The 72,089-nt window shown below is 28.5% G+C and overlaps 3 protein-coding genes across 6 annotated transcripts; 2 read left to right on the forward strand and 1 right to left on the reverse strand.

Annotated features, from left to right (window-relative positions):
* The first annotated feature begins 1,777 nt into the window (after window positions 1–1,777).
* Window positions 1,778–21,233, forward strand: LOC129963734 (lysophospholipid acyltransferase 7-like). Of its 3 annotated transcripts, none has more exons than XM_056078273.1 (8): window positions 1,778–1,815; window positions 7,178–7,423; window positions 10,619–10,745; window positions 11,740–11,893; window positions 15,231–15,382; window positions 15,965–16,173; window positions 18,242–18,418; window positions 19,633–21,233. In XM_056078273.1, the coding sequence occupies exons 2-8, from the start codon at window positions 7,215–7,217 to the stop codon at window positions 19,967–19,969; spliced, it is 1,365 nt and encodes a 454-aa protein (XP_055934248.1). In that variant the 5' UTR covers window positions 1,778–1,815; window positions 7,178–7,214; the 3' UTR covers window positions 19,970–21,233. The 3 variants fall into 3 exon arrangements, with proteins under 3 accessions (XP_055934248.1, XP_055934257.1, XP_055934239.1); XM_056078282.1 differs by lacking the exon at window positions 1,778–1,815 and adding an exon at window positions 2,375–2,792; XM_056078264.1 differs by lacking the exon at window positions 1,778–1,815 and adding an exon at window positions 6,478–6,555.
* A 4,975-nt stretch (window positions 21,234–26,208) lies between these two features.
* Window positions 26,209–36,035, reverse strand: LOC129962412 (N-sulphoglucosamine sulphohydrolase-like). Of its 2 annotated transcripts, none has more exons than XM_056076173.1 (6): window positions 35,718–36,035; window positions 31,714–31,980; window positions 31,337–31,487; window positions 30,090–30,331; window positions 27,122–27,291; window positions 26,209–27,020 (listed from the first exon to the last, which is right to left on the reverse strand). In XM_056076173.1, the coding sequence occupies exons 1-6, from the start codon at window positions 35,797–35,799 to the stop codon at window positions 26,430–26,432; spliced, it is 1,503 nt and encodes a 500-aa protein (XP_055932148.1). In that variant the 5' UTR covers window positions 35,800–36,035; the 3' UTR covers window positions 26,209–26,429. The 2 variants fall into 2 exon arrangements, with proteins under 2 accessions (XP_055932148.1, XP_055932157.1); XM_056076182.1 differs by lacking the exon at window positions 35,718–36,035 and adding an exon at window positions 33,535–33,655.
* A 330-nt stretch (window positions 36,036–36,365) lies between these two features.
* On the forward strand, window positions 36,366–39,966 carry LOC129962426 (60S ribosomal protein L17). Its single transcript, XM_056076195.1, has 6 exons — window positions 36,366–36,478; window positions 36,732–36,777; window positions 37,521–37,561; window positions 37,743–37,877; window positions 38,165–38,360; window positions 39,779–39,966. The coding sequence occupies exons 2-6, from the start codon at window positions 36,738–36,740 to the stop codon at window positions 39,922–39,924; spliced, it is 558 nt and encodes a 185-aa protein (XP_055932170.1). The 5' UTR covers window positions 36,366–36,478; window positions 36,732–36,737; the 3' UTR covers window positions 39,925–39,966.
* Window positions 39,967–72,089: the final 32,123 nt, after the last annotated feature.

Consider the following 72,089-nt stretch of genomic DNA (forward strand, 5'->3'; position numbering starts at 1 on the left):
AATGCAATGTTTTTAATATATCAAATTTGTTATGTGATTGTATGACTATAATTTTTATTTCAATCAGAGGGGGAAAAAACGCGTCTTAAACGGAAATTCGATTTTCAGGTATTAGTGCTCATTTGCCAAGGATTAACCGCAAAATTAGCATTTTTTTAGCCAGTGGTGCTAAACAGCTCATAAAATGTAAATGGCATAGTCATTCAAAACTCGTGAAATTGTGTGAGTAACTTGATGATGGGAAATTCATTTCAGAACGGGGGAGAACCGAAAATTCAACCAGAAGTTATTTTATAAATGACACATTTAGGCCAATGATTAATGTTTATAAGAATTTTAACCATTTTTATTATGTGTACGAATTGGAAATATTTCCACAATTAGTACCACTTTAGATACTTTTACAATACGAATAATTTCTAAACAGTTTCACAGTTATTACAATTTTTACACATTCGTATAATTTTAACAATAATAAAAATATTCGTATCATTTTAACAGGAATAAAAATATTCGTATAATTTTACCAAGACAAAACAAACAATGAAACACGAGGAGGTTATAGCATTATATTCCATATATTATCCATCATTTTCATATATCATGTGATATCGGGAGATGACATATCTACGATTGCTAGAAGTGTTTGTGTGGAAATGTTCAGTATAGTGCTCAATATTCCAATTTTTAATATTAGGTAAAGGCTCCTTGGATTGTCATTATTTATCATTTCCTAACAAACATTTCAAATAAACCCTCAGTCAAACATCGCATGGGTTAAGGTCTGGAAAGACAGCAAATACATTGAGAACAAGATCTCCGCGAGTGTTTCTTGGTTTTACACTGGATCACATTGTAGTGAATAGCTTATAAGCCATTTAACAGCTACGCTACACGAGCAATTGCTTTTGTATTGTGGTCATGTTACTGGGCTACGAACCACAAGGTCCCAAGTCATCACAAATTCGCCACATTGGTGACCTCGGACGATGATCCCTCAACCTTCGTCCAACTGTTGCGGCGCTATCTACCCACAGCAAACCAAAGTCGTCAGACTCACTTGACACAGCATTAGCAACAGCAACCACTCACCCACACTCGCTCGCCATTACGCTTGGCGCAACACATATGTTCAAATGATTACAGTCCCATTAGAATCAACAGCTAATACATCACCACTCAACAGCCATCGTCTCACCTCCGACTCACTGGAGAGACAATCTATAGTGAATAGCTTATAAGCCAGTTAACAGCTACACTACACAAGCAATTGCTTTTGTATTGTGGTTATGTTACTGGGCTGCGAACCACAAGGTCCCAGGTTCTATCCTTGCTCATTACAATCCGCCACAACATCAAACACATTTATATGCTTTCTACAACTGTTCTTGATACAATATCATCCGATGGCGTCCTGTGTAAATCATTATTATTATTATTTTCTGCCGGAACAAATTTCTATTTCTTTATGCAGTTCTCTACTAGATTTTATATGACTGGTTTCACCTATTGGTTAGTTTGAAACAGGATTTTTTAATTATGGACACCCTGTACTTACATTGCATGTACACAAATATATTATTATTTTTTATTTCAAATACCTTGTTCTCTCATTGACGATTTCACCTAATATACTTTTACAATATTGTGAACTTATATTCATGCTTAGTAGCTAAGAAATTGTACTAAAAGTACATATATATTAATTGGTTAATAGCATACTGAAGAAATAAATTATTTTCATGATGTTGAAATGAAATGAACTGAGTAAATGTTTATTTCTTTTAAGCTTCGGCTTGTCGTAATTTGATGATAGTAAGTAATCGCGGTTCTAGATTTTTTTATTGCAGTGTTTTCATTCAATATTCATTCGTTATTTTTGAACGATTTATACAAAAATGTCCTTTGTTTTTCAAAACCCTGTCTTCCGGGAGATTTCATTTTTCCTATTTAATATTTGTTACACCATATTTGGTTTTGATTTCTTTGCATTTCCTTAAAATAGTTTTCCTACTTCCTGTCATTTATACTGCTGTTTGTTTTGCATTTGTGCCGCTTTTGGGATGATTTTTCGTAATGAATTTTTAAAAATTTTACCAGAGTTGTTCGAAGATCTATTTTTGTATAGATAATATTCCTCTCACTAACAGAATTCATTGAACAAAGAAATGACTGATATATTTCTCTTCTGTCAGTCTTGAAATAACTTATAAAACTATTGAATTTCATTGAGATAAATTTCTTGTTTTGCATATTTTCTTTTTTAAAGAATTGGGTGGTACCATTCATGTTAAAAATATGCATACTTTAAAAATTTGTGAAATGATCCAATTTATTGTAAAATAGCACATATGAGTATTGTCTAAGAAGATGAATTTATTACCATATAGCTTTATGAAAATGCAATTTTCATTCTTCTTTCTGTAATTTATAAATTTTATATTATGTTCTTTTTATTTACTTTAATTTTATAAAGTGCTTTGGTTGGAAAAACAAGTCCCTTCTTTCAGCACAACCTGATTATAAATAAAATACGTAATATACAAGGATACAGCTAGCTATTTTTAACCCACTGCTCTAAATATTTGTAATTCAGAATTTGTATCAAATTTCAAAGTTGTATTTGTCAAATATAGTTATCTAAAAGATTACAAAAAGTTGTAAAAATTCAAATTGCATTTTGAAATATATATAAAAGTTGTCACTTTTCCCTTTTTATGATTTATTTATATTTCTACGAAAATTTTTGATTATGGCTAAATTAGGATGGCAAAAAATTTATATTTGTTTCTGTAAGAAAATTCAGTAATTTTATGAAATAATTTATTGTAATTTTGAAATAAAATGTGTTATTTTCAGTTATTGCAGTGTTAATAAATCTATCTATTTCTATTTTGTATCATTAATTTGATATTTAAATATGCCTTTGTTGAATTGGAATCATGTCTTTGATAACTCCTGCTGATATATAATAATCTAATTCAAGCATACCATATATATAAATATATAATCAGTCAAAATGGAACTCATTGGTTGGAATTATTGTACTGAAGGCCCATTCCATGGATTTTGAAACCAAGGGGCAAATTTTTTTTTAATCTATTATCATGGTTATAACACATAATTTTAATGAAAAATATCTGATTTTGCTTGTTGTTGACTTGATTTTTGTGTAAAAATATTAGATCTCATCAAAAATTGCATTTTTTAAAACCTTGGCTGAGAATTTGTAAATGGCCTGTTTCATTATTATATTTTTTAAAGGTTTCTATAATTATTTCACCTTTCATAAGGTGCCTATAGAATTTTAATTTTCAATTGTTAATATGTTTTTAGTAATACTATATCAAAAAATTACAAATTAATGTCTATTTTGGCTTTGTTTTAACAATCAAAGCTAATGAAGATTGTGGAGTGTCACATACATGACCATTAAAACTTTTTTTTTATTTTTTGCATCATTAAATTAATAGAAAGTTCTAAATTTTTATTTTCTAAATATAATCATACTATTTGATGAAACTGCATTTAAAAATTTAAAAAATATTATAATTAATTTATAATTTTCAATGGTCAGGTATGTGACTTCAAGCAGTTATGTATGTGACATTGAATTATAAAATCCAAAGCAGTTATTTTAAATTCATCTCACCAGATGGCAGTACATTCCTTTACTTCTCCAGCTATAACCTAATGTTTGTTTTTAAGCAAAGGTTCACAGCACACTGTGTTTGAAGTATGCTGCAAGTCAGATTTTGCTATCTTTAAGCATCTTAGTCTTATTTTGCTATTTTAAGCTTAAAATATGGATGATGAACAAAGAATAAAAAATGCTACTAAACAAAAGAGATATTATGAGAAAAAAAGAAATGATCCTGATTTTAAAGAGAAAGAAAAGCTAAGGCAGAAAAAAATAAGAGATTTAAAAGCAGCAACTATGACAAAAAAGGAGAAAAAGAAACAAAAGCAAGCAGCTAGAGAAAGGCAGAGGAAATGCAGAGCAGCCAAAAAGATAAGTAATTCTACAAAAATTTCAAGTTTGAATTCTTCTATTGCGACTACCCCAGAATGTTCTCCTTATACAGTTCCCCAGACACTTGGCAAAGCAGTTAAAAAAACTTTGAAAGCCTTACCAACCTCACCTCGAAAACGAATGGCTGTAGTCAGCAATTTAGTGGAAAAGGTAGGTTTAAAACTGCAAAAGGAAAGAGAGTCCAATATCAGTGATAATAATCAAAACAAAGAACTTGTGGCAGACTTCTTGTGCCGAGCAGACATAGTCTACACTGCTCCAGGAATGCATGATGAAATGATAATTTGGGAAAATGGCATTAAAAAACGTGTTCGTAAACATTTTCTTACAATGTATATGAAAGAAGCACATGCTTTGTTTAAGGAAGAAAATCCAAGCATTAATATTGGATATTCAAAATTTTGCAGTTTAAGACCTAAAAATGTTCTTCTTCTTAAAGACACACCTAGTGATCAGTGTAAATGCAAGAGTCATGAGAATTTCATTCTTTTGTTAAAAGGATTAAATATTGATTATAACAATGATTTTTGGAAAGAAGTGCTGTGCAATTCAGACTTGGAATCAAAGTGTTGGGAAACAAAATGTGATAAATGTAATGCTGGAAAATTGCTTTTAGATTTTATTGGCAAAAAAGGATTAAATAATGCTTCTAATGTACAATGGCACCAATGGGTTAAGTCAGAAAATAAGCGCTTCTATAAAGAAACCAATGAAGGTTGCATAGCTGAATTAACTGATAATGTTTTAGAAAATTTTCAAAGTTTTAAGCAGCATGTAAAAATTAAACGAATCCAAGCTGCTGCCTTTCAATCTGATATAAAGCAAAGCAATACTGTTGTATTGCAAGTAGATTTTGCTATGAGTTATTCATGTGAGTGGCAAAGTGAAATACAGTCTGCACTATGGAGCCGGGAAAACGTAACTTTGTTTACAGCTGCATTATTTGAAAAGAATCATAAAACACAGAGTTATCTTATTGTAAGTGATACTAAAGATAAATCTAAGCTATCTGTGTCTGCTTTCATTTTGAAGCTTTTGGAAATTATTAAATTTCAGGCAAATAAACCAAAATTAATAATTTGGAGCGATGGACCATCCAGCGAGTTTAAAAACAAATTTATTTGTTACTTCCTCTTTATTTTATTCAAAACACAAAAGCATTTTTCTAGTTTCGAATGGAAATATTCAGCAACTTCCCATGGAAAGGGAGTTGTTGATGGGATAGGAGGTACTGCAAAGTCCCGAGTCTATGCGGAAGTAAAGGCAAGAAGAGCTATAGTACAGAATGCAGTTGATTTTGCTACAGTTGCTGCAAAAGTAGTACAAAATATCACTGTCATTCCTATGCTGCAAAAGGATATAGATAAAACTCAAATTGATTGGAATTTAGCTAAGGATGTTCCAGGAATTAAAAAAGCCCACATAATTAAATGTTTGGATGAACACATTTGTTTATTTACAAGTCAGCAAAATTTGGATACAACTGTGCAAGAGCTATGCTTTTGTAAAAATACAGAACAGTGTTTGAAAAGAACTCCATTACTTGCACAAAATCACACTTCTGCATATATTTCACTTGGCAAGTTTTTACTTGTAAAAGTGTTTGGAAAAAAGTCCTGGAAGCCTTATGTAGCACAGGTGTCTGCATTAGATAACACCGAAATCAATGTTATTTTCCTAAAGCAGGTATCCGTATGCAACTTCATTTATCAAGAGAATGATATAGGAGTTATTCAGCGGGATGACATAATTAGAGTATTGCCAACACCTATAATTAACGGTCGCAATACTGTAATATTTCAAAATGCAGTTATGTGAAATTGAACGATGTCACATACATGACTACTTGTCACATACATGACCTGTAAAGTTACATTTTTTTTTTAATTGAAAAATTAAAGAAATATTTAATGCATTTATTAGTTTGTCTTCATTAAACCTTTTTCTTATGGGAAACTTTTTTTAAGCACGTTTCATGCATATAATTCACTGATTTTTTTAAAGAAAGTTGGTGTTATCAAATCACAGTTCCAATTTTTGTCACATACGTGACTATCTAAAAAAAATTTTAAAAGGTCTCTCAAAATTTAAATACAAATATATTTTTCATTACCATTTATTAAAACTCTTTTTTAATTGTCTAACAAAATTAAATTTTTGACTTTCACTACATTTGTACATAAATTTATCAGATATTTATGCATATCTTTTAGTCCGATTGTCACATACATTACCGTGGAATGGGCCTGAAACAGAAATAAACTGGCAGTATATTCTATACTATTTATAATATGTTCATCTTTAAACAAAAGATTTTTACTATCTTTTGTCGTTGAATCTTATTTATGAATAGTTCTACATACTTCAATAATGATCCACAAGATATTGAGTCCAGTTCTTAGCCAATTATTAAACTGATTGTGTGAATAATCAGTCATAATATTATAAGTAGTACATACTTTTCAAAAAGAGTTGGAGGAGTTGCAAAATAGAAATTTTAGAAGTGTGAATAACTTTCAAATGTAAAGTTCCATATTATATCATTAATTTATTTTTATTTTTCATCTACAAAAAAATGCCTTTTTATAAGTAAAAATTTTAATGTATTAAAGCTGTTAATTTGCCTAACAAGATAAGCTGTAGATTTCCAATCAATTCTTTAGCATTTGGATCTTCTAAATTTTGTTTTTATAAGTTGTTTAAGTTCTGGATTATGTTAAAAATGTACATGTTGCAAAAGGTATTGATTGCACAGATGATTTTAATTATCATTAGAAGTATGCATCTGTTGTTTGCTAAGGTTTGATTTCATACAAAACTTGTATTGTTTTCATTTAAACTAAATTTAAATCAGCAAATTATTATCATATTGTTTTATGTACTGAATTTATTCTCTAAAATTGTTGCATGTTTCTCTTTATCTTGTTTCTTATAAAAATGTGTGGGTGTGTGTTATTTTGTCTTGATTATCTTATTTTTCTTTTGTTTGAAGTACTGTTTTACTTTCAAATAAAATAGAAATATAAAATAAATATATTGGAAGATTACATTAGAAGTATTTCAAATCATTTTAATTGCTGAATATCTCAAGTTTGAAATTTTTTGACAATTGCTAGTTTTACGTCAATTCTTTTCTATTTATAGGTTAAATAACACCTAGAGTTGGGCACTTTCATGCATCATGATACTAGATGACATAATATATATTTCCTTGTTGTGCATATCCGTAGTTCTTGGACCTCTCATCAGAAATGTGCCAAATGTGTTTCATCGTCAGTTATTTTCTACTGTTGCTGGTGTTGTGATTGTTTTCATTGTGTCTGGATCTCATATATTCCATTCATTTTTTGTTACTCTCATCAATGCATTAATTATAAAATTTCTTAAAAGGTATTAAATTGCTTTTCTTAAATTTTATTAACTTAATTCTTAAATTCTTAATAACTTTTCTTTTCTTTATCTTTTCAGGATGTTATTATAAAATATATTCATGTTTTATAATTGTTTTTTAAAGCTTGTTTGTCTCTCTCTCTCTCTCTCTCTCTCTATATATATATATATATATATATATATATATATATATATATATATTATTCTACTGTTATTTAAACTATGCTAGAAAAATAGTCTATCAGGCCTTTTTTTTTTCTTTCTGGAAAGTTATTTATTTTTTATTAAAGTTTTCATTTTGAAATATTGAACTTATTGAGAGTATGTTTATTTTTAACTGAAACTATATTAAAAAAACTGAAAATGTGTACATATGAAATAAATCCATTAAATAACTTTTTTTGAAACTTTTTTTTTAATCTGTGGTTGTTTAATAATGCAATTAAATCTTACAGTTAATGCAATGTTTTTATTTCAATTTATAAGCTTCACATGATTGTTCCAAAGGACAACAGTGAATGTTTGAAAATTCTTTTTTAAATACTTTTTGCTAAGCATTTGTAGAAAAGGCTGATATATGGCAATAGTGGCACTAAAATTCAATTTAAACTGGAAACTTAGTAATAAATAGTTCTATGATTAAAAATGCTATCAATATATATATATATATATATATATATACATATACAGGTGGTTATCAAAATAATAGAAATACTGTACTGACTAGCGCCCTCTATGAACGAACTCTAAAAAAGACTAGAATGAAAGATGGCATGATGGAGTGATGTGAAAATGGTGTTGTTTGGTAAACAATGCCTGTGATGTGTTCGAGGAATATGGCCTCCTGTTAACAAATTTAAATGCTGAAACCACTTTATATATGTGTATGTGATGTTTTCAATTAATTTCCTATTAAAAAAATATTGCACTTAAAGGTTGTTGACCATTATTGCTCTTAAGAGACGTCACAATACCTGTGAATAAAAGAGAAATTTTTGAATGCGCTTCGTAAGCTTTGAAATATAATACTAGCCACTAATTTTTTTTATAAGTAGCAATGTTTATATACTTTGTAGTATGTGTTAGCATTATTGAAGTTCTGTAATTCGTAGATTTTTTTTCAAAAGTGTAAAATGGCAGACCTCTCAGATTTTCAAAGAAGCCAAATTGTAGCCCATCTAGCTGGAGCAAGTGTGAACAAAACATTCCAACTTTTAGTCATTTCTAGAGATACGGTGTCTAAAGTCAGGACAGCATACAGACAGCATGGCAAGAAAAGTTTGGCAAAGCAAAATAGTGGTCAGAAAGAGAAGCTCAGTGAAAGAAACCAGTGGATTATAATGTCTAGAATCCGAATAACTGCAGCAAAAGGGACCGCAGAGCTTGATACCCATCTGGATTCTCCAGTGTTAGTCATTACAGTTAGAAGGCACATTTATAAATAGAACATTTATGGCAGAGCAGCAATTCCCAAACCACTTGTCACATATATTAATGGTAAACGTCATCTATAGTGGTGTCACACTCACAAAACCTGGGCGATTAATTAGTGGGAGAAAGTAATATGATCTAATGAATCGTGTTTCACACTTTTTCCTTGCAATAGGACAGGTGTGAAGGATACCTGCACAAGCGTATGATCATGATTGTCTCCTTCCAACTGTCAAGCATAGAGGTGGATGTGTCATAATGTAGACAGCTATGTTGTGGTTTTCTGCTGGACCAAGCGTAACCTTGAAAGGAAGGATCTTTAGGAAGAAGTATAGAGAAATTTTAGCTGACCAGGTGCCACCTATGATGCAATCTTTCTTTCCTGTAAGAGATGGAATTTTCCAGGATGATAATGTAACTATCCATGCAACAAGACTTGTCCAATCATGGTTTGATGAACACGAGGATGAAATTAAACATCTGCCTTAGCCCGTACAGTCACCTGACCTCAATATAATTGAATCGTTGTGGTCTGTTTTAGAGTGCTTAATACGGAATCAATATCCTCTTCCAGCATCTTTCCCAGAACTTTCACAATATCTCCTAGAAAAATGGTACAATATTCCTCTGAGCACTATTCAATACTTGTATGAATCGATATCCAGGTGAATCCAAGCTGTATTACATGCCAAAGGCTGTCCTACACCACACTAATAAAGGATTCTTTATAAATCTCAAGTGTTTCCATTATTTTGATAACCACCTGTATATATATTGCATTGTAAAAATATATTGGTAAAATGGTACTTTTTTTTTTTTGCAGAATTGTTATTATGGGATTTGTGCTTTTGGGTTATTGTTTTATTCATAATGTAACTAATTTACTTTTTAAAATTTTTTTAAAAAAAATTTAATATTTTTTTTATAACTTTTCTAAATTATATGCAGTTAACAAAATAAATAAATAAATAAAAAAAGAAGGGAAAAAAAGATAGAAAGTCGTGCACTCAAGAGTTAATATTTAATATAATAGAAATATTAGGATTTATTTACTTTATATTTTCCAAAAGCCAATATATATTTTTTTTTGGAAAAAAAAAGAAAAAGAAAGTGGTGCACTTTAGGATTATTTAATATTATAGAAATGAGTAAATATTAGGTTTTTTTTTCTTTATATTTTCCAAATGCCTATATTTATAAAGATGATATTTTTTCTATAGAAAATAATAATTTATTTTGTATATAAATAAAGACCAGATACAGAATATTTTGTTTATAAATGTGTATGATAAAGACAGAATATGTCTTTTAAAATTAAATAAACAATTCTTGCTTTAATTGAAAAATTTTTGATTTAAAATGTTATTTCTGATTATAAAAATTATGTTTCAAATTCTTATAAATTTTCCATGCTGGAATTATAATTTTTTTTTAATGATTTATATTTGGTTGCTTTCAAGCTGTATTTTTCTTTGTTTGACAAGTTGCATAGTTCTTTAATATTTAGCTTTGTTAATTTATGAAGCAGCAAACATATCCTGTTTTATTTTATAATTTTTTTCCCAACTTCGGAATATTAATATATGGTTATGCTTCTTTATTTATTTTCAGTTTATAATTTTAAATCTGCATATTTTTTATTTTACTATTTAATAAGTAAAGAATAATAGAGCAAAAGTATATAAAGTTTCTTTCTTTATAATAATTTTGATGACTTTATGCTATTAGTATTAAGATTTATCTCATATGATTTCATTATTTTAGAAAATGTCATCTAGTCAGTGCCATCTTCTCCTTTACTTATTTGGCATTTTTCCGAAGTACCCATTATTTTGGGCTGCCCATTCCTCCAACGCACACAAATGCCATTCAAATGATACTTACTTTGAAGGTATATATTATAGTAGTTAAATTATGATTTCAATGTAAATAATATATAAAATACTTATTATTTAATAATAATAGTTTTATATAAATATAAAAGTTGCACACTTATGTTTAAAAAAAATCGTAAAGTATCTTTTTCTCCAAAGAGAGCTAATAACATCTCTTTTTATTCAAATAAAATTATATGTATATGAAAAAATAGTTGGCCTTCACTGTATATTTCTAACAATATTTCATTCAATTTTTCTAAATTTGGAAGAGAAATTTTTGTAAATTTTAACTTTATCAAAATAGTAGTATGTTTGAAAATTTATAATAATGCATATTATATTTGACAAATTAGTAGAACTGAATTTTATGCCTTAGACTTCTATTTATTTTTTTAATAATACTTGAAAATGACTTTGATATATTACTTCTCCCGCTCCTTAAAAGAAAATAAAAACTTTATTTCTAAATGTAATTAGCAAAAATTTTATATTAAATGGTATTTTTAAAATTAGTTTATATTTCTAATATTAGTTAACATATATTTTTATTTAATATTAGTCTTTTTTGTCCTTAGTAACTATTCCATTAATATTATTTAAGTAGTATTGTGAATTGTTATAAATTCCGCATATTACAGAGTGAAATTTCACGGGTAAAGTGGTCACAATTATGATAGTAATTATTTTGCACCACAGGTTTAACCATCTTACATATGGACTCTACACATGTTAAATATTCATTTGGATCAGAGTGTTTTGTTGAAATTTTGAGATTGTTATTTTTAATTGAAAAAGATTATTTTAGATAAATGAAATTCAAACAGTTCTAGGAATCTTGTTATAAATTATTATAATTTCCTTCAAGAAAATTAATTTCTTTTCAGTTATCATGCAGTGCTGTAATATTTATATCTTTATACATATGCAAGTATTTTCAAATACTACATAATGATTAAATTTCATAAGTGATTCATATAATTGATTTTTTTATGTGTGTGTGTGTGTTAGATGGTGGGACTGGCCTGTGAAATACAGGGATATCAATTTGATGATAAAACAAAACAGTTGAAAAATGCTGATCTTATGAAAAAGTACCAAAAAATCAGCCCATCATTTCTTGATGTTTTTCATTATGCATTTTGTATTGCTGGAGTCTTAATAGGTAAATATCAGTTTTAGTTCAATATTTCAATATTAATTTGATTTATTTCATATGTGTATAACAATTTTTTTCAAATTATGTTTAGAAATCAGTAGCTCTTTTGGCCATTAAACATATTTTTACTTTTATGTTCATAGACATTCTTTCATTCTGAAAAGTATTACTTATTTATTACTATATATGTTAGTTTTATCAAACACTTAATTGATAGAAGTTTAAGTCCTGTCTCTTTCTTTTTTTAAAAATTAAATATGCAAACTAATGGATGAATTAATTGTATAAAATTAAATTTATAAAATACATGTTGTATAAATATATTTTCACATCATTCCATTGTCTTTCTCGTATTAGTAATTTTTTTATGTCTTTGAACTAATTTGAAGCTTTTAAATATTTACAAGAAAATTTTTCTTTATTTTTATCAATTACCTCTAGAAATATAGAAAAAGTGTACCAAAAACTATGTAAGCAAATGGAAATAATGAAGAGCAGTGTGTACTGTTTAGATTTCAGTGAAATTGGGTTACACGAACAGCATTTGGTTGGATTTTACAATCATATGAATTTTTATTTGCATTTTACAGTCATATGAATTTTTGTTTGCATTTTACAGATATTTGGTGGCTTAGTTTGGAAATTCTCTAAAATTGACTTAAGTGATTAATCCATGATTAGAAATAAATATCAGTGCAGGAAATTAATTTCACTTATTTTTATCTATCCAAAATTACATCCATTTACCTTGGTTTCATTTTAAATATTCAAAAATGAAAGGTTTTTCTCCTTTTTTTAGTTTTTAAAATTTATTTTAATTAAGGCTTTGTGCAAGATATAAACACTTATTTATATTGATAGAACTATAATAGTCTATAATACATACATGAAAGGTTAGAAATAACTTTTATATTTCTTTTAAGTAAAACAAAATTATAAGATTATTTACTGAAATTTGCTTTATATGTTTGTTTAGAGCCCACATTTAATTAAAAATAATTTAAAGATTACATTTAGCTAAGAAATGCATTCAATATTAGAAGAAATACATCATTTGTATATCCTGGTTCAGTAAGCATGAAGTTATCTTCTATTATAATTAAACAATAATTGTTTGTGCATGTTTTCATAGAGGGAGGAATAATTCCTAGCTTCAGTCAGTGGTGTACCGACTTAAGAGGGTGCCCAGGGCAAGCATAAAAATTGTGCTATTTCCTTATTTTTTTTAAATTCATTTTGAAATACAACTTAATTTTTTCTGGTCCTTTAAAATGAAGAGTGCAAAGAAATACAATTAAACTTAAATAATAATATATAAAATATATTGGATTTAATAGGATTTAAACAGCTCATATTTATTAAATAGGTCTTGAATATAAAATGAATCATAAGAATACTTAAAAAATATTTGGTAAAATAATTTTATAAAATCAGTTGGAAGGTTGTATACTAAACTTCATAGAAATGTATCCTTTTTAATTTTAATTATTTAAATAAGGACTAAATAAAAAAAAACAGGTAGTAATTAGTGCTGAATATTAGTAAAATACAAACTGAAAATGTTTTCTATTTATGTCAGATTTTTTTAAAAATAAAATTTGTATAAAGATTTTTCTTTAACATAAAGGAATAAGCACATGAATAGTAATAGAAAAGTTATATGTATTATTTTTTGCCCTTAGACACGAGATGGAAAATCTGAATATTGAGATAATTTCTTAATTAACAATTTACAATCATTCAAAAATCTTGGTGATTAAATTAATATTTATAATATTAGAATTATCTTATGTATTATATTAAATTTATCTATCAAATTTTACAATTAATTACATTTAATAATATATCTAGTTTTCTGTGATAAAGTTAAAATGCATCACATGAAATAAAAAGGTATGCAGTTACACAAAAATTTAAAAACAAATTAAAATTTACTTGATTTAAACAATTGATTCAAAGATAAATTAAAATTAACACATTATTAATTTATTACATGTAAAAATTGCTCTTTTTTATAGTTTCAGTGCAAGTAATTTGTATACACACAAAAAAGGTATATATTACTTCTAAAAAAATGTTTAAGTGTTGAAAATGTTAAAAATCTGTCTTCATCGCTTTTATCGATGTGATAGTATTTATGATTAGGTCTTTTAAGTGTCAGTTAATACTCAAAGAAACTGGATCACTTGTTTTTTTGTTGTTGTTGTTGCACTGAAACTCTAGGCTATGGAAATATAAACTTTGGTTGGTTAAAAGATCTTTTGCACCTTCTACGTGATGTCGCTATAGTCAAATTTATCAGAAGAGTTGCTTCACGACATTCCAAAGTAAAGGAATAAATTTAAAAATGTGTAAAAAAATCCAATTTATATTTTATTATTATATCTGTACCATCTTAAATCATAGTACAAATTTTTGTTGCTTATGATAGGTGATAATTTCCCATGATGGGTTCTTTTATTTTAAATGAAAATCATTGCTGGCTTTTTGCATTCAAAAGCTGATTTCTTAAAGATTAATTCTTCAGAATAATGTTGATCTTATCTGATTAATAGAGATTTTATTTAATGAAAATAATAGTGATCTTTTGAGCTTATTTACATCTAGTCTGGCACCTTGTTTTTTCCTGTCTTTTATTGATACTGCTAATAAGAAAATCTTGGAAATTTAGTTATTTATTTATGGTAGAAAAAAACAATTTACAGTTAAAAAATTTATTGGTTTGGCAGAGAGCCCAATTAAAAAATCAAAAATCACGAAAAATGTTTTTGATAATGTAAATTTTATTACATCATACATACAGAAAACTATCTAATTTCATTTTCTCTCTTTTTTCAGTACATCTTCATTATCAGTTATTTGCTATTAATTTTATTACTGTTACCACAAAATATTATTGCTATGAAGAAAAATAAATGAGCAAAATCATTATTATTATCTGCTTTACTTTCTAATTTTTATTTTATATTGTTGTGATTTTGATTTTATTGTTATGCATCATGTTCAGGTGAATACTTTGGCTTATAACTTCATAATCCAATTTCTATCTTCAAGTAGCAAATTTCATTAATAAATTTGTTTTATTTCTTTGTGTATAAGACTTTATGCAATTTTGCTATTTACTTAATTTCAAAGAAAACTTTTTTTGGTTTAGTACATTTTTCTTCAGGTTTGCAAAATGTTTATTTTTCTTTCAAAAGATGATATTTCATTTTTAGCTTATTATTTATTTATTGTTTTTTTTATCCTAACACTGTTGTTGTGAGTAAACTTTTGTTATTTTACATTTAATACAGTTTGAATATCATGGTAATCTTATCAAGTATAATTATTATTTTAATAGGACCTTATTACAAATTCAGAACATATTGGGACACATTTCACTTACCATACAGTACCCATGTTAATGCTAATAAATTTCTAAAGGAAAGGATTCGGATTGTTCCTCTTTATGTCTTGCTATATCTTTTGGGAAACTTTTTCTATCCTTTAGAAGTAAGTATGAACCTTATTGAGTATATTGTAGTCTTGATTTATAACATGATTACTATCCTTTTAATGCATTATAATAATTTGTCATAATAATAGTAGTGATTTTTTCTTGGTTTTAGAAAACTCTAAAGTAGAGATTCATGTTCAAAAAATTGTTTTTATTTTATTTTTATCTTTGTCCAGCACTAAATATATTGCTTTTACTTTTTAAAATTTTGTACTTGTTATATTTATAAAATTAAATATTCAAAAAAGTAATTTTATGTAAAAGGAAAAAATAAGTAACTTTATAATTAAATGTGATTAAAATAAAGTGAAATTAGATTTAACATTTTTATTTTATTACTTTAATACTTATCAGAATATAGAATATATTATCTGTATAATATTCTCATGTTTATGAAATTCCAAATTAAGATTTTTTACATTTTTGCCAATTAATTCATATAAAAGTATTAATGTTAACAATTCTTTACAGTTCACTCTAGAGCATGAAAAGTCATGCTCTACATTGGTTTATATTTTCTTAATTATATTTACATAAGTGTTTAAATTTTCCAGTCATTAATAATGATTAATTTTCAGCTTGCTGCATCTCCTGAGATCATGGAGAAATCATTTTGGTATCGAGTTTTTTATATAACTCCATCATTTTTCAACTTTCGAATGAGAATTTACTCTGGTTTCATCCTTGGTGAATGTGTATGCATTGCCTTGGGTCTTGGTGCTTATCCAAAGGCAAGCAACCCTCAACCTGGAGCTGGTCCCACAAATTTTTCTGCATTAGAAGAACTGTAAGTTTCAGTTTTGCCTTTAATATTTATTGATGTAATTGTGATGGGACAATAAGGGTATGTGCCCTAGCCTCAGTTGCCAGGGGGCACAATATTAAGGAATCAATTTGTTGGTAAAGGAAATTCAAGTTATTATTGCAGTTAGTAGTTTATTATAAAGTTATCAAATCAAGTTATTAGTTTATTTAAAAGAAAATCAAGTTTCTAATAAACTCTTACTCCCAAGATGTTTTTAAAAAATTAAAAAGATTGCTGCAAAAGGAGAGAAAATTAAAAGCTTACAAAGGCAATAAAGTTCCCTAATTGGGAGTAAGGGCTTATAAGAAGCCTATGGTTATTTTATGTTTAAACAAAATAAATTTTTAAAAAAAGTCATATTAGATAACTTTGTCCCCCCCCCCATGTGAAAAGCTAGGACTGGAGATTCTAAATCCTTTAGATTTGTGGGAAAAGAAATAACAGTATTACTATCAATTGTATAAATTTCAGTATCTTTAAATAAGGGTATCATATGTTTCAGAAAAAAGTCTTTGAAATATCTAAACAGTAAAACATATTATCCCAAAACTATGTTATTAAAGACTTAATCATGATTATTAGAAAGTATATTTATGATTGGCATAGCTAAGTCATATATCTTAAAGTAATGAAAAATATTCATAATAAAAGTAAATTTTCCAGCTTTTCTTATTCGGTGTTTCAGTAGAAGACAGGGGGAATCACGATTTCAGGACTGGATGCAAACAAGCCTAAAAGATAATCTTTATTTTCATTCATTGAAACTTCTATTAATCAGAAACAATCAACAGTATTTTGAATAATTGATCTTTTAAAATTTGGATTAATGCTTTTGAATGCATAAAAAATCAGAAATGACAAGGATCTATCTTGGAAATTACTAGTGACAAAATTCTATACTAATAAATGTAAGATGGTAGAGATATAATAACAAATGTCAGTTGGATATTTTCTACTCGCACACACTTTGAAATTTATTTCTTTACTTTTAAATTATGTGAGGCAGCTCGGCTTGTACTTTTGACAATAGCAACATCAGGTGCAAACTGCAAAAGCTCTTTTAGCTAATGGAAGCTGATATTTTCATGTATACAAGACCTTCAGCAATAAATAAATAATGAAAATAAATCATCAATAAATAAAACTGCGATTTAATTCTTCTGAGTTTAAACTGACTTCAACTACATCAATACATTTTTTCAGAAATAATGCTTTCTTTTTATAAGTGTATTAACAATTTTTATTAAAATTATAATAAAGTGCAATTTTATGTGCTGCAAATTAATAATGTACTAATTTTGATTCATCTTTGAAACAGATATTTGAGTTTTTGCATATCCTTTTATTTTAAGCAAAATATTTGAAGCAATGGATTTTAACTGTATTGCAGAATACTAGATATAATATTTAAAGTTAGTAATTGTTAAATTGTGATCAATTCAAGAATATGCAGAAAATAATTCTGTATATTTTCATAGATATAAACTTAATTAACAAGACTTTTGAACGATTTATATGTGTTAATAAAAAATTATTTCAGTATTAAGTTTCCATGTAATGCATAAGTGTATAAAGTAATATTTATAACTTTTTCATCATTATTCATTATATATATATATAAATAAAGAGGTTGTTAAACTATACAGTGAAAAGTTTATTTCAAGAAAGCAGTAGAATATTGGAATTATTATTAATAAACTATACACTGTTAAATTATTTTATTGATGTGAATTTATTTAACTTTTCTATTTTTTGAAACTGATATTAATAGTTGATATGTGTGAAATTTTAAAGAATGAATTTGACTTTCTATTTAATTAAAAAAAAAATTAATAAAATATGAAGTCTTTTGTTGGAAATGTTATATCATTAATATTATTTAAATAGTTGTCTTTATAATTTTAAAGAATTCTATGTAATAAAAACATAAATATGCTATAATATTAAAGCTTCATAAATGAATATACTTCTTAAATTTCAATATTTACTTCACATAAGAACTAATTTTTAAATTATTGAAACTTTTCTGTGATGCAATATACTTTTATAGGGGAACAAAAAATTTGTCATCAATTGAATATTCATTTGAGACAGTAAAAAACATATATGAATATGGGAGTGAATTTTGGCCTACCATTAGAGAAGGGATACGATCATGGAATAGAACTGTTCAGTATTGGCTTGCAACCTTTGTATACAAACAATTGACTTTGTCAAAACCTGCTAAGTAAGTACATTTTTTGATTGTTAAAGAAATTGAAGTAATTAATAATATTTGCCTGCTAGCTGTATAAAATCATTCACCAGTTGTTACTTTTATTCAATACATTTTTAAAAGATTCAATACATTATTCAATACATTTTCTCTTATTCAATAAATTTTTCTCCATGAAGAAATTATTTTGCCAATCAAAATAAAAAAAATCATTTTAAATTTCATTGCAGTAGAAAGTTCAATGTTTAGTAAAATGCATATGATATTTTTTAGATTTATTGGACTTTATTCTCAATATTTTCATAAAGAATTAATGTAATTTTCTAAAATATTGGTGAGAAAAAATTCCTGTAATGGTGGATGTGGATTATGTTTTTATCTTTTTTAATGAATTATTCAATTTCACCTTTAAAAAATTCTACTCCTATAAAAACTTTTTCAACTTTCTGCAGCAAAAAGAACAGCTTAATATATATATATATATATATATATATATATATATATATATATATATATATATATATATATATATATATATATATATATATTATTATACAAAAATTATTTCTAAGCCCAAATGAATGATTCATTACCATTTTTAAATGTTTATTTTGTATGTTTGATTACTAAATGTATGGATTTATTTGAAGTGTTTATTTCTTTTGTGTGTTTATTCTAACAAATTATTGTTAAATTAATCCAATTAAAAAAAGATAGAATTCAGACAAAAAAAAATTTTATCAATGAACTTCCATAATTTCTATTTATTTATAATACTAGAAACTGAACATGAAGGATAAAGTAGCAGATGAAATGACAATGGTGATTTTTATTTAAAAAAAAAACTGTTGAGCTGTTGAACCACCTCCCTTAGTCAATTGCTTATAGCTTGGCTTAAGGAGCTCATTTATTGCTTTTTGTTGAAAAACAGAATGCTGTTTTTGGATTAGACATCTTGCATTTTTGTGGGGTCTCTTGGAATGAATAATATTTCTTGCTTTTGTAATATTTGTTATTTACAGTACTGGGTTCTATGGCAAATAATATTTGTTATAGAGAATAAATTTGTCCACTGACAACCCATGTTTTTATCACAAGGGTTTGTTGACACCCTGTATGAACTTTTATAAATAAATAACCCATTATCTAAAAGCAATAAAAAACTAGGCAATGTTAAATGTTTTAATGTAAATATCAATAATTATTTTATTATATTTAATTTTCAGGATATGTGTAACAATGTTTGTGAGTGCTTTCTGGCATGGTGTTCACCCAGGATATTACTTATGCCTGTGTAGTGCTCCTCTGTTTCTCTTTGTCGAAACTGAAGTTGAGAAAGCATTTAAACTTTCTGCACCATATTCTCAACAAGTAATTTTTGATTGGATTTGGTGGATTATAAAAATGCAGTCATTTTCTTACATGGGAATGCCATTTTTACTTCTAGATATAAGAAGCTGTTTGTATTTCTGGAAATCTATTTATTTCTGTGGTCATATTTCTATAGTGATGCTTTATTTTATAGCATATCGAGTTAACAAAATCAAATCAAAGAAACATTGAGGCATGCAATTCTTGTATTGCAGTTGTTTTTAAAGAGCTTTTTATTTTTTGTTTTATTTCGTCCATTTTATTAGTTGCTTTAAGTACCTTTTTATGTTGTAAGTAATTTTAGCAATTAAAGGTTGCTAAAAATTTCTTTATTCTTCCTGAAAATAGTAATATATTTTTTAAATATATTTTCAGTTGAAGAATTTTTAACTCTTGTAGTTAATAAGAAATAATACATATAATTGTGAAATTTTTTTGTTTTCTAAACCATTTAAAGGTTAGATTACTTTCTAAACTTAAGTATAATGGAGTCTGTGTTATCCAACATAAATGGGCATGTACAATTGAACAGGGATAAAGAGATAATAAGTTTAATTTTTTTAATGTAAAATGTTATGTTTCATGTATTAAACTAAAATGCTAATTATTTAGTGCATTTTATGATTTAAAAGAGAATTTTATAACTTCCAAACTTAACATCTAAGGCTTTCTGAATAAAATAGAGCATTGGTAAAGACAAAACATTTTTTTTTTCGAAAAAAAAAATTAGATTGTGTTTTTGCAGATAACAAATAAAGCATAAAAAGCATAAAAGCATAATATCCATGTTCGAGGTCTCTTTTTAATGTTTTGTGCAATTAGAGACTGTCTCGGTAGTATTTAATCTGTCCTTAATAATGATTTTTACGTCACTAGCTACTGTTCTTCAAACTCGTTTGTTAAAGCAACAGACCTTTCCATCTTATTTGCCATTATAAAATGTCATATAGAAAATTGCAAATGTGAACTGATTTAAAACAAAATCTTGCACAGAAAATAAATGAAAAATTACCAGCTTTATTTGTTATAATTTTAGTCTAATCGATTTAAAGTCTGAAGCATTAGTAGCTTAATGAGTATTTTTTCCATCATGCTCAATTATGCTGACATGATAAGTAGTGAAACAAACACTTACCCTAACTATAAGGAAAAGTACAGAGTACATTTTAACCATTGATGTTGCTTAAAATGGAATGTTGGATAATGACTCTGTTGTATTAGTTTAGCGATTTGATTTTTCTAGGAACTTTGATGCCTTTATTATTTTGACATATGTGCTGAAAAAATTAGTTATTTCATTGTGATTTTCAAACTTAGTGTTTTCATAAAGTATATATATATATATTAATTTTGGAAAACTTTATGAAGAACATTGCATTTATATTATTAATCTCATCAAGTTTCTCAACTTGTTTTTTTTCTCTTAAAATAGAAATATTAGGTAACAAACTAGTTATCCATACTAGTTTCTTAAATTTGTTTTGTGTACTTCTTTTTTTTTTTTTTAAATGGAATTATCATTTACTTAAATGTAACTATACATTTTACTGGAATGAAAAGGAAAATTCCTTTTTGTAAGTTATTATTGAAGATTGCTTTATTTGTCATAAAACCATCTATTAAGCCTTATATTATTTTGTGTCTGCATGCTGAAATAAAGACACAATAAAATTAAAAGAATAAAATTGTATAAAACTAAATGTAAAAATATATGGTCACAAGTGTCTATAAATATATATTTTTATGCCATTTATTTATTTATAAATATTTATTATATAACAAAGAGTAACAATTCATTAACTGACATTTCTTTCTTTATTGTTTTCTTTGATTTTGATAGTTAGAATTGGCATTTTATTCTTAAAATTACTTTTCCATACAGATCATGTAATTTTCAGATCTTAAAAATATGATAATTTCTGTGAGTACTAAGTGGAAAGACAAATATTCATTAATTAAGGTTAAATGTTCATTGTTTGTAAAAACAAAAAATGTCTTTTCATCTTATAAATACATTCCTTTTAAGATGAATACCCAGCATAAAACTATTACTTAAAACTGGATGAGCAGTAGGAGTAATATCAGTGAATGAGTTTCTTAATTTTAACCATATAATTTTGATCAAATTTTTGGTTTAATAAATCTACTTAATATATTTTCATTATGTACATATAATGATATTTAGCTTGTGTTTCCTTTTTTATTAGATCTTACTATGTAATTGCAGTTATGTGCAATGTTTTCAAAAAATGCATTTTTAATTGTTTATTTAAGTTTTTGATCTCTAACTCGCATCATTTAGAGATTATTAACCTTTAATTTTAATAATCTTTGTAACATAATATGATGAAATTTTTAATTTTTTTTAATAATATTTAAATCATTGCTTTTATATCTTTTATTAACATTCTTGAAATCATAAAGTCTGTTTTAAAAAATACAAATTATAAAATGCCTTTTTCTTTCTATTTATTGGAATTACCATTTTCTTAAAATCCATTACATATTATTATATGCATTTCATATCAATTTTATATATTGAAGCCAAGTGATAATTTTTAAGATAGCTGTATTTTTTTCCTCTATCTTAAGAATGTTTTCAAGATTGTTTTGTTTAAATATTCAATGAATTTAATGATCTTTATTCTTCAATTAGTAATTCAAATTGTGTTTGTTTATTTATTCTGTTAAGTGTTATGGTAGTCCATTTAAAATTTTGTCTTGCAAATATTAAGAAAAAAAATTATTAAAATTGTACAAATATAGTATAAAATCATGATATAATTTTTCTCACTCACTTTATATGTTACTGAAATTTCTAACCTGTTAACTAGGTAATTAAGTTATATTCAACTCATTTTGCATGGAAATATTTCAGTTAACAGGTTAAAATCATGTTAACTTGTTTGTAAAAAATATAATTGCATGAAGTAACTTTTTAATGGAATTTTAGAATTCAAATTCACAGATCCCCCCCCCCCCAGTTTTGTGATCTTATTTATATCTAGTCATGTAATGGTTGTTATATACATTCAAGTATTTTATGTTTCATTGTTTGCTTTTTTCAACTTTTTATCAAAGTACTTAATATGTTTAATTTTTTAAAATAATCTTTAAATGCAATTATTTATCCAAATATAGTTATTTGCTTCTATTTAGAGCGTTATCAATGCTTTTAATTGCAGTATTCATTTATTTGTATTTTGAGTTTTTAAACAAATGTTGTGTAACTATTTAAATAAAATAAATTACAATCTAGTTTCCTTTGCCCCCTCCGTTTTTAGTTGTTATTTGTCCGTTTAGTTGTTAGAAGATTACATATGTGGGATTTATGTGCTTTAACCTTAAACACCCTGAATCAGAAAGAATCCTGCATTTGTATGCATTATATAATCTGGATTATACATATATAAAACCTTATAATGGGGATGAATGTGTGTGTCTGTCTGTGTATTGACACTTTACAGGCTAGATCCTTTGACTTAGAGCTACTAAACCTTGCCACATATATGCTTTGGAGTGTGCATATATATACCGCGGATAATTTTTTCTTTTGGAAATTTTAATGAAAAATTAAGCAACATTTTGGTATTTTTTTCCCCAATAACTTTTCAAAATATTACAGTACAATAATGATTTTACATCATCTTAAAATTCAATTGGTATTAATCTTTTCAATGATACCAGTTTTTTTGTTTTACATATTTTTGATAATTAATCAATTAAAAAAATATTTTAAGCATATTTTTCAACAAGAACTATAAGAATTCTGAATGAATATGAAACAGAACATGAGTGACAATACAAAAAAACATAATTCTGGAAGAAGACAAAATGTATTGATAAAAGTCACTATTAAAATTGTAGATATTTCTTCATTTCAAGATTTAAATTTATATTTAAAATATTATTAACATGAAGAAAAATGCCAAATTTACATTTTAACCCAATTTTTTTTATCTAGAGCATCATTAAAAGATTAGAAATAGCAAAGTGTTAATATTTTATAAAGCTTAGTTTGAAGTTTTAAAATATTTTGCTAAAAAATATATTAAGACCAAATTACATAAAATATCTGATTAAATATTTTATTAATCATTAATCCTGGCAAGTCAGGTGATCGCCAGAGATGGCTAGTGTATATATATATATGAAATATTGAGTTTCTCTTTTCTTGAGCAAAAATAAACTGAAATACTTTAAGTGTTAAATCTTATAGTTCAAAAATCATTGAAAAGAATGTTATCCTCACCTTAAATATCTTAATTAATTAAGTTAAATATTATTTAAGTAATTTTTGAAGACAAAACATTTACAACAATAAAAGATGAATTACTTTTAAAAACTATCTGTGTTTTTTTTTCAGTTGTTTTAGCATTGCAATTATTTTCTATTCTTAATGTTGCACATTTAATGTGTTTTTTTTTTCAAGTACCAAACATTTCAAATTCAGGATTTCCATGTTATGTTTTTAAAAAATGAACATATACCCTGACTTTCACTGATGTAGGAACAGATATATATATATTATGATTATGTTATTGATTACTTGGGAATATCTTTATAAAGGTAACAATGTAATTCTTTGTTCAGTATTATAATTAATAAAACCTTATTATTAGACATATTAGTATAGGGCATATAACAGAGTCAAAACATGAATGATTCAGTTTCAGAAATAATTTGGTAATTGTGGCTCTTTTCATTCCACAGTATTATTATTTAACACTAATGGGGAATAAAAGATTATAGAACAAACTGCAAAAGTTATGCAGCCTTGCGATCTTTGTACAGTCTTTGTGTTCTGCATAAGTACCAACAACTAGCCGTAGATCAGACAAGCACACAAATGAAAGATAAATTCGGTAGGACAATTAATAGTAGAACTTCACAGATCTATGAGAGTTCCACTGCATGCTATAATATCTTATATGGACCAGAAAACATCAAAGCAGAGTCATTAACAATTAGTAGTAAGTAGCATGGTACAATTTTAATTTAGTTTATCATTCTGTTAAGGTATATTATGTCTGGTTTGGGACTAACCTTAAGTACTTAAATCTACTAGATTGCTATTTATATCTCAGTATATTCTGCTATTCAGATGGAAATGAACAATGCTACCAGGATTGCCACAAATCCCCACTGACTTTATTATCTAGTAAGTACTTAATATGTCAAAGAAGAATTTTGCTAAATTTAACAATCACTGAGTATCTTTGGAAAAAGATGCATACGAAACATCAGTAGCATCTTAAACTAATTTTATGGAAGTTAGCAGATATTAAGTAAGTCATACTTATGGAATGTTTCTATAGACTTCTTAAATCAAAATCTCATCACATAATAACTATTATCAAGAAAAGGAATATTAATTCACACTTAATTAGGAACCCCAAATTCAATAATATTTCGATGTATATTAAGCACTAAACAATTATATTATTAGAAATAACATATGAAAATTATTTCATTTCAAATGAATTTTGCTTTGAAATTCACTTTCGAAATTTAATGTTTTTGGTTTATACATTAACTATTAAATCTGTATTTTTAATCAATGTATGAATAACATTTTTAATGATGTTAATTCTACTATGTTAAAACATGTGACGAAAGACACTATTGTTTGCATCTTTGTCTAACTAGCAAGTATAATTTTATGTCTTCTTATATTTATATAGAATTTTAGAAAACTGTTAACAGTTTTTTTAGATTTTGAAAAAGTGTTAAATATTCCGTAGGTCAATAGGTTTTAAATATTCCATAGGCTTTTATCTTCAGATAAAGACAATAGCCAATAAAATATTTTTAGTTTGTTATAATGAATATTAAATCTTGCCTGTTAGATGGATAACAAATACATAAAATTGATCAAGAAATGAAATCATAAAAGTTGAAGAAAAATCTGTTGATTTAAGAGGTGAATTTTTGATGAAACTTTTAGACAAAAAAAATAATTTAGTGGACACAACAAATAGTGTTGCATGCTTAATTTTTCATATAATATGTAGAAATACATTTAAATTGTGATCAATCTCTTTCTAGATGCATTAATGATTGAAAAAATGCCTTTATGTGATATTATATTTGTATAAATAAGTAAAAACATTTGAAACCAGGTTATAATAATTCCATTTTGAAGAAAACTGATTTATCTTTTTTAAAAATGTTAGAGAAGTTTATGAATAAATAGTTTTGATCAATTTGATTTCATCACTGTACAATACTTCCACATAAAGTTATCTGCTTTGGACATATTTTAATTTAGAAAATGTTCTACATAAGTAATTAAAAAGTTTTTATGATTAAAACGATTTTATTAAAAAGTAAAATAAAATTCTTATAATACTATCTTTTTTAATAATTTTCCTTTCCTCACACTCATTAAACAACTAGATTACTTTGTCAAAATAAAGACACTTTATTATATTATAAAACTTCAGTATATTAAAACAGATATAATAAAAATACAAAATAGACATCTAACAATTTTTTTTCACATAGATTAAGCTCTCATTGAATCAATAATAATTTTCTTGTACATTCAGATCCTTTGTAAGTTAACAGATCATTGAAAAAAACAAAAACACTGATCATTACAGAGTATCGCAGGCATACAATTTCTTGCAAAAAGCATTGTACCAGTTTTTCAAGTTCCATTGAAAAGAGAGAGGCACTGAGGGTTAGATTTAAATCTTCCTTTATTTTCTAAAACACCAGATGGTGAACATATCCATGGATCATTGGTTTCTATTTGCCAATCTATTAACAATTTTTTCAGTGCAGTAAAAATAGAACTGTATGAAGAATTATTTGCAACATTGTGTGTTTCATGAGGATCTTTTTCCAAATCAAACAATTCCCACTGGTCCCTGTAGTAATAATTTGACAAATTTTTATACCAATGAGTTTCTATTCTTTCAGCTGTCCTGTTCAATAAATCCTGAAATGTTGGAGAAATGAAAAAATCTTGATCAATTGGAAATGGCATCTTGAAATTAAGGTTGTGGATTAGTTTATAGTTTTTTGTTCGTACAACACGCATAGGATAGTACATTGTCACTTCATGCAGATTATGACTAGCAAATACAGCTTCATTTTTAAAGGACGATTCATGAAGTAATGATTTTCCGCTCAATTTGACTGGAATGCCATTCAATTTAAAATCTGGATATTCAATATTTAGCCAATCCAAAATGGTAGGTACAATATCCAAAAGGCTAACCATTGTCTTTGAAATCTAAAAAAAAAATAAAGGGGGTAAAATATAAATTCCAATGCTTAATATCTCTCAAATTAATTTTTTTATTACAAAGTTTTATTTGTTATAAGAAAAAATACCTGACTATAATTTTGTTCAGGTAGATGCAACAGAAAAGGTTCAGCCATACCAGGATCATAGAGGTTTGTCCTACCACTAGGGAATGGTATTCCATTATCAGATGTATATATCACTAAGGTATCATTATCATGACCAAATTCTTTCAATTTTTTTAAAACTAGACCAATACCTAAAAAAACAAAAATGTATTTCAATTAAGCAGAATTATAAAATATGATTCAAATTATATTTTTCAAAAAAATTATTTAATTAAAAAATAAGTAATATTCTCATGTTAACTGTTATACAAAATGTTACTTTTTCAGCATAAATTAAGTTTATGTAAACTTTTTTTAAATTTAAAACAAGAAATTAATAATTGTTTTGTCTTAGTGATAAATTATTAGTATGTTTATTATTTTATATTCCAAGTAAATACAGAACAATATTTATCTTCCATTTATCTTTAAAAAAATAAATTACTCATGTTTAAAATAAATTTCTAATTTTTGAAATAAAACTTTTAAACAAATATACTTCCTGTAATAGCCATGAGTCATTAATATGTTAGAACATAGCACGGAGCTCAATGGATTCATAATTATCAAATCTCATGAATATGTTTAAGATGATACTAAAGTTCAACACAGAAGACAATTTTTTTTAAATTTAAATAAAAGTTCAGGTATTTTATTGTTTTACCAGCTATTTTGAAAAAATTTATAATTTCCAAATTTGCAATAATTTATCTCTTATTTATAAATTTACTAGCCGCCTTTGGCGACCAGCCGGTTCGCCAATCTTAATGTTCGTTAAAATTTGAATAATTAAATATTTTATGCAATTTCTACTTTAATAGTTTCTTCATCAAAATATTTTAAAACTTCAAATTTTGATACTCATATAATTTACTCATAATATTATAAACGCCTTCAGTCATAAAGTAATATGTATCTCTCTAATTTTCTGTTAGTTCCCGTAGAATTTATACTATAAATTAAAGTGGAAAGGATTAATCTGCAATTAATATAATAATATTTTTTACTGAAACAAAATATTTGTTTTGTAATATCATTACTGAAAACAGTCACTGAGCGTTTAAACTTTATGGGCACTAAAGAATATCTTTCCTAATTTATGTAATATTTCAAGAATTTGTCAACAAAATATTCTCAGATTCATCATGGCCAGAACGATTAATTTACAATGTTTCATTTTAAATGCATCAAACACTAAGAAAATAAAACGAATCGTTTAAAATAATCGGTTGATCGTTTATTTAAGTAGGTTAAATAAAACTACTTAAAAAACGATGTACTTAAAACTATAAGCGTATACAAAAAATATATAACTAACATAAATACACTTTAATTACAAAAACATGCAATTAACCTAAAAATAATTTAAATCATCCGTTGATAATGGTTGTCATGGCAACAATCAGAACAGAATGCGCATGCGTGAATTTTCTTCGCCAGTTACGGCAACTCAAATTCGTGAGTTTTTCTACGCCAGTTGGGGTAACGCTATGCAGATTAGAAATTTTTAATTTCCTTTATTCTGTTTTATTTTAATTCAAAAGTACTTAAGAATGAATCTGAAAGATCGATTCATTAACAATGTTTAATTTTAAATGCATCAAACATTAAGAAAATAAATAGAATCGTTTGAAATAATCAGCCGAAAAATCTTAAGCCTAGTCTCATGACTGTTGGGAAGAAAAAAAACTGAAGCCGTACTCATTTGGCGGCGAGGTAAATAAAAAGATTTTTTTGGCGAGAAAGTTAGTTTTTAATTAATAATTAAAATTCTAATTAAAAATTCAAAAAAAGGGCTATCCTATCTTTTAAGTTAGATCAAACTGCACACGGTGTGCAAATTTGATTAAAATCGGTTAAGTAGTTTAGGAGTCCATCGCGGACAAACAACGTGACACGTAATTTATATATATTAAGATTTACAATAATTCCTTCTATTATTAAAATAAAATTCATATTTTCATCGTACCATCTTTTTTTCCCCTATGAAATATTTCACAAACTTTATGGATCATCATTTAATCTTCTTTAATTAGCATATGTGAGCCTTCATTCTTTTTCTATTTTTTTTTTCACTATCAATTGAAATAATATATATTATCAAATTGTTTATAATTTGAATTCAGATTTAATGGATTAACAAAAGGTTTCACAACAATTTTTTTCTGTTTTCTCTTTGATTTTATTGCAGTTTTTTTATTCTATTGTATATATTTTTCTATTGTTTTTTTCTATTGTATATATTTTCTATTTATAGTTTTTATCTCAGTCATTTTCTACATTCCATGTTTTTATGCATTTTTTAAAATTAGTATTTCTGACTTCTATATTCAATAATTGCTTATTTTAGTAAATGTATTTCAAATTTCATTTCATAACAAATAATGTATCTTGTATACAAGCCGAATTAGCCTAATATTGATTTTCGATAGATCTAGGTATTTTTTCACCTCTATTACAATAAATTGATGCAGTAAAATAAGTAATAACAAATATTTTATTATTCATGTTTTATGTCTTATTCAAAGCTTGTTCTAACTTAAGTAATTCTTTTTTTTCTTCCCTTCCTTATTTTTTATTTAAGTGATTAAATTTAATATTGCTTTCTTTTTCACAGAAAGAGAAAATTTGGGGACATATCAAAGTAAACTAAAACAAAAATAAGAAGCAAAAGAATCGCTTAATGTTAAGTAAAATATACGATTTTTTTAAATTATTTATTTAATATTTAACCTCTAATTGTTTTCCACTGAAATTCAGGCATTCTCTATCTTTCCCCTCTCTATATTCTCAGCTGTTTAATAGAAATTTATGAAATCTCATAATACAAATTAATTAGAAGCTAAAGATTATATATATATATATATATATATATATATATATATATATATATATATATATATATATATATATATATACTGCTATGAGTAATCTTTTAAAATTATTTTACCTTGATCAAGTCGACTTAAAGTGGTATATTGTGCAGCTATGTCTCTTCTAGATATAGGTGTATCAGGAATGAAATATGGTACAATAACATCTTCTGGTTTATAATATTGAGGCTTCCAGTCTGGAATAATTCCCATTCCTTCTTCACCATTTCCAAATTTTTCACAAAATTCTCCATATTCTGGATTTGTATGTCCACATCGATGCGGGTCATGGAAAGCAACATAAAGAAAAAAGGATTGACTGAAAAAGATAAATGCATATAAAAGTTGAGTAGCTTTCTAAAGTTTATTATGTGATAACATATCTTTAATGGCCAGGTGAAAAATCTTTTTCAGTTTCATTACTTAGATAACATATTCTCAATTCCATGTAAATTTTTTTATTATAGAATTCAATGAATATAGAAACAATATTAATGAAAACAAACAGATAAATTCAGTGTACTGCCCATGTCTTATTGCAATGGAGAAATATTTACACATTTTAGGATGAAGTCACTAAGAATTTACATTTTAAGCTGTCCTGTTTTGAATCTCCTTAGTAATTATCTACCTCATTTTATTATCAATGTTTTAAACCTCTGCCTTTACTGTTTAACGGTATGTGATGCAATGCGCGAGGATAGAACCTGGAACCTTATAGTTTGCTGTCCAGTAACTAAAACTACGATACAAAAGCATATGCTCTTGTAGCGTAGTTGTTAACTGGATTATATGCTATTCACTAGAACTGCAAAAAAAAAAAAAAAAAAAGTAGAAGAAAAAATATATTTTTGCTTTCTGAGGATAGAAAAAACAGATATTGCTTATACACAGAATCATTTATGTAAATGTCAAAAAAACAGTATTTGTCATATGAATTTTATGGCCTATTATTCTAAATAACTATTCATACATATATTATTACTTTGCTGGTAAAGTATTAGTTTTCTTTAGTTTAGTAAAAGTTTAGTTTTCAAGAAAATTCCACAAAATATGCAATTATCTTAATTTTAAATTCTAATATATATAAATTTATTACAATTATCACATATGAAATATTTTCAAACAAAGAAATACAGTTTTCTATAAAAAATATACATAAAAAATCATTTTCCTACTACGCAGAAAAGTAATAATGAGTACATTATTTTAAAAAAACACTTAAAAAATATACAAAATGGAAATTTCAACATCCTTATAAAAAAATACAAAGTATTATTGAGATAAACTGCATTAGAAATTTATTCAAATATTTAAAATTTACCTTTCATTCAAGGTTGAAAAAAATTTGTGAACCAATTCCTTAATTCTTGTTATATTTCGTCCTACTTGATTTATGGAATCGGTTTCTTCAGTATATGCAAAATCAAAAGGATAGACATTTTCTGGTCCAACATGTTTTTTACCAATAATACCTACATAAAAAGAAATTTGTGCAGGCAGAATTGGATCCTATTTACATAAATTCATATGGAATAAATTAATTTTCAAAATATACACTGAATTTCAAGATTAATAAATCACCTTGCTTGAGTACTGCTGTTAAGGACAACATTAATGCTGAAATAATTTTACATCTCTAATTTTAACATATGAATATTTCATATTTAAGGAAGGAAAATAAATAAAATAAAAAATTACCAGAATAAATATTTTTCTTTGTTAGAATTTGTGACAAGCTTTTCACTTTATCAAATGAATTAAAGTGATGCACATCTTGATGAAGTCCATACATCCCATTCTGATGTTGAGGCAAACCAGTCAGAATTGATGAACGGCTTGGAGAACAACTACTAACAGATGTGAATGCATTTTTGAATATCATTGATTTTGATGCCAATGCATCAAGATTAGGTGTCTTGCATACTGGGTTTCCATAAATTTGTGATTCAAAACCACCATCATCAGCTGAAAAACAGGTAATATCCATTGAAGCAAGGAAAAGAAAAATTATTTTTATAAAAGAAGTTATTGGAGCTGAAAAATAGAATTTTCCCAAATCTAATGTGTTATAAGGGTTATTCAAATGATAGTGGGACTGCAAAAGCAACAGTGACATTTTGAACAATGGAAATTTCTATTGTAGACAGCTTTGTATGTCTGGGAAGCAGTAGCATTTGAGTTAGTAGTTGTATATCATCTTTGAGAAAAAAATGTCAATCAGTTAGTTAAATGTGTGCCTTGGAATCCAAGGAGTTGCAGCATGCTGTAATTCAGCTTTTCAGGCTGATATGGTGGAATGATGTGGATGTTCTGTTTTTCATACTGAAATGATATGGAACAGACATTTATTGGCCAATGTTTTGAAACTGTTTGTCCCTTATTAACATGTTTTGATGGTGCAAGAATTTTTGCAGTGAACTTATTGAAGGAATTCCAGTTTGCTGATAATAATGAGGTCCATGCAAGCAAAATGGGAATTTATAATCTTGTAAAATAATAGGATAATTGTTTTAAGAAATACTGATTAAGTGGAATAGACTTTATACTTCAGTAATTCATTTTATTCTATATAACTGATAATTGTCTTTGTAAACTGAACTGATAAAAGCTGTTTGTTTTAAAAAATATATTTGTTTACATTTTAACAGATAATTGTATAAAAATTATCACTTGATTTACTCACTATAATACTAATTTTATATTATTGTTCCATTTTGTCAGTGAACTCCGTAATAGTCAGTATTGCCTTTATATTATAACTAATAAATACTAGGCATTGATTATATTATAATTAATATATACTATGCAAGTGGGATGACAGGATAATATATTTTCTAATCATTCCTATTTTATCTGAACAAGCATTATATTATCTGATACAATGCTATCTGATAAACAAGTCCCTTCAAGATACTTTGCTATAAAAAGTCATATAAATATACCAAAACCTGTTCCCATGTTACCTCTCAAGATTAATGTTAGTGGCATCTATAGCCCCTTGTACCCTTGTTTCTAACCACTACTTTGAAGTAACATAAGGGTTATATTAAGACAGATCTAACAATTTTCATCATGATCGGATGAGTGTTCAAACACATTCTCTTGACTTCTGCACACATCGAAATAAGGACACTTAACCCTCAATATTATATTTAAAGAGCATCAAACCTTTATGGCAGCTGTTTGATGGAATCTGGTTTCTAATTTGTACTTTCAGACTTTGGAACTAAGATCTTATTACTAAGCATCTGCATTCTCCTTTAGAATACTAACATATTCAAATCAGAAATAAATTTAATATTCATAGGACAAAATACTAGACTTATAAATTTTTGAAGAAATTAAAGTATTAAAATAAGATATTCAAAAAATTATTTAATAAATAATTAGAATTTTATAATACAAGATAATACAAATCTAATTATGCAGTTCTAATGCATGTAACAATATTTATATCACAGATAGAAATTGACATACCTACTGCTTTTACAATACAGAAACAAACTAAAAAAAACTTACAAAATCACATAAGTCCATTAAGGATAAGTTCCAATGTCTTAATATCTAATGATGAAAACAAGGCATCTTATGTATTTTTAAATTATTATAATGATAAATATCAAAAAAAGATGGTAAATATCAAACAAACAAAAAAAATGATAAATATCAAAACAAGGTTGCATTATTGAGATTTTGTGCTATCATTTCTCTATATTCAAAACACAATAACGACAAAATGATCACAACAACTGCAACCAGGAACAACTTTCTTTCATTATGTTAATAAGAGTGATAAGTTGATATATGTGGCTAACAAGAGCTATAACGAAACTTTCGGGAAGATCAGATTTCACCTTTCTGAGAATAACAAGAATGGATAAATTTTGTGCTGTCTCACTCTCAACTAATAACCTTGCAAAAATGCATATCATTGTTAAAAATGGTAATAACATTTTGTCATAGCAACAATGTTGAGAGAGAATTTTCCATCAATAATGATTGTCTATGAAAAATAATGAGCCAACGTTCATTGCAAGAAAAATTGTTTACGATACCATAATAGTGGAAAAGTAACAGCAGATAATGGAATAAGCAATTTTGAAGGGTCAAAACAATTGAATTTATATGTGAGGAATTTGTGGATCAAGTATGGAGATTATAAAAAGAACTAAAAGAGGAAAAAAAAAAAAAAAAAGACAGTAATAATTTTTGAGGCAACATAAAAAGAGTGTCTAAGATTTGAGGAAGAAAGTACAATCCTCAAAATTTATGTTTTAAAAATGTTTTAATTCACTTAAGGCAGGATTGGTCATTTTAAATGAGTTACTTTTTATTAGTACCCTAATAAAATAATAATTGATATTGCAATTTTCAAGATAATAACTGATTATTATTTGTAATTTTTTAAAAATTTTATTTTCAATAGGCAAACATTTGTTACATGTCATTTCAGTTATTATTTTTAAACTGGTATCTTATATATAGCTTTAATAATAAATTAAATTTTTTTCTATTTATGTGTACTATACATATACAGCGATTCTGAATTGGGAGAAAATTAGGAAACTAATGTAATTAGCAGACATAAGTCAGGAAAATAGTGTAAGTTTAAATAGGGAAATTCTTTCACAGCTTCTGTGGCCACTTTGTAAAAGTTTAAATTAGAAATCAACTATATTCGAGCCATAGAATATCATTATCTCTTGATATTTTCTCAAAAAGAAAACAAAAAATATTATCACACTAATTATAGCCATTTAGTGAAAAGTAATTAATACAAGTTACTAAAATGAATATACAGTAAAGTAATGAATTTACCGAATGAATGAAGGTTACTGTATTACATATTCAGCATTCTGTATATGATTTTAAATATCTCATTACCGAAAAAGAGTATGAAATTGCTTGTACAAATATGTCAGCAGCAGAAATAAAAAGGTTTAAAATTGCATCAGTTATCAGTTAAAGAAGCATGATTTAAAAAACAAAACAAAAATCAGGATAACCTTGAAATAACTAGAATAGATATTTAGCCAAATGCTTTAGTGATAAACAATAAGGGAAGATTTTTATTAAAGGCCTTTCTTCCTTTCCAGGAAATAATACTTTGTTTATCTATGATTCAGAAACAATTTACAATAATAAAAATCTTTAAGAATTAAAAAAAAAAAACTAATTACTATCAAACTACAGCCTTTAAAAAAAACACCAAAGACATGAAATCGGTTTCATCCCCCTCTTTATTTCTTAATAATAGTTTATAGATTATTAAAAATTAACATGATATTCCTATTAGCAAATACACATAAACCATGTTTACTGTTTCGCTTGTGAAAAAATTGAAACACTTCTTTGATACAGCAATGCTGACTACACAAGAAATATCAATCCTTTGAATTCAAAGCATTTTAAAGTTTGATGTCATTTAAACACAGAATTCTTACATAATCATAATCTCCCAATTATATTATATGTTTTTTTTCCCTTGATTTTGAAATGTCCAAACTGACTTTTTTCAAAGTTTTAACAACTGTATTTAGAAAATAAACAATGACTTAAAAAGAAATAAAATCCAAAGACATAACTCTTCATCTCTAATTTGAAAAGTAAATCCAAAAAAGTGGAAGCAACTTCACGAGATTTTATTATTTCGCATAATTTCACCATTTTAACAACCTCAAAAGAAAAAAATCTCCACTTACCAACAATTAACAACACATTTTTCTTGGAGAAACACGGTGAAATAAAGATTTGAAATAAAAGAAAAACAATAACATTCGACATATTTATATTAAAAAGTTTCAGTTATAAAGTTCAAGAAAGATTTATTAAATCCGTCAAGCTAAAAACTTTTGTTTGTTTGAATGAGGGGGGATTTAGGGATTTTTAGCTACAAAGGCTGTCATCCCAGCGTTCAACAATATCTTCAATCAATAAATGTCAAAAAATTTCAAAAAGCTAAAAACTGCAATTGTAAACATCATTCGGTAAAAGATAACACAGCAGACGAATTTTATCTAACTTCACTTCAATTTAATTTTTATTAGTAGAATGTTATGTTTAAGGCATAAGTTGCGTTTTTTCCTAATTTAAGATGGAAGGACTATTTTTTTTCTAATAAACTTAAAAAAGTAAGTGCATTTAACAATTTTCCATCTATAATTCATTATAAATATGGATTTCCACTAAATAATGCTTCTTATTTCTCACTCCCAATACTTATCGAGAAATACAAGAATTCTAAATGTTGCTGAGCTATAAATTTGATATAAAATTAAATTTTTTATTTTTCAAATATATTCAAAATGTATTAGTTTTTCAAAGTTGTCAGTACCAAAAGTTCGAAAATTACTATTTCATCTACAAAGTCAAGTTGGAAAGTTTGAAGTGAAGTGAGTTGGACCCACCATCATTCATTAGGTTTAAGAAAATATCTCTCCTGTAACGTTGTAAATACGGAACCGTAAGTATATAATTTCTATCTCTTTACATCTAATATATGAATTAATTTTTCGTAATAATACCAGTCATTACAATTAAATTAGAACTTAAATTTAGTAAAGATTGAATTATTATTGTTGAGCTCTATATACTTTATATAGATACTCCTGCCGTCATTAGATTATAAGGTACTATTTCGAATGGTCATTCTAGAAATAAATTCCAAATAACCATACCAAAATATTCATTTCGCCTCTCATTTTTATTTCTTTTAGGGCAAAATGGGTCGTTATTCAATGGAGCCAGATAATGCCACGAAATGTAAGTACTGTATATTATTAATTACATAATTTGGGTTTATAGTTTTAATCGTTCTTATTTGATTTTTCTAAAAGCTGTTTCGGGAACTGTATGTATTTGAACAGTATAAGCAATTTCGTAATTCATGTTGTATGATATGGCGTATTCAGATTTCTTATTTTATCTTATTAAAATTCTTTTCCATAAACATATATGAATTTGTAGTATTTGATTGTTGCGGTTTGTAATGTCAATTGTTCTCTATTATTATAAACTTTTGGCATGAAATTTGGTGGTGAATCTTACATGTATTTTTTGATGAAAGCTGTAGAATTTTTTACAAGCCTAATTTGCCATTTAATTGCTTTAAAATAGGGTATTTAGTTTATTGCGAAAAAAATTTAGTAAATTGCTTATTTAATGGTAAATAAAAATGTAGTTCTAAAGATGTAGCATTTCTTTTGATAAAGTTGCCAGTAATTTGTGAAATTTGATCTTCACAAATGCATAATAATCAAACAGGATTTGTTTGTAGAATAAAAGTATGAGGGCTTTTAATCGCATTTTATAAATTTTCTGTTCAGGTATCATGGATGTAACGGAAAGTACATTTTATTTGACATGAAGGAAAGTTGAATTTAGTTTCTTTCAGGAATACCTTATTCTTTTCAATGCTTGCAAGTTGTTGCTTTGTTTCATTATTATATGTATGTGAGTTATTTCATGTTTAATGTTTTCCTAATAAAATTTAATTTTATTTATAGCATGTAAAGCTCGTGGATCAAACCTCAGAGTTCATTTCAAAGTAAGTTATCAAAATTAATAATATATTTATATTAATGTAATTAGCTATTTATTCAATGTAATAATTACTATGTTGAAGATTTTAATAAATTAGATGACATGTTTAAATAATATTAGAATCTATATAGATATTTAGAAAACTTGTATAAGTAGTAAATGATTTTCTTTTTATTTATATATAGAATACCAGAGAGACTGCCCAGGCGATAAAAAAGATGTCTCTTCGTAGAGCTCAGCGCTTCTTAAAAAATGTAATTGCTAAGAAAGAAATTGTTCCATTTCGTCGATTCAATGGAGGTGTTGGAAGAAAAGCTCAGGTATTAAAAAAAAAAAAAAAAAAAGCATTTCATGTATGTTTATTAGTTACTCAAATGATAGTCTTGCGTTTGAAAGTAGTTTTATTCTTATTAAATAAAAGGAATATTTATATAAATCGAATCTTGAAGCATTTTTTAAATGATAAAACAGAAAACTATTGATTTAAATTTGTGATGAATTTTTCCATTGGAGATATGTAATTTTTCGTGCTTTTATATAATGTTTTTCTTTTTTTTTATGATAAAATTTTTCTCATTTGTAATGAACATTTTTTTATTTTCCCCAGGCAAAACAATGGGGAGCAACTCAAGGAAGGTGGCCAAAGAAAAGTGCTGAATTCTTACTTCAACTGTTGAGAAATGCTGAGAGCAATGCTGATTATAAAGGTCTTGATGTTGATAGATTAGTAGTGGAACATATTCAAGTAAACAGGGCACCCAAGATGAGGAGGAGAACTTACAGAGCTCATGGTCGAATTAACCGTAAGTGTTTATTTTATGATGTAAAATATTCAAATTATTTTTATAGTTACTTTCATTTTTATTATTTTCTTTTGACATTGATGGAGGTTTTGATACTGTACGATCTTGCTGTTAAGAACTTTTCTATCAGTTTTTTTTAAGTGCATTAGCTAAATTCTAATTATATTAATATATTATGTGTTCATATATGTTTCATTTTGGCCGATTTTAATTTAGTAGAATTAATTTGTTAATAATCATTCATATATATATAGTATAATCATAGAGACTTAACAAGTACTGTTCTTTCTTGGGTTCTGAAACCCTCTGAACTTTTGCATACGTGTTGAGCTGCATTTATTTCATCAAAAAGGGGGCCAAAAGAAACGATGAAAGGCGGGGATGTTTTATTTAGCAATAGACTGAACTCTGATTAATCACAAAAATAGGATGTCTAATATCTGTTTCTTCCTGCATATTGCCCTTTAACAAAGTGCAGCATCGAAAAGTACTAGTCATAGTATCCTGACACTAACAGTACATAATATTTGTGATGTATGATAGTATTGCTTTCATGAGTAAATTATATTTTTTTTAAAAAATCCTGTGTTATCTTCATTTAATTTTATAAATCTTATATTATTTCAATTTTATTATGGTTTTTTTTTTTTTTAAATCTTCAGTCTAAACTGTCTGTAACACAAGGCTTCTCAATTTTCATGTTGTCATTGTACTTCATATTATAGTAGGAAGCAAACAATTTTGCATTTATGCATTTTAAAGAATGTTTGAATTATTGGTAAAAAAATTTCTTGGGTACTACTTGGAAGTTAGTATTTTAATTGAAAATTTATTATTTCATTCTCCTTTTGTTTCAATGTTTGAAGCTCCATCATATGTATCCAAAATACTCACTGTTCAATACAGGTTTATCATGAATGAGACTAGTACACTTGTACTTAACTGAGAGTGATGGGTAAAAAGGTTAGCAGTTATTAAGCTGTGAATAATCAGTTTCTTCTATTGCTAAATGGAAACATCTCCTTTCCTTTTCTCTTGGCCTTTCCCTCCCTCACTTTTTTTTTTTTTTTCTTTTCTTAAATGATAAAATAATGACTTGACATAAGCATAAAAGTGTAGTAGGTTTTTGAATCCAAGAGTGGACAATATATTTATTTTATTTCAATATCAGTAAATTCAACCATTGTGACAAAATTGCATGTTTTTGAGAAATTACATTTCACAGAATAATAAATACTATTGGATTCTAACAATTGTATCAGTACTGTAATAAAAGGGGCAAGATTTGGCTAATCAACATTGTGAATATCTTTGTGAAAAATAAACTTAAAAAAAGATTAATATGAGTATTAACAGTGGCATAGATTTGGCTAAAGATTTTATTTTCCTTTATGATGAAAAAATTATTTCTATTGCAGCTTACATGAGCAGTCCCTCTCACATTGAAGTTATCTTGAGTGAAAAGGAACAAGTGGTTGCTAAACCTACCGCTGAAGAAGAGGCACCGAAAAAGAAAGTGTCTAAGAAGAAAATGGCAAGACAAAAGCTTATGCAAAGAGACTAGATTGTTCAGTGAAAAATAAAATTCATTAGTGAAAAAGAAAAATAGTTCTGACTGAATTACCTATTTATAGTTCAATTTTCAACTAAATATTTGACAAATTTGATAATACCGATTGTCGCAAACTTGGTACTCTTTCAATGTGTCTTGAAATTTTAGATTCTTCTATTGATGAATAGCTTTTCAGTTATAAATATATCTTTTTAATTAGAATTGAATTACTTAGAGTTATAATCAACAGGCTTTTAAAAATTTTGATTATATGTTCTTGTAATTTGCCTCCTGAATGTTTTCATAATTCCCTTTAACATAAATTTAGCTTCAGAGGTAGATTAAGGATTTACCGAGTCCTATATAAAGCAATAGCAAAATTCTTTGAAGTATGCAGATAAATCTTTTATTAAAAATAAAATTTAGGAATGCTTAAGTGTATCAAAAATATTAATCACATTGAATGGAATTGCTGTTTAGTGTCCTCTTTAAAAAATGTCATTGGCCTACATTTTTTCACTTTTTTAATGATGTATATGGGTGAGTTTATATAAACTTTAAAAGAAGAATGTTCAGATTGGTCCTATCAGTGGAAAATAAGAATACAACAGGATGAATTTGGTGCACCATAGCGATTTATCGATTATGGTAGAATCTCCTGAAAAAATATTTGCAGTGAAGCCTCAGCAGTGTGAAGTGAATTTGATCATTCTCATTAATGTATTATTTTGAAGCAATCCTTGAAGGATTTATTAGATAATGATTTTTTTTTTTTTTTTTTTTTTTTTTTTGTAACTTATAGAATCCCTTCCCCCAATAAAATCTCTCTTTATGTATAAAGGTTTACCCTGTTTCACAGCATAAAGTTAGGACTATGAGATTTAGAAAATTACTTCTTGTATGTTTAGAGTTCCATTTAAAACAGATATTTGAAAATTTTAGAAGTTCAGTTTAAAAAATAAAAATTTTAATTTGCCTCTGCGACTTCAAAGCATCAATGCTTGAAAAATATTTTTAGTTCAATTTAAAGGTTTAAAAAAAGTTTCAATTATACCAATTTTGTTTGAATGCCCCTTCCATTTTTAGTAATTTTTGGAAAAATTGGTTTTGGATATAATTTGCAACAATGATTTTCATTATAATAAAATTCAAAACAATATGTGCATACTTTGAACATATTGTTTTTATCAATATGATTTAAGTATACCACTGCGTTATCAATGGTCGTGTGCAACATTTCAGTAAGAATGGAGACATTTTGAACGATGCTGGCCTTCAAGTTGCTTCATTAGTTACACATTCGTGATAAGTGTCATTCCACGGTTCTCAGGAGTTTAGGTCTGATGATTGTGTTGGCGAAGCAAGTGGAAAAGTGTTCCAGATGACACATTCATCAGGGAAGTGAATTCGACACACGTTGTTTAAAAATCTTGCCATACGTGCAGTAGCACCTCTTACATTAACACTGGTGGCCAAACAACCTCTTTACTTTAAAGCAGGGAGCAACATGATCCATCAGGAGTCTGCTGGATCGATCACTGGTGATTATACATTTAACTAACCCCTTCACTGGTATTTCCTCAAAGAAGTGTGGGTCGAAAATTAAACTCGCCATGAATCCATACTAAGTCGTGACGTGGGAATTTAGCGGTTGATGTACGGCGTTGGTGGAACGCGCACAATCTGAAATTAACCTCGTTTGCCCTTAAGATATATGAAATGATTTGCATTCTCGCCAGAACACGAAAAGTAAAATCATTTTGCAAATCCAAGTAAAAAGAATTTAGTGCAAAATGTTGTACATGATTGCCCATGAACTGTCTTGGACGGACTAGTGCTTGAGCGGCCACATTCAGTAGCATTTAAAGAACTTGCAGATGCTTCAACTGTAGCAATTGTAACTTCCTCCACAGTTGCACTTCGTCCTCTTTTTGGTGCAACATCCAGAAAGCGGTTTTTTTTTTTTTTTTTTTTTTCAAATTTAGCTATGCATCATGTCTTAAACTGAATTTTCCAGACATCGATCATTTCCTTAAGTTTTTCATCTGTCTGTAAGCACGGAGTACTTGCATTCTGGTAAAAGAGTTTTATGCTCAATGTGCTTTCTAACTTGGTCAGCGGTATATTCATTGTGGGCGAATAATTTATTCGAACCATACGCATCACTTTTATATCGAAATTAAATTAGCTACTTATTAGCATATATTTTTAAACAGTACAGCGCCATCAGTTGGTATAATTTCAAACTTTTTTTTTTTTTTCTTCCAACGGAAACGTCGGTCCCATCGAGATTACAGTTTTGATGTCTAATGTGAAAGTCGAAATGCTGGACAGTACGTTTCGAACATTGGAATATCAACTTGCAGTTTTCGAGCTACCAAGAGTGCTCATATTGATATTTACTGACATAAATGGTTTTATTAAAAACTTTATAATATATCGAAACAACCATATGCTGAATTATAATAGTTTTTACAATATTTTTTTATTGTCATTGTGTAAAGAAATGTATATTTAGAGCTTATTTAATTGGATTGTTTGCATCAGTCATCGCATTCTATAAGTAGTGATTTTTATACCATGTAATTTATTTAAAAAATATCAGTCTAAAAACATTATCACTTTACAAAACGAAAGAGGAAATTTTGCTTTGGAATTGGGTAGTCTGAAATATTTTGAATGGTTAAATCAATTTAGCATCACATCAGAATCATAATAAAAAATTTGAGCATCTATGACCCAATGGCAATATCTATTTCAAATTATTAAATATCGCGAAAAAAAAAAACGCCACTTGTTTTCAGTTTAAACATCTAAAATTTTTGAAAATGGATCTCTGCAAATTTTACTAGCAGTCTTCGGCGACCGGCTGTTCGCCCATCATATTAATAGCATTTATTTAGACATGTCCCTGAATTTTGATGAATATACCCTATCATACCAAATGAAAGTATTGTTTTAAATTACACATGCTCATTAAGCATAGAGATATTCTCATTAGTTACCTATGTAACGAAGTCGTGAATAAAATTGTTGAACTTGGTCTAATTGTTAAGACTTGAAATTAGATATTTTTTATTTTGTGTTTTTCTTTGAAAGTTGAGGAGGCAAGAACTATTAAAGGCGTATAGAAACTTGATGAAGTTTCAAATGAAATAAATATTGTCGAAAGCGAACTAGAGACTTCGGCTGTTGTTTAGCTTTCCTAATTTTTTTAAATGTATAGATAATATTTTAATATAGAACCTTATAGTGTGATTAAAGAATTAAATCTGATGCATCATTGTGCTATGGTTTACCAGTGGGCAGCCATCATTGGTTGCATTAAAAACTTCTATAGACAAAATGTAGGGTTTTTTTCACAGATCGTCTTAGCACAAATAATTTTTAACATGTTTATTCACCACTATAAAACCAGGAACTCCATGAAAATTTTAATATATACAAAATTAAATTTTTTTGGTCAAAATTAAATTAAAATCAATGTAGTAAATTTTTAGGTTCCTTTGAATCATTGACGCCTCAATGCTACACCCTATTTATGCCATTGGGTAAGAAAGCCCTCATACAGAATTAATTTTAAAAAACACAATTTTCTCTTAATTTTAATTTAAAGTAAGTAAGCTATGTGAGTGGAAGATTCGATGAAATGATAAAATTGGTCTGAATTTCATAACAGCAATAAAAATTTTAGTTACAAACTATGTTACAAGAATTTCGAAAACTTTAAACAATTTGAAAAAAATGCAAATTTAATTTTTTTCAGTTTTAAGACAGTATAAAACATTTCTTTGTGCTATTCAATGTTCAAGAGAAATTATGAAAAAAAAAAAAAAAAAAAAAAACGTTAAAAGTTAGGATAATTTTAAATCAATTAGAAATGTATTAAAGTTTCGAGAAGACCTTCCTTAATGAACAACTATCATCCAAATAACACTTGCGAGCCAAATTAGGTAGCTCTAGTTCCAACAGTATACCCTGCATAGTGTTCAATTTGCAATATAATTTTTATTGAAATGCAGGCAGATGAAATTATGCTAAATATCAAATATTATGCTATGAAAAAATCATACTGAAAATGTATAATAATAAATTTGAATAAATTAATCATTTTGATATGATCCGTCTTCGTTGATCATATTTATGGCATTAATAATGTCGAGCAGTTTTGACGAAATACATCTTATAACCAGCATGGGTGGTCTCCCCAAAACTTTCTCGCATATTCTGTAATAAACTTGCCTTACCAGAGAACGCCTTGCATTAAACTGGCTTACAACAGTAACGAAAAATTAACTTTTGGAGTGAACTTAGCATTTTTACTGAATCTATCGTGTTATCCTTAGCGATTAATCCCTGACATGAGGTTAATATTCGAAAATCAAATTTGTGCTTTTGACAAGTTTTTCTCGATCGATTGAAATAAAAATTTGACACAAACTGCACTTGTAGTCACAAAATCCTATACCTAATATTTAAGTCATTGCGTTTTTGAATTATCGTGTTTACATGTTTCTGAGCCGGCGTCCTGGCATAGTGGTATCGCGTCTTCCCCGCGATATGGGCGTCCCGAGTTCGAGTCCCGGTTTGGGCATGGTTTTTCTTCCGTTGTTCTATCTGTGAGATGTGTGAATGTGCCCTCCTGTAAAAAGGGGATGCGTGAGTAGCAAAGTCGTACTCTTGGCCCTAGTTGGCGCTACTATAAAAACAAGAGGCGCTCCCCCACCGGCTTAAAATCGATGTCTTGGCAACAGCGGGCTTGTCCATGGCAAGTGCCATAAGAAACAACAACATGTTTCTGAAAGTACGAACTGACGGACTGGCACCCCATTATTGGTTTCGGCTGAAACTTTGACAGATGTCTGCATTATAGATGCTAAATCTGAGCCCGAATCTTATCTATCCAGCTTTCTTCGTTTTGCAGCTATCGTATTAACTTATATTCGAACTCCAGGATAAACGGACTTCCCCTGCGCATATTTTACTCAGATTTTGGTAGAAATATGCACCTTTGGGGAAAAGACCGTATACCAAATTTGAAAAGCATTTTTGTCACAGACAGACGGACATTTTCCAAAAATATGTTTCGAATTCGGGGAGGTCCAAAATGGGGAGAACCATCAAAATCTAGGGTTCGAATTTTTTACGATTACTATATTTTCTCTATACTACATATACGAGAAAGTGAAAACAAATACAGTATTGTACGGCGAGCTATGAAATGGGTTAAGTTCCATGATAACGTTATTCACAGAAACTTTTCTGTGCGAAATCTTGCATGAATGGTACGTGCTGCCATCTAATAATGTATTTTCTTTTTATAATAAAAGAGCAAATATAAACCATTTATATTTGCTCATTTCATTCATTTATTCACTTTAGAAAAAAAAAAATATTTTTTCTCTTTGAATATATGTATTTCTTATTGCATTTTTAATTACAAATACTTGAAATGGAAAAAAAATGATGAGTGATAAAACAAAATCAGTGGCACTTTTGGATTTAATATGGGAGATTTTATCGGGAAAAAAAAAAAGAGTTTTCATCATATAGAATATAAAATCAGAGATGACCTATTTTCTAAAAACTACATAACTTCTAAACAGATATTAATTTTTTTTTTAAATTCAACCCTTTACTCCCCCCCCCTTTTAATATAGTATTTAACAATTTCCGCAATTCGTCTTCACATATCAGAAACATGTCAGCTCTAAGTTAAAAAAGCACGTAGTTCATACACTTGCTTTATTTATAGAAATACAAAATATACATATCTATAGTTTTTGAAATATAAATATTTCTTCAGAGGATATTTGAAAGAACATCAATACCGCTAATTAAAAATAAATCCAGTAGATGGCAGTCCAGTACTTTGGCAGTCAATTGATAAAGTATTTTGGCAGATAATTTATTCCCTTCTTGTGAATGGCGGAAAATGTATCCTTTGAATTTTAAAATTTTTATTGCAATTGACGGAAATTAACGCTTTATTAGACAATTTCGTGTTAAATATTAGTTTTATTAATTATCTCTATGCAAGTATCATGAATGTGGAAACCAATCTGCATTTCAGATGCCTTGCGACGTGGCCATTCTAAATATGCAATTCTATAGGTTTATTTTAGCATGCCGCCTTTATGCATTGCTGAATTATAAAATTTTGTCAGAATGTCCGATACCTTACTGCAGTTATCGTGTGGATTATTTTCTTCTAACAGGCATTAAAAAGTTATCCCCATCCTCTTAGTCTTTTTAAAGTGTTCTTCGCAGCAAAATATTTCCTTGGAGGTTTTCTTTCTTTCCAAAATATTTTTAACAGATCCCCAAAATGTAGCATATATCTCTATTAATAATAAGGCAAAATGTGTATGTTGTCACTTTCGATGCCAGATTTAGAACTACAAATTTGATACAAATATACTTTGATAGTTGCACCATCAAATAGATTTTATTTTATTTTAGTTAATTAAAAAGTTAAGAGAGATTTTGGCATTTTTCCGTTGCGGTTTCCAAAAATACCATTGTAGAAAAATTATTTTTACATCATTTTAAAATTCAAAGAAAAGAACGAATGAAAAAAAAAAGAATAAAATTAATGACATCAATTTACTGTCGAACGAATATTTTTTGTGCATAATTTTTAACAATAGAATTCTTTATTGAAATGAGATTCAAACCGCTTTCATTGTTCCGTTAAATACTTAATGACCTGATTTTCTTCCATTGTTGTAAGTCCAGGAAGAAAGATTCAGTTCAGATTTGTACAGCATATATAAAGAATAAGAAAGTAAAATTAGGGTACCACGAAAGACAAAAAGCAATTTGAAAACAGATAAATCGGGCAATAACGCTTTAATGGTATTATTATATCAAGAAACATGATTTCATTAGGAAGGCTCATGTATACAATAAACAGAACGAGTGCAAGATTATTGTAATAACGCGACTCTAATGCATATCACGTTTCAATGCTTAAAAATACTTTTTGCAGAAATCATTGCATGTCATTGCGGATAAGACATTTAACAGAAATTAAAAGAACTAATATTTTCTGCTAACCAACTGGTCTCTAAAGGCAACTGAAATGTTTAGTGATTCCCAGGTGTAAGATCTATAACAGAATAGATTAAGCTAAAATTAAACTTGTAAATTCTGTAAATCAAAAAAAAAAAAAAAAAAAAATTGTTTCAACTATTTTCCAAATTTAACAAGACGATTTCAATCGAAATGGATTTCCTAACGCTCGTAATAAGAGTACCAAAATAAAAAGAGAGTGGAAAATGCCAATTTAATTTTGGAATACACTGTTCATTTTGAAGCAAGGTAAAAGACGTGATGTTGCAAAACAAGATGAGGGGTTAGATGCCACAGGCATCATGCAAATTGATTTTTTTATGATAATTTTTATAGGTTGGCATGTTATTTATAAATTATAGCATGCATGATAAAAAAAAAAAATTCAAAACACTCTACAGAACAGACCGTTGTACATAGAATTATCAAATTCGGTACGTAGTTCCTTCTAAATTAATAGTCGGCCAATAAGAATCGTTTTTCCAAATTTTTATTGAGTATTTCCTTAAAAATTAATCAAAATTTTAAATGTTTTCTCTGTAATTTCAGAATAAATTATTGCATAAAACCTTGCTTATATCAAATGAAGATTTAAAGTAATAGGTTTTTTCAGAAATTCCAGTTTTATTTCCTTACAATTTTTTTCTTTAAATTTACTGCATTTCAAAAAATTTTAAAAGTATATTTTACAATAATACTTTTTAATTTTTTCAGTTACTAGATTTATGTCATGTACGTTGCCATGCTATTAAATGTATTTTGCATGTGTGTACGTTTTGGTATTATCGCTTCTATAAAAATTCGGTTAAAAAATAAATATGAATAAACCCTAAATTGTTATTATTCTATCATGTTTCAGCCAAAATACTCGAATCATTCCTCCCTCCCGCTTTTTTAAAAAAGCTTGAAAATTACGAACTGTTTTTCTAGATTGCCTTTTAAAAATGCGATCTACAGTACAATTTTTATGCTCTCTCTCTATTTTTTTAAATATAACTACTAATACAACTTTCTAATTGTATTAATAGCAGTCTTACACATTAGTAATTATAAAAAGGTATTTACTAGCTGTCTGCAGTGGTTAGCTGTTCAAGAAGTAGCAATAATATCCCATTAATAGTTCGTTACTCTACTCATGCCGTCTTCCATCATAAGCAAAACTTTTATTGCTTACGATTTCTGCATTCAGCACTTCTATTTTTAGAGAAATTTATTTTTGGTTTTGCAGATTCAATCTATTTTATAGAATTTTTAAGCAATCTGTTAGTTTTTTTCAAAACACTAATCTCTTGTTTGCTGATTAATGGGTAGTTTCGGATAATAAAAATATGCCATAATAAGCCTGTTTATATCAAGTTCGATGTCAGCTGATTCTTTTAATTATTCTCTATTCAGAGAATCTAGAAAATCCAGTTTAAGAATTCTTAAGAATCTCTCATATTATGACTATCGCTGTTTATTTACTCTCACATACAAACACACACACGCACTTCTAAGCTCTCGTGTCACGATTGCCCATGTCAGATGAAGTTGACGCAGAGAGCTTAAATAGTAGTTTGATTTTTGGAAATTATGAGACAAAATAAATATCTCTAAATGTTGAAATGAAAGAAAAAAGTTTTAATTTTTAAGAATTTGAAAAACGGAAGTTTAATAATAAATACTGCCTTTTCTCTTAATTGCAACTAATTTATTTCTGAATTTCACCCCCCCTGAAAATGGCGACCAAAATACGAGCCTTATCTGCCCTATCTTAGTTACATCATTGCTCATACGTGAAAATAAAAATCTGAGCACTCGCGACGTTTAAAGGTGCATAATTTTATGTAAGTGGTGGGGGATAATAATTTTATAAGAGTGTATACGAAAAGGAAAAACGATTCCCGCTTGCTATATCACGCATGTCGCAATTTACAGATAGTATGTCATCTTATAACTATTATAATGTTGAGAAGCAAAATTCTGAGCGAGGAAAAATAAAAGCAAATTTATTACATATAGCGATTTACTCTTGGCTCTAATTCTTAAAATTAATACAATTTTATTGCCAGTTGTGATCTCATGGATACTTGAAAGGGGCTATTTATACCTGATCTAAAAGACACTGAGTCATCATCTTTATAAAATGAACTTGCAGAAAATTATATTAAATAAAATTATTCCACTTACTCAATGAAAGATTTCAACGCAGTTTTATTTGATCAAATTAAAATACCACATGGAAAAAAACATTCTCTAATATTTAAGTTTAATAATTTTTCTGGCAAGTTGTGATTTTCAGTATACTATTATAATCGATTTTAAGCTTATTTTTAGCAATATAAATTTTGCTGTTATAGTAAAAATCGAATATTTTCATTTTTGCTGGTAATATTTCGCCCTTTTTTTTTTCTTTTTTTTTTTTGTTCCCCGTTTGATGATCAAAATATGAATATTCGTCTTATTTTTCTATGCAGTGTAAGTTTCGGTATAATGTATACTGCCTTCTTTTTTGTGATATAACTTGTTGTATAAAGATATATGTAGAAAATTAAGGAAATGCATAGTACAATGAACAGATCGATGTAAGGCTCATAAAATAGTACGAGTAATATGATTGTCAAAATTTGAAGCTTAAAGAGATTTTTCTGAAGAGGCCTTTAAGATTAAGTTACATAAACTATTTAATTGAAAATTTTAGCGATCATTAATCCCAGTGGATCAGCTGCTCGCTTACGGCAGCTAGTAATTAATAAATAAATAAAGGTGTATTCATTTTCCTCTAGTACTTGAGGGGAATAAAAAGCTTTTTCTAAAATAAATCATTATATTGATTACTGTTAAAAAGGGCTGAAATGTGAATTCATGTTGACCTGTTCTTTAAAAAAAGAGGCCTCACAATATACGCTGCTAAGGGTCGCAAACTGCCTAACGCATAAAAATTTGAACAGAATCAGTTAAAGGGAAGTCTGTCTGACTGTATGCATGTGAACATAACAACTTAAAACCGCAAATATTTATATGGACGAAGATTATCACTAGAATTTTAGATTTATAGTAAATTTTGAGCTAAATCTGTCAAAATAAGGGCAGTTTGCTCTTCTGTATATTTACCTGTATGTGAACATGATTGTCTAAAACATAACCGAAATTAATAAATTTTGGAATGCGACTTTTGGTTCAAATTGTAAATATGTGCAAATTTTGGATCAAAAGGAAGGTATCAAAAACGCATTCAGTTTTCTTCATTATATTATGAAGCATGAAATGCATCGTTATATGTCACTAAAATAGGAAGTCAACTCATGCTTACGGACAATCATAACCTTCGAGAGTTTGCTGTTTACCTCTTTAAATTATCTCAAGACCACTATACATTCAGAGAACTGAAAGAAAAATCTAATTGTTTACGTATGCGGGAAATTTGAAAGGAGAAAACTCCGTTTATATTATTAGTTTTACTTATAGTCACTTAATACTTCACTTAATAGCAAATTAACCGCTGCATCACTATAATGGATATCAGATGCAAACCTGTGTCATCCGGTTTCTCAACAAGGATTATGATATTAAGCTGATATTATTCAAAATAGACACTCCAAACCAGGAAAAATAATTTGTCTTCTAAAATGTTTTCTAATTTCAATACGTAAGAAAGCTTATCCTATCTTTTTTATTATTATTATTAATAATATTTCTAACGTGTTTTAATAACAGAGGAAATCTATTTATTATTTTTTTGTACTATCGTCATATGCAAGCAGATAACGAATAAAAAATGAACAATCAACGATTTTACGCTTTGTTTTATCCTTTCTAACTAATCTCATATACCGTTTGTAACAAATTATGTAAATGTATGCCAATAACTCAAGTGATTTATTTTACAACATCTACAGCAATTTAGTGTTATTTTTCCTTCCTTGCTATATCTGTTTTCGAAAGTGAACAGCGTTTTCCTTCCTACCAGCGCGCGTCCTCTCGCTAATTTTATCGAATTACATATCTAATGTATACTTTTGATGATAGATTTCAATCATGTTCTTGTCTTCGCTTCTCTGTAATTTCTTAATCAAGTGAATCTAGATAAAATTTATGATTTTTTTGCTGTTATTCGTCTTGAACGAAAATAATGCACGCTAATCTGCATGAAAATCTGTATCCAGAAGTTATAATAGCTAATTAAGCCGATTTTTAACTGAAGAATATTTCTAAGGAGATAATCATTCTAGCGTTTCATAATCCTTCTAAACAGATAACCATACTTTGAGTATCGTATTATCAAACATTTAAGACTGACGCAGACATTAAAATTAATTCAAATTAGATGGATTAATTAAATATGAATGACAGAAGAATTTTTCAATATCAATGCATTCTCAATTTTTTTCATATATAAGACTAATTTATATATTTAAAAAAACTCGCTTCATCTCACAAACGCATTTATTACTTCCTAGTATACGAAGAATACAGAGGAAAAGTACCGTAATCGTTAAAAAATTCGAACTCTAGATTTTTGATAAATCTCCTCATTTTAGACTTTTAAAAGTCATGTTTTTGGAGATATTTCTGTCTGTTTGTTTACGCCATAACTAAATGACACTTTGAGCTCGACAAATGAAATTGGTTTCTTAACATCACATTTATATATTTCCATAAAATGAACGAAATCTATTCACAGATATCTATATACCCGTATTTGACTATCCAACACAGTATTTGGTATTTCGATATTCAATCCTACTAGGAAACTAAAAAATGCAAAGAATTAGGTAAGGGGGAAAAAATTGAGGGCACAAATTTGGCGTCTAAAGCACCCCAGAAAACCTCATGAGAAGGAAAACAGGAAAAAGCGTGCTTCGTATACAGGCGGACAGGTCGTAGGAAAGCCGCTTAAACTAGACAGGCATCAAAGAACCCAACGAAACCACAAGAGATGGTCAAGGAGGGGACGCGTGCCCCATCTGTACGCTCACATGCATGCAAACGGAATAACTCAAAAATGCGAAGACTTAGGTGAATGAAATTTGGAACATAGTTTCAGCATCTAAAGTATAGATCCTAATAAATTTTTGAAACGAATCCATCAATCATTTTACCGTCTGTCTTTTTGTACATTCTCATTCATATCAGAGCCGGCCTTCCTATGAAGGGGCTCAGGTGCTAAAAACCATTTGGGGTTCTAAATTTTTTGCAAAGTAAAAGAAAAAAACAAATATGAACAAATATTATTATTGCATGTTTATTTAATGCGTGATTTTGCTTTTCATATTAATTACTTCAGGAAAAATTACAATTTTTTTGCAATTTCATTTTGATAGCACAACGAGCGCGTTTAAGTGTTATGCACACATGCTTGACCGAAAACAATTCTTTATTAATTTTAATTTGCTGCATTTATTATAGTAACTGACAATATAAGAAAAAGTTTTAACAGAGTTAATACATTTATAATTATTGATGATGATGATGTCGGAAAGGGGGTGCAGTAGCTTCTGAGGGTAAACACCCCTAAGCACCCGAGGGCAGAATTCTGACTTCTAGCTCCTATGAAGATGAAACACACACACATTCGCTTGCACAACCCCTTTATACAGGGTGGGGGGGATATTCACACACTTCACGGATAGAACACAGTAACAACCATGCCCGAACCGTTACTCGAACCCAGGACGCCCATGTCACGGGGAAGACGCGCTACCCCTATGCCAGGACGCCGGCATTTATAATTATTAATTAATATGTATTGCAATATGTGTTCAACGCTATTTACATCCCCTTTATTCAAAATCAAATTCTGTCTCAAAACAGTTATTTGGATTAGATTTTCATCTCCATCGTTATTATAAATGTTACCAAGTGTTTGGTATATTTTTCTAATTCATGTTTTTCTAAAGTTTTTATATCAGTGATTAATTTGAAATACTTTTAAATCTATCTAATATCTGTACAATAACAAAATTAGTTACAGAGTTAAAAAATAACATTTAAATTCCTCAACCGGATTTGCTATGATTTCATCTTCTGCTGTTTTGAAATATAATTTTTCTATATTTTCCATATTCGTTTTTCAGGAAAATGCTCTGAAAGATTCAAATTACATGCTAACGCGTTTGCTTCGTCTAAAAATGAGTTAAATTTTGTTCCTAAATTTTGGATTTCAGTTTTAATTTTATTGATCAAATAAAAAGTCCAGTCGAAAACAATTGTTTTCATTTGAAATATTTATTGATAGTGTTAATTTCTGACAGTAATGTATGTTTAAAGGTATGGTTGTATGCTGTTAAGCATAAAATGTTATTTCTTCTATTGAATCCAATAGTCTTTGAGCTTCTGATGCTGCCATTATTTGCATCAATAAATTCTTCTAGGGTAACAAGTTCATTTAAACGGTGTATACATTGCTTTAACTGTATCCATTTTGACTTCCCAACGAGTGTCTTATAAGGATTTGTTTAAACGCTTTTGTAGAATTTCTCAACCTTTTTGTAGATACAGGAAATAAACAATATAAACGTTGAAATATCCAAACAAAATTACAATACATACTGCTGGAAGCGGTGCCACAATAAATTAAAAGAGTGTCATAGACGAGGCACATAAAATGCATGAGGGTTTAGAGAAATTATTCTAGAGTTTTCCTTGGCATGAACATGATTAGATCTAACAAAATTAAACACTTTATAGTATGAATGATCAAGGTATGCATCATATGTAATTTAATCTAGTAGGTGAGGTAAATGACGGTATTTTATGTTTATAATATGTTGCACACTTGCACTAAACTGTAACATATCTGTAAAATTCGTATACTTACAAACCCATCGATTGTTCCAGTTAAATTTCTTCCTCAGTTCTCTTCATCCCGCTATTACTGTTCAGAACATTATTTTGATTCTTAATCATGTAGGGCCTCCCCCCCCCTCAATCGCGGGCCCCGATGCATTGCATCCGCCGCAACCCCCAGATGGCCGGCCCTGCCTATGTTAGCTAATGAGATCATATTATTTTCTGAAATAAATAAACACAATTTTTATGAAAATCACACATGAAAAATCAAATTTTACAAGCAAAGGCTTGCCATTTCGGCAATCATTTTTTTTTTCGTCAGCCTTTACTTCTTTATTTGAAGTTCGGCAATCATTTCTTTTTCGTCTCTCTGTACTTCTTTGTTTGAAGTTCAAAATAGTTTTCATTGAATGAATCGAAAAAGGCGTCTTCTTTTTAAACAGCATTTTAAAACTCTGAATGGAAACGTTTCAATATTTAGCAACTAATACTTCTCTAGTATTTATTATTTGCTAAATCTTGAAAATCAAAACTTCTTTTAGAGATTAATTATATTTGTTTGTTATTTCTTGCTAATCAGACGAAATTCTTGCACTGGAAAAAATATGTTGGATCCTTGCAGTCAATTGGCTAAAATGAAACAAGAAATCCTTTACTATACTCTTTTACAAATATATGCATTTACAATATAATTATTAAATTAAGGAACAATAAAGGGAAAAAAACTATACCATGTTACATTGCTGTTAATCATTAAGCTTCGAGTGCATTCTGTTTGCTTGTATGTGGATCGTATTCGATAACTATTTCTTCATATTGTCACATTGAAATAACTTTCAAGTTATCATGTCATGCAATCCTATCGTTATTGCATATTCAGTTGACAATCTGACGCCAAGAAATGTGCATGTATATGCTTTTACAATGTGGAAAATAATTGGCTAAATACAAAATTTTATTACACTATCGTGTATCATGTGACCAACCTAAATACTGATACCAAAAAAAAAAACAAAAAAAAATGTGCATGCATATATTCTTAACCCTTTCATCGTGGCAATGGCGTGCCTTTGTCCCATTAGCTGCGCTAAGAGTCTGCGCCGCTCTCTCTCATATATAATAATTATATTTAATATATAAAATACTGCAATAATACATAAAAACCTTGAGTAGAGGACGAGATATCTCATCCCTCGTGCATAGCGAATATTAATGGAAGACGAGTTATTTCGTCCCTCGCGATGAAAGTGGACAAGGAGAAAAATCGCCAAACACGCAGTCTGCCTCTTCATCGATATCACGTGGAAAATCGGCTATATGACACCAAAGAATGTGCTTGCACATGTCTTTACACAAGGATAAAAATCGCTAAATACTAAGTCTTGTAAACATGGATCATGAAGATTATATTTCTTAGGTAAAAAATTTCAAGAAACATTTCACAAAGTCAGTGATTAAAAGTCTTGTGACAAAGCCTGATGACAGCTATACAAACACTCTCAATAGCTCTCAATCTCTTACTTTGTAGAAATTTTAATTTTTCTGATGTATTTATGGTTTCAAGGATTTAAGACTGCGTTTATGGATAAAGCTTAAAGGTTAATTATAGGAAGAAGGTATATAAATTATTTATATCAGCATTTTTCAAAATATTAATTTTTTAACGTATAAAACAGATTTCTAATTAAAGATTAGTTTAACAGAACATGAAAAAAGCTACAAAATACCAATTATATTAAATTAATACATTCTATATTATTAAATTTTAATAAAATGGGTGATTACATTTCATTTCCCAGGTTTTGAACATTATTTGTGATACTTGAAAATTCAGCTTATGGATACCTTTTACAGTGTTGTTGCCTATGGCACTTGACATAGGCAAGCCAGCTGATGAAGTCAACGATTTTAAGCCGAGTTTTAACGTCTCTTGTTTCAGTAGCGCCATCTAGGGCCAAGGATACGTCTTAGCTACTCATGCGTCACAGCCCTTTTCACGGGATGGATTTCATTCATAGATCATAATTTAGATCTGAATCAGAGAACAATTACCTTCGTTCCAGCACCTCCTGTGGAATTGTCTCGACTTGGAGAACTTTGTGGCTACGAAAAAGTTGTGTCATGCACACGGAGTTACATGGGTTACAGTTTATACCATGCACATGGATTACATAGTTATACCAGTCCCACGCAGGTTCTTTGGCCGTCAAGGTTCAAATTTGCAACTGTGCGTATGAGAATCCAATGCCCGACCAATCAGGCTATTCCGTCCTCGTACTGTTTATAGTAGCACACAGTAGTTAAAGATTCGGTAAGACTTAAGATTAATGTAGAGTTGCTTGTCAAACATGACAAAATCGTGCCAACTTATTGAAAAGTCAACAGTCAATCAAATAAGAATGGGTTGACGGGGTGCCTAGCCCAGACTTATAATAGTTAAAAAACTATTATATAGAATAGTTTAAATATAATTTTATAGTTTCACTTATAATAGTTAAAAAAAATCGAACTTCACATTTTACTACGTTTTAGATTTCCCAAAATTCGAGAAACATATTTTTCTAAAAAATTGCGCCTATGAGTGAGCACAATTATTCAAAAGCATTTTCAGCTTGATGGGTGAAATTTTGTATATGGTCTCTATTTCAGATTTTTAAATTTCTATCAAATTTTGAACGAAATGCATTCAGAGGGAATCTGTCAATCCGGTGGTCCGAATATAATTTAACGATTACAACAAAATGAAGAACGCTAAATGAATAATATTTGGTGCACAGATTTAACATTTAAAGTATAGATATGTTTCAAATTGGAGCCAAATCCGCTAAAGGGATGACCGTCTGTCGGTCTGCACGTTCACAAGTGTCTAAACGTGGTAACAGCCACTTAGATAAATTAAATTCAATAATTTATCTTATTATTAAAATGGTTTGGTGTGGAGTTTTGAGTTTCATTTGGGTGACATGTGGGCGTCCAAAATGCATACTCGTTTTCCCCATTATACAACGAAGCACTAAATGCCCATGTACGAGACTTTAAAAATTGCAGCTTTTTGTTCATTAGTTTCGGGTGTATTTTATTTTTAAGTATATTTTTGTGAGTTTCTTCTCTTTACTTTCACTTTTCTTTTACCTTCCATTTCTTTTGCTTAACTAATTACTATACTTCTAATATGAGATGATAATTTACCTGAAAAACAGCATAGAGCAGAAAATTATTTCTCAATTTATTAAGTGAAAAAGAAATATTGTTCTCAAATTTTACTTAATGCATTCTTTTTACAAATGTTATTCAATTTCAATCTCGCTCGATAATATTCGTTTTAAATCCTTCGTGAAAAATCTAGTTAATATTCGAAAAAATATATATAAATTAAAACCCCATAATTTAAATAAATATTAACTGCCCTCTTTGCTCCCCTCTACTATTCTATGCATGATTATTAGATTTATTCCATTGTTAACTTAGTAATAAGCATTGGTTAAATTTCAATTGTTATTGGATGTCGAAGGTTTCAACAATCATTTATTACTGCTGTTAGCAGAAATATTACTGTTTAGTGTTAAACAAACGCACAAAATTCAAACAATATAATAGATGAAACAATGAATCCACTTTCTGCTACTCTATTAAGAATCATTTTTCTTTTTGCAACTGATCGTTGTGTGATTTTTTTTTTTTTTTTTTTTTTTTGCTGAGCTATGCTTGGTGCGTTTTGTGTACATTTCAATGAGGCTACGGTCATCATTGGATGGATCGTCCTATGGACGATCTTGGAACTGTTGAAATATTACATGTTCCCTCACTTACCCTCAATCGGAGATTTGTTTTTCGATCCCGATTTGGATCAAGATGTTGATACGCCATCTGATCCACCTGCGACTAGAGTAGAATCCGTCCCAGTGGTTCGCTCTTACACGGTATTTAGGATTTGCCAGGCTTTAGAACTTCCAGCGAAACTGGCTCCATCTGCAATCCAGAAGTCTGATATCCCTGTTGTAGAATCCTATACGGTCTACAAGCTGTGTTCTGCTCTGGGTTTGCCTGCACGGATGGCTCCTGTCGGAGTGCCAGTAGTAGAATCCTTTGAGATCTACCAGTTCTGCTTAGCCTTGGATATTCCAGTGAGATACCGGTCGCAGAAGGACGCAGTTTAACATCAAAACTGTCGTCGGCTGCCTGATGCAGTTTTCAGATCAGAACTGTCTTCGGATGCAGCGATGGAGGGTGGGTGGGCGGGGAACGAAAGTAGCCCACCTCCACGTGGTGTTCCCTGGGCAACGGTGCAGTTCTCTGGAATTGCATCGGCTAAGAGGCTACTTAAGAGTGTAAACAAATATATAATGAGCTTATTACTTAGTTTGACAAAACTGCACACCTAATTTTTGATTTTGCATTTTAATGCCACAAAATTTCATTACAAGCATCAAATTCGGAACATGCAGAACGTGTATTTACGATAGCAACAACTGTAATGTTTTTTAGGTATACATAAGAATTATACTTTTTTTATCACAAAAAAAAGAAGAAAAGAATTTAAAATATGTATTTGACAAAGAATTGTTGTAGAATTTACATATATAGAAAATCAGTAGCGTTGACAATCACAAATCTGATGGTGAAATCTTATAATGACTTGAATTTGAAAAACTATAGTGAAAAAATTTACAAATTCATAACATAATTCATTGCCATAGCCGGTTATGTCAAAATTGATTAAAGGCCTTATGGTCATTATATTGCCACGGTCCTTCCTGAAGGGTATGGAACTTAATGAACAGTAATACAAATGGGAATTGATTGGGTCGGGAATTATCTGTTGTCTGCTATGGCACAATCACGTTAAGCAGTCATTACTAGATGGTTTTTCAACTAGTAGAGCATCTATGAGAATTAGCCTTTTTTTTTTTTTTTTTTTTGCTTGTTGATAGTTTTGAGTTGGGTTTTTTTTATGGCACAAAAGCAATCTCTGCCTAAGCTGTGTCCCATTCATGAAATTAAAATATTTGCATAAATTTATAATAAACTCAAAACATGGAATCTCTACAAAATCCAAATGTCTATAAGCGTAAAAATGAGAGTCATGAAAAAGTGTAACAATGATGTAAGAAATGGTACTGTACTAAAAAGAGCGGCTAATATTTATAAATGATTAGAAAAACCAATATTTTTTAGTAAACTAAAAAGGTTAACATGTGAAGTTTTGGAAAGCAACTCTCCAAATCATGGTGAGATTTCTGAAAATATGTAAGAGGCTATAAAGAAAACCGTGGACATTCTACAAGAAAGTTTAAAATAGACATAGGACTGATACAAATTGAGCAAAATGGTGTTGGGTCCTCCATTAACAAATGTCGGTGGGGGAATCGAGTGTGCTCAATCCTCAACCTAGTTAAAATTGTGTCCAGTTTTCTGCTGTGTAAAATGGGCCAGATATCTATTGTAGGCTTAATTATATGAAGCTTATTACGAGTCTGTGTGTCTCATTCAATTTGCGATTTGGAATGCAAAATGTGACATAGTATATATTTTTTTATAATCAGAAAGAGGAATCTGTGTTGTCTAGTAGCCAATTTAGCTGTCATGTCAGCCTTTTCATTTCTCGAAATTCCTACATGTACGAAGACTCAACATAAAATAATTTGAAAGCCCTTCTAGATAAGTTTGTCATACAAGTTCAAAATGTTGAAAAGTAAAAGATGACTGCAGGCTTGTAAAGACGTTAGGGATTCCAGAGAACTCGGTGAATCATTGAGTATTTTATAGCTATCTGCAGAATAATCTGAAATAAAGAATAAAGCTTTAAATAGCAGTTACTTCTGCTGTAAAAAAATGGAGCAAAATGAATGAATTCTATAAGCTATTGAAGAATTTAAAATAATACAAGTGAAAGAAGTATGATCGTAACCTCTTGCAGACATCTGTAAAAATAGGTTTAAATTGACAATATTTTTTATTATTGTCAGCAAAGATTTGCCGATAAATGATATCCGCAGTATTTTGTTTATCAAAATGGTGAAAGGAATTCAAGTATTGACTACCATAGATGCAAGAAACCATTTGGGGCTCTAAAGTTTTTGAAAAAAAAAAAAAAAACTACAAATACGAACACATATTACTATTGTATGTTTATTTAATTCGTGATTTTGTTTTTGCTATTAATTACTTCAAGAAAATTACAATTTTTTTGTAATTTCTTCTTTGATGCTTAGTGTGGCAAGTGCATTTAAGCGTTATGTACACATGCTTGATTGAAAACAATTCTTTATTAATTTGAATTTGTTGAAAAAGCGCTCGGCTTTTATTATAGTAATTGGCAATGTAAAAAAAAAGTTTTAACAAAGTTAATACATTTAGATATAAATCATTATAATTATTAATTAATCTATATTGCAATACGTGTTGAGCGTTATTTAAATCTCTTTCATTCAAAATCAAATCCCGTAGAAAAACAATTATTTGGATTAGGTTTTCATCTACATTGTTATCATAAAACGTTACAAAGTTTTTGGGACATTTTTCTAATTCATGTTTTTTTACAGTGTTTATATCAGTGATTAACTTTAAATACTTTAAAATCTATCTTTTATCTGAAATCAATAAAATCTTAAATATATCTTTTATTTTTAATCTGTCAATAACAGTATTATTTACAGAGTTAAGAAAAACATCTAAATTCTTCAACCGGTTATTCTATAATTTCATTTTTTGCTGTTTCGAAATTTAATTTTTTACTTTTTTAAATTTGTTTTTCAGAAAAATTTTCTGAAAGATTCAAATTACGAGCTATCGTTTTTGCTTCATCAAATCAGAGATTTTAGTTTTAATTTCATTAGCTAAATTAAAATCCCAGTCGAGAACAATTGTTTTTATTAGAAGTAGTTTATTGATAGTGCTATTTTGGAAAATATTGTAAACCATATTATTAAACATAAAATAAATGTCATTTCTTGTGTTGAATCCATTAGAATTTTAGCTTCGGATACCACTGTATTATTGTCATTTACCATTATAAGTTTGTTCAAACTGTATATACACTGCTTTAACCGAATCTGTTTTGGCTTTCCAACGAGTGTCACATAATGGTTTAAAAGTAATATTGTAGTCCTTTGTAGAATTTACCATATTTTTGTAGATGCAAAAAATAAGCAATATAAAAGTTGCAATATCCAAAGAAATTACAATATTTACTGCTGGAAGTGGCATCACAAATTAATAAATTAAAAGAGTGTCATAGACAAGGCACACATAAATTACATGAGGGTTAAGAGCAATTGTTCTAGATTGTACACCTTTATATTTCCTTTTCATGTTGCTACCGTTGACGTATGCCTGTCCACTACAATCCATAATATTTAAATAAAGCTCACTTAATATTTCTAATAGAGCTTGCGCTAGTCCTTCACCAGTCACATCAGTAATTTCAATAGACTCTATAAATGTCTCATTTATACGTAATCTTTTCTCATCAAAACTTACATACCTAATAAAATCGGAAGTTCGTTTTTTATGTGAAAAATCAACTGTAGAATTTATCTGGATACTGTAAAATGTGGCTACTTTTGTATAGTCTTTAATTTTGTTAAGATCTTCATTCCCTAACGTAGGAATAATTTGTTCTTGTAATGTATGTGCTAAATCATGCGCAATTTTATTTTTGGAATTTTTTTTGTTGTTTTTGAATATGATCCATAAGCACAAGAGTCGTATTTACTTAATAATTTGAATAAAAAACTTCCATTATTAGACGTTTCTATTATTTCATGGTTTCCTCGAAGAGGAAGATTATTATATGCTAAAAATAGAATCACATCTGCAATTCTTTGAGATAACAATTTAATTCGTTCCGTTTCCTTATTTATATTAACTTAATTTGTTTTATCAATAGTCGAACATAAATTTAGTAGTTTCAGTAATTATTTCCAACCAATAAATGAATTAAGTGACAAATAGAACCCTCATGATCTTGAATAATAGTTGATAACTTTCTCCAGTTTACAATAACTATCCTATAAATCGCGTTGACTTTTTCATTTCCTCAGGAAAATAATGTACGGTAAAAACAAAATACCAAGTCTTGCGTTTTTGAATAAATCAACCAGCTGCGAAGTTGCATTTCACCATTTTTTTTTTTTTTAAGTAGTAAGTAGTAGAAAATGATCTGCCGGCGTCCTGGCATAGGGGTAGCGCGTCTTCCCCGTGATCTGGGCGTCCGGGGTTCGAGTCCCGGTTTGGGCATGGTTGTTCTTCTGTTCTTCTATCTGTGAGATGTGTGAATGTGCCCTCCTGTAAAAAGGGGTTGTGCAAGCGAATGAGTGATGCGTGAGTAGCAAAGTCGTACTCTTGGCCCTAGTTGGCGCTGCTATAAAAAATAAGAGACGTCCCCCTCAGGTTTAAATCGCTGTCTTCGTAACAGCGGGCTTGTCAGTGGCAAGTGCCATAAGAAACAAACAAACAAAACAGAAAATGATCTGCCTTCAGCATCCTTAGCAAAAACTCCTTTGTGTTGCACAGGTCTGTTTTTAACACAAAACATTTTAAACTTAGCAGTTATAATGCTTGGTCATAAACCTGAATCACATATATATATCACTTATAAAATTGTTATTGTCATTTTCATCGTTATTTTCTGATTCAATCATATTTGTATAAACATATTGTTACCAACCTGTAATTTTGCTTCCCAGCACGAGTAGTGTCATCATAAGAAAAACCGTTTTACAATCATCTGCATTGGATGCTGTCAGATGCCGAGCCAGAGATCCCAGGGCTTGGCGACCATTTGGCGACTTAGCGACCAATTTAGCGAGTTTGGTGACAAAATGAATAATGCTCGAAACTTCGAGAATTTTGTTGATCGTTCCATTAGGACCCGAGATAAGCCTGATTGGTCTAGAAGCTTCTCGGCCCGCCTCCCTTTAACTATAAAAGGCCGGCACTCTCAAGCTGTGGTGTCGTCGTCGTCGTGAACTGTAGTCGGAGTCGCCGATAAGCAACGAATCTTCGAGAGGATAGCGAAGAAACGGCCAATTGACAGTGTTGTGTGGAGCTATTGCTGAACTGAGTTATAAGCGGAATTCTGTTGTCCACTGTGGAAACAACGTGTAAAGCCAGTTGTGAGAAGTAGTGAGTCGGCAACTAAAGCGAGAAGTTCAGCCGTTGGAGAGACCGTAGAGCAAAGCTCCGAGGATCCTCTCTCCTGTTGGATTCTGTCTGGCCACTTCGAGTGCTGTGGACGATTGCTACTTGTGGACTACTGTTGTTGTTGTGTGCTGTCCTGTGTTCGTCTCGGCTGTAAATATTTGTAGAAAACTGACTGGTTACGAGATTATTTTTAAACTTTGTTGTATCTTTCTTGTATCTGGCAACTTCTTTATGAGCACTTCTGTTTTCAATTTTTGATGTAATGTTTTGTGTGCGTCGTAGTTTTAGATGTTAGTGAATGTAATTAGATGTAGTTAAAGTAGATAAAAAGCTTTTGTAAGTTTTTGAAGAATATTGAGTTTTATATACTACATCACATGAGTACTGAGAATTAGGAATATTGATCCATAATAGAGTTTTTGGAGATTAATATCCGACATTGGTCGTCCGTGTACTCGTCGTCTTTGTATTAATAACTCGTACTCGTCGTCTTCGTGTAAATAAACGTCGTCGTTTTCTACTGAGGCCTGCTGATTGTATTCTTACACCATACACTATGCTATCAAAAAAACTCGGCGTCGGTAGAAAATCAGTAACAGTATGGTTCTTCAGAGGTTTTCACAGTTTCTACTACTTTCATTGCAAGATTGTATAGTTTGTGAGGAACATTCTTCGCCAGTTGAAGCTTGAATTGTAACTTCTGAGGTCGAAGCAATTTCATTGCCAGAATTACTTTGTAGATAAGAAAAGAGACACACTCATGACTTTTCGAAATTTAGCTTTTTTTTCTTTCTTTGAAGTCAAGTCTCGACACCTACAGGGAAACTTCCTTGGCATGGACATGATTAGATCTAACAATATTAAATATTTTAATATTGTTAGATAGTATGAATTATTAAACTTAAAAATGCAATTTTACCTAGTAGGTGAGGTAAATGACCATACTTTAAGTTTATATTATGTTGCACACTTGCACTAAACTGTAGTATATCTGTAAACTTCGTATGTTTCAAAACCTATCTATTATTCCAGTTAAGTTTCTGCCTCCTTTCTTTCCATCCCGCTATTACCGTTCAGAACATTATTTTAGTTCATGATCATGTTGGGGGTCCCTCAATCGCCTGGCCCTGGTGCATAGCATCCGCTGCACTCCCAGATGGTCGGCCCTGATTCATATAAAAAAATAGTTAAAAAATGCAATGATTTGATAGTTGAAATTTGATATGTGATATTGCTATTAAAATTGTAGTTTTTGGTTTCGTGTAATAAAAAAAAAAAACGGTGTTTAAAATGCAGTCTTAGTTTTTTTCTCTATATTACCAAGCACAAAATGCTCATAGGCAGGATTCTGGAAATTAAATCTGAACCACACCTGGCATTCACAATTTTCCTGAGGTACAGTTCTTTTTTTTTTTTTTTTTTTTTTTTTTGTTGGATGGTTAAGTTTTTTTTGGGGGGGGGATTTACGAGAAAGTGTTAGGATGACCATTTCTGCTTTTTTTATATTAAGACAATATCTAAGTACGAATATTCAAACGTATGACGAACACGGGTACAGACACAGCTATATAAGAATTCTGAGTGAAAACATAAAGTTGTAGTTTTAAATATCACTAAATAAAGAAGCCGAAATCTTAATTTTCTTCTTACTCATATTATTCTTTTCTTTATTGTTACACAAATAATTAATTAGTAATTTGCCGTGATTTCAGCTGCTTGTCTTCAATACTATCATACCAAAAAAATATAATTTTTAATTAATAGAATATTTTATAAACGAATTATACCTGTACGGTATACAGAATTATAAACGCCTTTTTTTTTTTTTTTTTTTTTTTTACCAACGAAAGGCTATTGTTAATATGTCCGTTCACGTACCGAAGATTATCGAAGCGAAAAAGATCAATTGGTAACGCATCATTTTTTTTTCCCTTTCGAATTTCATTCCTTGTTTGCACAACTGATTGTTCAGCTGGATATTTCCTTCCCTTGACCCTAAAAGATTAAGTAGTTCTGTACGTTGCCAAATTTCTCTCAAAGGCCTTGTTCTCGGATGAACTTGAAGCAGATTCCTGTTTAAAAATTCTACAATGAATAGATTTTTGAGATTTTTTTTCCTATTAAATTATAATACCACCACTCGAATTGGCAACAACCAAATTTCAGAACGATCGTTTTTACATGTTACATGTTAAAATGCATAAGGAAGATCATGTGCTCTTATATATATATATATATTGTAACTTTATGTTAATCACATACATATACATGTAAGGTGCTCTGGATACATTTTTCTTTCGCAGAATACTTAGTGTTATAAATAAATTCTGTTCGGTTTGTGAGGGTCATTTTTTTTTTATTTTATTACAATATTTAGTAATTTTTCTTTATTAGCTTTCACACTGACAAATTCTTGTAAAATCCATTTATGTTTTGCAGAATTTCTTTGTTATTTCTAAATATTTGTTATACATTGAGTTATTATATTTGCTGAACTGATTAAATTTCTGCGTATTTCAAAATGCAGGAAAAGTTTAGTTCGATAATATTATGCAGCGAATTAATTATTATTATCGAGATTCTACTACAACTTTCTTGCCATTATCAAATTAAATGTATGGAAAACAACTACAGTCTTTAAAATGCATGTAGACCCAATGTATTGTTAACGACGATGATTTTCAGTCGGAGAGGGAAAATGATAATATAGATAAGGTTAAATAGGAAATTATTCAAAATACCTTTAACTATGGATTCTTTTTTTTCTAAATGATAGAAATAAGTCTAATTTAGAAACGGGGATGAAGAATGCATTGTAAGAGCTGCTTACTCAACTGTAAATAAACTATTTGTGTTGTATGTAGTTTTTTTCTGCTGAAGTCATTTGTTATAAATTGGAATTGTTAAACTGAATATGTTTGCATTTTTTTTTGCTAGCACATAATGAATATTCGTATTTTAATATTTGCATCCATTTGTTGAATTTAACTTTTTCCCTGCTTGGGAAGATGGATTTTATTGTAGATTTTAATTTGTATTCCTAATGATAAAGAATTTTGAAATTTTATTAGCTTGTGTATTCCCGAAGATAATCTCAAAAATAGCTGGGAGAAACCAAAGAAACAATTATAGAGCCCTAAACACTAGTTTGAATTATTCAGTTTTTATTTTCTATAAAAGCTCATAGCGTCTAGTTATACCATCAATAGTTGCCTGTGCCATCCCCCAGTTATTTATCACTTTCCTGAGAAATCTCGAAAACAGTAATGTCTTTCTCTATTGGGAAAATGACGAAGTCTTCCAGACACAATCATTGTACTGATTTCGTCAATTTTTATTCCATATGAAAGCCCATGACCTTCTAAATATATCTTCAATGGTCGCCTGCCCCCCTCCACACACACACACATACAGCCCTCCATTTTCTAAAGTTATTAGCGAAATAAAGCTTTGAAAGGGCCTCCAGTTTCTAGAAGTGGGCCGATTTCGCCAATTTGCAAATCCACTTAATTAATGAAAAGGCTTTACATTTATTTACTAGTGTAATTAAGAAAAAATATTTTCTTTTTTTAGGAAAAAAGTTGCGATTCATCGAAATTTATTGATATGATTAATTTAATACTATTAATATGGTGGTGAGGCAGTTGATCGTCAAACATTACTCATTATTAATATTCTTTAAGAATTTAATTTTCGAATAATTATTTGATTTGATTTAGTTTTGATTCAATATGAAAGATAACATCTGTTAATGAATTTAAGAAATTGATTACAGGATTCCTGAATAACTATAATAATATATTGTGAATTGTAAATAAAAGTTGAAGTAAAATTGCAAGTAAAAAATAGATTAGTGGTAAAGGAAGACAAAAAAATAAAAAATAATAAAAATGGAAGTTATTTAAAAGCATGTTTTATGCAGCAAACTTTAAAATAGAAATTATTTTTTATTATAAAGATGAGAGTCAAAATCATATCATAAGTGTACGGAAGCTAAAAGCAATACTATAATGAATTGAGCTATAGTGATATAAAAAAATTCTTAAGCATCCATTAAAAATTAAAAATGTGTTATAAAAATGATTAAATTTCTTACTTTCTCAGAATATTTATAGAAGCTCCTCATGCATTTACGATTTTTTCTTTGAAATTCCAGATTTTTATTTAAAAAAAAGTACTTTCTGCATTTAGTACTTACTTATTTTTAGTATACTTACAAAAACTTTATTTATAAAAACGCTTTTAAATTTTTATTATACATGATAAAATAATGTTAAGTACAAAATCAAATTGGAAGCAAATTGAAAAGAATGCTTCATTGTTCTAGCCTAAAGCATTTTTGAATAATCCTTTCACAGACATAATTTTAAAATAATTTTTGGTCTCACAGTAGTCCTTGGAGAATGCCAAAACCATTATTTTTTTCTTTATTATAAATACTATCTCTTCTTGTGAGAAAAAGTAAAAATCTAATTTACATAATTTTTATAACAATTAAGTTTCCATTTCAATATACTGAAATACTTTTCCAGCTGCCAGGGACCAAAATATATATTGGAAGATTTTCTGAAAGAAATTCAGGTAAAACAAGAGAAGCCGTTCGAATAGCCATTAAAATTTCGAAGTATTTATTTCACTATTTATGATTATAAATATAAGATCAAAACTATTGAAAAAAGTAATAAATTGAATATTGAAATTTGCTTTCGATTGGTTTGTAATAACAATGGCCACTCCCAGTCATTAAATAGTCACAAGATGTTGAGGAGGAGAAACAGGAAATTTCTTCGAGAGTACAACTGTGTTTGCCCCTTTAGATACGAACGCGACCTTGAACTGTAGGAAGTTTCCGTTATCCTTACACGGCACTGTGAATCGCATGTTATTTTGTAATACAAGTCGTAAAATTTCCCTGACGAAAGGCATGGGAATGAAATCGGTGTTACCCAAACAAACAATCCATCGTGTTTTCGTTTAAACGAAAAGCAACATTCAAAATGGGAATTGCACTTTTGATGAATTAGTTTCTGGAAATATTCTCATAAGCCTCAAAATAAAATTTAAAAAAATTTAATTTATTCGGTTTTTTTTTTTTTTTTAATTTGAGAAGTGTATGATTTTTTAGGGTAGTATGAATAGTTTGAAACTTGCATTTAGACAAGTCCCAGTTTAGAAACACTAATATTTGAAGCAAATTGTTGGTGCCGTGCCCCCATCTGTCGTATTCACTAACAATATCTTCCATCATTCCTGTCCCTCCCCCCCCCCGAAAAAAATGAAATAAAAAAATTTAGAAGGAATGCAACTAAAATTGCTCTTATTAAATAATTTTAAACAATAAGCATCATGCTCATTCAAAAAATATATTAAAAATTATTTTTAAAAAAACTAAAAAAAATTATTTTTGTTCAAAAATTATTGCTTCAAATATTAGAACAACAAAATTAAATTTTATGGCAACAAACTCCAGAAATTATATTTACAAAAGAAATTGGCAACTAAAATCATTAATATCAATAATATTTATTAAAAAATATGAAAACTTTTTTTACCATGAAAATGCTTTATAAAAGAAACGTATTGGCGTCGATTAAAATACATTTAAAATAATAATGATTCAAAAGAGCACAAGATGTAACAAGAATTTTATGAAAAAAGTATAAAGTGTATGAAACAATGCAATGTGAATTTTTTCTTAAAAATAAACCTTTAGTTTTCAAAAATTAAAAAAGTTCATCCGTGTTATCATTAAATCAAAGAATTTAAGATATACTCAGTTGAAACCAGTGAAGGCACAACTAAACATTCTATTGAAATTGCGAATCTAAAATAATTTTTATTTGTCATAAGGTTAATCCCCCCCCCCCGTTTGTCAAAGGAATGGGTATGTTCTGTTTAAAAATTTGTTCAAAATTAGTAACTTTGTAACTTTCACGAAATATTCTATAAAGGCAGATTTTGTTTAAAGTCTATAAATTTTTAGAACTCATTTCGTTTCTTATCTGCATTTGGTCAAATTAATAATAATAATTTTTTTTTAATACTCCCAGCAAGCTGGAAGGCAAAAGTCCTTTACATCTGAGTTACTATCTAGTAAGATAAATTGTTGATGTAAGTAACTAACAAAATTAGGACTTGAAATTACTTTTCCGCCCCTAACTTCTAAGATATTTCAGTTATCGAAAAACTTAAAACACAAAAGTTGTTCATCTTAATTAAGCTCTAATTTGGCTTCGGTATTAACCTGTTAACTGGGTATGACGAAATATTTCAATGTAAAACGAATTGAATATAAGTGAATTATTCGGTTAAGAATGTTATAAAGAAATGAAAATTTCAACTCCCCACCGTTTCCACCCCCTTTGCGTTAGATCGATCATTTACGAGCTCGTCCGACATTTCTAACAATATATATGTTTTACAATTATTACAATATATATATATATATATATATATATATATATATATATATATATATATAATGCAAAACATATATTTTAAAGCAGTTTCGAGGCTGAAGAGAAAGAAGACACTTCGGCTTTTTAAACTTCGCTTTTATTCCATCCCAGGAAGCATAATTTATGTATAAGAAGCGCGGACAAAACTGGCGTCCGTTCACAAGCGATACAAGAGCAGTAGACCGGAATATTTATCCCCAATGATTATATACAATGAGATTCTGATAGAGATTTCTGTACACGTGTCGCTTTAGGATAGGGAAATCTAGGTATCTTTTAAAAAGAATTCGCTTAGCTTGACAATTTTTTATCCCATCATCCGGAATGTGGGAACCGCTGATTTGAGCATTTTTACATAGATTCTGTAACATTAATTAAATAAAAAAAAGATAGAATTGGACCAGGAAGTAACAGAACATTTTAGAATGAAGTTAATTTGGCCTAAATTAAGATAAAAAATTAGGATTTAATATATATATATATATATATATATATATATATATATATATATATATATATATTCGAAGATATAGAAGACGCTTTGGATTTTTTAATTCTCTTTAATATCCATTCCGGGAAAGTATAATTATTTACAAGCAGAGACGCGGACAAGGCACGCCACAACAGCTCGACACAAAAGCAGAAGTAAGGAAAGGAGACGAAACAAATGATCAGTAGTCTTATATAACATGGGATTTTCGGCCAAGTGGCGATTGAATATACGTTTTGACCTTTGACAAGGGCAACGGATGGATCATTTTCACTTGATACGTAGAACTGATATCACAGTATTTTTTACACAGCTTAATTTGAATTAAAAGTGGAATGAGATCAGGAAATAAGAGAATATTTTAGACTGACTTTTACATGGGCCGATATATATATATATATATATATCGGCCCATCAGCTATATATATATATATATATATATATATATATATATATATATATATATATATATATATATATATATATATATATATATATATATATATATATATATATATATATATATATATATATATATATATATATATATATAGCTGATATGCAAAGAACTGAAGAAATTTTCTTATCATGAGAAAAATTGCAATAGGTAGACTTTCTATAGGAATAAACTTAAAAATGATAATCCTGATGAATCATTGAAATCAGCCAAATTTGATGAGTTCACCTGAATATTTCATGATCAGCCATTGATGGCGTCACTAAAACTGCAGAAGTGGAAAGCATAAAATATGGAAAACCGTAATTTTAAGTTTTCTTTTCGATAAACTAAAAGAATAATTTCATCTGCCTTTTATTTTATTTTTCTTCATAGAATTTTTTTTTCTCCTTGTGCATAGTTCAATAAATTGTTGTAGTTTTATGGCTTTGTTTTGCAAATTTTTCCACGAGAGATTTATTGTCCCTCAAATGATGGCGCTTGAAGCGGTCTCATGCTTGCTTACCGATTGTAGCCTGTTCAGCAATCAGAGAGTAAACGTGTTAAAACTTTGCAATTATTTAAAAGGCCTTGTAACCGGTACCTAATTAATTAGTTAAACCAAAAGAACAGGACTTTTAAAAATATAAAATTAAGCGCAATATTTAGATCTATGAGATGAAAGATATATAATGACTAAGTGAAGGAAAGGTACAATCCTGAATGGATGTAGATTGTTCCTTTTCAAGGCATCTACTTTGCCTTGATAATCTAATCAAAATAATCGAAATGTATTGATAAAAGAGAAAGGGGAAGAAGAAGAGAATGAGAGTTGATGAGGAAAAAAGAAAGGAAAAAAATGAAGAAGATTTGCAGATCAAAACTGTCATGTGGAAAGAAACAGATTAAAGATGGCTGTTATTAATAAAATTTTCTCTGCAATGCTGGTCTGTAAGAACACAGGGTGATATTCAATATTATTTATTCGGCTGTTGCTAACAGATAAAATATATATATATCAGCGTATTTTGCATGATATAGTTTTTACATATGGCATCACAAATAATTTTGAACTAGTATTGGTGAGTGGTAAATAAAGCAAACTCCATCAGCAAGTCCGAAAGTGTAGGGAAAAGCTCTCCAAGTTTAATACAATCGCATTTATGCCCTGTTCTCAATTTCACACTTTTCTTCTCTTCAACAAATGTATTCGTCTGTTTGAGATCGAAGATCAATCATCAACTCTTCAGAGCCGCACTATACTTTATTCATTTGATTTGCTATATTAATGCTAAATTGTTCTGCTGCATTTTTTATGATTTTCAAAATTGTTTCTAAAAATAGGACATTTTTTTAGCGATCCATAAAATTAAAAAATTAAGATTTGTTTTCAGTTTAATCTTTCTTTATTAATATTTTTGCCCTAATGCTGCACTTACATTTTATATATAGGTACTATATAGAAAAAAAAAAATATTAATTCTAGAAGACATTTTTTTCGTCATTGTTTTTTATTATTTGATGCAATATAGCAAAAACTTAATATTATTTCTAATTATATAGTAATATAGTAATTCTTAGACAAACAGAACTTTTGAAACCCTCTTTACGGTTTTTTTTAGCTTTCACAATATAAATAAAATGTTACATTATAGTATAAAAGACTTAAAAATGTGAATGTAAAAAAAAAAAAAAAAAAAAAAAGTATTTTTGCTAACTGTTTGCAAGCGAAAATCTTCAAAGTCAGGCTGTATTTCTATCGACCTGCAAACAAAACACTCATTCTTTGATTGTTGTAACAGAT

The sequence above is a fragment of the Argiope bruennichi genome, chromosome 1, assembly GCF_947563725.1.
Source record: "Argiope bruennichi chromosome 1, qqArgBrue1.1, whole genome shotgun sequence".
Lineage (NCBI taxonomy): Eukaryota > Metazoa > Arthropoda > Arachnida > Araneae > Araneidae > Argiope > Argiope bruennichi.

What these genes read in the sequence shown, in the direction of transcription:
- LOC129962426 (XM_056076195.1), top strand. Translation starts at nt 36,738, where the DNA reads ATGGGTCGTTATTCAATGGAGCCAGATAATGCCACGAAAT. An exon ending in GTGTTGGAAGAAAAGCTCAG is followed by an intron (nt 37,878 to 38,164) that starts GTATTAAAAAAA and finishes TATTTTCCCCAG; the next exon opens with GCAAAACAATGGGGAGCAAC. An exon ending in AGCTCATGGTCGAATTAACC is followed by an intron (nt 38,361 to 39,778) that starts GTAAGTGTTTAT and finishes TTTCTATTGCAG; the next exon opens with CTTACATGAGCAGTCCCTCT.
- LOC129962412 (XM_056076173.1), bottom strand. Translation starts at nt 35,799, where the DNA reads ATGTCGAATGTTATTGTTTTTCTTTTATTTCAAATCTTTATTTCACCG. An exon ending in TTTAAGTCGACTTGATCAAG is followed by an intron (nt 27,292 to 30,089) that starts GTAAAATAATTT and finishes TTGTTTTTTTAG; the next exon opens with GTATTGGTCTAGTTTTAAAA. An exon ending in CTGAACAAAATTATAGTCAG is followed by an intron (nt 27,021 to 27,121) that starts GTATTTTTTCTT and finishes TTTTTTTTTTAG; the next exon opens with ATTTCAAAGACAATGGTTAG.
- LOC129963734 (XM_056078273.1), top strand. Translation starts at nt 7,215, where the DNA reads ATGATACTAGATGACATAATATATATTTCCTTGTTGTGCATATCCGTA. An exon ending in ATTATAAAATTTCTTAAAAG is followed by an intron (nt 7,424 to 10,618) that starts GTATTAAATTGC and finishes TCATTATTTTAG; the next exon opens with AAAATGTCATCTAGTCAGTG. An exon ending in ACTTTTTCTATCCTTTAGAA is followed by an intron (nt 15,383 to 15,964) that starts GTAAGTATGAAC and finishes ATTAATTTTCAG; the next exon opens with CTTGCTGCATCTCCTGAGAT.